Source organism: Odocoileus virginianus, chromosome 25 (assembly GCF_023699985.2).
Source record: "Odocoileus virginianus isolate 20LAN1187 ecotype Illinois chromosome 25, Ovbor_1.2, whole genome shotgun sequence".
NCBI classification, from domain to species: domain Eukaryota; kingdom Metazoa; phylum Chordata; class Mammalia; order Artiodactyla; family Cervidae; genus Odocoileus; species Odocoileus virginianus.
The window spans coordinates 12,422,539-12,494,627 of NC_069698.1; positions in this window are offsets into that span (position 1 = coordinate 12,422,539).

The window sequence follows — 72,089 nt, forward strand, 5'->3', positions numbered from 1 at the left end:
ACCAGGGGGAGCATTGACATATCTGGTGGCTCTCTGAAGGACTAGCTCAAAGGATTTGCTTTTATTTTGCTGCTGCTAAGTCACTTCAGTTGTGTCCGACTCTGTGCGACCCCATCCCTGGGATTCTCCAGGCAAGAACACTGGAGTGGGTTGCCATTTCTTTTATTTTACCTAACTCATAAAAACCCATGAGCTGAGTTGGCTACTCAGGGGACATTGCCAAAACCTTTTAAAGGCAATGAATTAGCAGCTGCCACCTGGGGCAAGAAATAACAGGGCAAATAACAGACAAACTGGAAAGCTTGCAAGAGAATGCTGGGTAATAAGACAATTGGTAGAAAAAAGAAATTTAAAAAATTCTAAATAAGTGAAATGATACCCTGTGTTTATGGACTAAAAGGTTTAATATAGTTAAGGTAGCAAGGCTCCCAAATTGATCTACAGATTCTATGCCATCCCTATTAAAATTCAAATTGCCTTTTTGCTAAAGCAGACGAGCTAATTCTAAAATTCATACTGAGTTACATGAGGCTCAAAATAGCCAAAACTATCTTGAATAAGAAGCACAGCATTAGAAGACTCTCACTGCATTTCAAAACTTTCTTCAGAGCTATAGTAATCAAAATAATGTGGTATTGGCAAGGATAGACATACAGACTAGTGGGATAGTGTTGAGAGCCCAGAAATAAACTCATATGTCTATGGTCAATTAATTTTCAACAAACGTGCCAAGACCATTCAATTGGAAAAGAGTAGTCTTTAACATATGGTGCTGGAACAACTGAATAACCACATGTAAAAGAATGATACTAGACTCTTACCCCATACCATATATAAAACACAACTTAAAACAGACAAAGAATTAAATGTAAGAGCTAAAACTATAAAACTCTTAGAAGAAAACACTGGGATAAACCTTAATGACCTTAGATTGAGCAACAGATTCTTAGATATGACCACCAAAGTACCAATGGCGAAAGAAAAAATAGATAAAATACACATCATCAAAATTAAAAGCTTGTGTATCCAAGGACACAATAAAGTGAAAAGACAACCCACCGAATGAGAGATTATATTTGCAAATCATGTATCTAATCACATCTAATATCCAAAGGGACTTGAAAAGACGTTTTTCTGAAGAAGTTATATAAATGACCAATCAGGACATGAAAAGAAGCTCAGCGTGGTTAGTAATTGGGAAACTGCAAATCAAAATCACAATGAGAAACAACTTCATACCCACTAGGAAGGCAGTAATATTAATAGTAATAAAATGGAAAATAAGAAGTGTTGTTGAGGATGAAGAGAAATCTAATGGGAATATATATACTGGTCTAGCCAGTGTGGAAAGTAGTTGAACAGTTCCTTAAAACAAACATAGAATTATCATATAACCCAACAGTTCCACTTGAGTGAAATCCAATTGAACTGAAAACAATTGTTCAAACAAAAACTTGTATGTGAATGTTCGTAGAAGAATTTTTCATAATAGCCAAAAATGGAAGCAACAAAAATATTAATCAACTGGTAAGCAGATAAATGGCAACCTGTTCCAGTATTCTTGTCTGGGAAATTTCATGGACAGAGGAGCTTGGTGGGCTGTGGTCCATGGGGTTGCAAAAGAGTTGGACATGGTTTATCGACTAAACAACAAAGTGGATAGACACCATGGAATATTACTCAGTCATAGAAAGGAATGAAATGGTGATATGCTGAGACAACATGGATCAACCTTGAATATAATATGCCAAGTGAAAAAAGCCAGACACAAAAGTCCACTTATTGTATAGTTCAGTTTATATGAAGTGTCTAGGACAGGCAAATTCATAAAGACAGAAAGCAGATTAATGGCTTCTAGGAGTCAGGGATAAGGAGGCGTAGGGAAGTAACAGCTAATGGGCATGAGTCTTTAAATGACAGAGTCTTTACAAAGCCTTGTTCTTCTGGGGATAAACCATATGGTCTTTCAGAAGCATACTTGACTTTATTTTTAATAAATTTTTTGGACTATAATTGCTTTACAATGTTATGTTTCTACCATACAGCATGGTGAATCAGCTCTATGTATACATATATCTTCTCTTTTTTGGATTTCCTTCCCATTCACGTCACACACAGCATTGAGTAGAGTTCCCTGTGCTATATAGTAGGTTCTCATTAGTTATCCGTTTTATACATAGTATCAATAATGTATTTAAATCAAACCCAATTTTCCCAGTTCATCCCATCCATCTCTCCTTCCTCCTTGGTATTCATACATTTGTTCTCTATATCTATATCTCTATTTGTGTTTTGCGAAGTAGGTCATCTATACCATTTTTCCAGATTCCACATATATAAGTTAATATATTTGTTTTTCTCTTTCTTAGTTTTTTCACTCTATATAACATGCTTTAGATCCACCCACATCTCTACAAATGACCCAATTTCATTCCTTTTTATGGCAGAGTAATATTATATATATATATATATATATATGTATATGTATACACCACATCTTCTTTATCCATTCTTCTGTTGAAGGGCATTTAGGTTGCTTCCATGTCCCGGCTATTTTAAATAGTGTTGCAATGAACATTGGGATGCATGTATCTTTTCAAATTATGGTTTTCTCCAGCTATGTGCTCAGGAGTGGGATTGCTGGATCATATGTTATTTCTATTTTTAGTTTTCTAAGGAACCTCAATACTCTTCTCCATAGTGGGTGAACCAGTTTACATTCCTACCAGCAGCATAAGAGGGCATCATCCATCTTTTAAGTAAAACTTTCAGTCAGGTTCTGTCCATAGCCAAGTTCATGCCCCCTACTCCCTTCTGTTATGGTCATATCATCCTTTAAGAACTTAATAAAAATTTATCTTCTGCATGAAGTCTTTCCAAATCTCCTATATTAAATTAATTTTTGTACTTTCATCACATTTTTCATGATGTGTCCTGTTCTATGGTCATTTATTTAAGTGTATGGTTTTAGGTAGTGGGACTTGGTTCTTTTCATCTCTGTATCAATTACTGCCTAGTGTATTGTCTAGAACATAATAGTGTTGGATAAATTGTATTTTCCTTCATTCTCAGAAACAATTAACTACAATATTACAGTAATATCTGACTTAATGAACCATATTTAGATACATATAAAAATAAATTAAAGTGATTTCCAGTCATTCATCCACAAAGGGTTCCCATGAATTCCCCAAAAGTGTAATCCATGAAGATCCATGTGTTTTAGTTTCTGATTGATCAACTGTTTGGTTCTAACACTGCTCTTTGAAGATAGAATCATAGGCATAATCAAGCAAGTCAGAAAGTATTCACATCCTTCAAATCCTTTTTACAGAAGATGAGGAAATGTTGCTTCAAGAGATCTAATTTGAACACTGTGCAAGCCAAGTAGTCTTCAGAAATATTCACAATCTATGCCTTCAAGAAATGTTATTGAGTCGCTACTGCAGAGGGTGGAGAAAACACACAAATAAGATAATTTTGGAAAGTGATTGTCGCTAGGAGGAGCACAAAGTTGGGTAAAGGAATAGAGAAAGATGGAAGAGAAGTTGCATTGTCTTATGTGGTCATGAAAGCTCTATAAATGTGACATTTAAACTGAGACCATAAAACTTAGAAGTCAGCCATGCAAAGATCTGTCAGTAGAATTATCTTAGCAGAGGGAGCAACAGCTGTGAAGTCTTGAGGCAAGAATACTTGGCTAGTCCCGCACCAGAGCAGGAGACGGAACAGCTGGAGCTTGGAGGGGGTGTGGCTCTCAGGGAGAAGGAACAGTGGGCCAGGGACAGGACTGGTCACAGTGTGGTGTTTGCTGGGCTTTTATTCTCTGAACAAGAGGAAGCCACTTGAGGGTTAACATGAATGAGAAACATGATCTGACTCATCTTTTTTAAATATCACCGTGCTACTATGTAAAGGTGGAATTAATAGATGTGAGGAAGCAGTTAGAAGATGTGGCAGAGCGTGAAAGAGATAACGGTGGCTTAGACAGTCACAGGGCTTCCCAGGTGGTGCTAGCGGTAAAGAACCTGCATGCCGATACAGGAGACATAAAAGACGTGAGTTCGATCCCTGGGTTGGGAAGATGCCCTGAAGAAGAAAATGGCAACCCACTCCAGTATCCCACAGAAAGAAGAACCTGGTGGACTATGGTCCATGGGGTCACAAAGACTTAGACATGACTGAGCGTAGCACAGTCATAAATGTAAGTGTGAGGATACGGTTATTAAAATTCTGAGTTTATTTTCTGCTTTCTCTTTTATCCACTTCCTTCTTCATGTCTTTCTTGTTCTTGTCTTTCACTGGACTAAGAATATATAAGCTTTTGCCCTTAACAAATACCCTGAGAGTGCTTCTTTAAATACAAATACCTGTGAAATTTAAACAAAAGAAAAGAAGCAACAAGGAGACATGCATGTATTGAATTTTCTTCAGATCTGCTGGTCTGATTTCTTCAGGCACTGGTCATGTGAACCAGAGATTATTTTTGTGACTGGATTACAACCTCATAAAATAAAGGCACACCTACCCATACAGTCACTTTTTCTGTGATTACATCTTACTTATAGCTTACAATTAAAAGACTGTTCTTTGTGTTAACTACGGATGTTTGTCATCGAAAGCAGAAAAAGAAAACAAAAAACATCTAATTTGTTTCAACAGCTTTGCTATTTGGCACATTTCTGAAATCCACATATGGCAATGTTTCTGTTAATTGGTTAATACTAGGATACTTGTCAGAACCAAATACTTTTGTAATTAATTATTTAAAACACTTCAAGCACTAAGGCATGAGTAGAAGCATGAGTGATTTGAAAACTTTCCTGTGGTGTTATTCTCATTTTTTATCAGTACAGTTTAATAATTAATTTTGAAAGAAACTATTTAATAACACATTTAAATAGTCTACCAATGTATAAAATGATTATTCACTATGATAAAGATAATGTATTAGTAAATTAAACATGTTTTAAGCATTTGCCATGTGTCTAAGACAGTGTAACTAGGGAAAGACATAACAAATACACATAAGTTTGTTAGCCCTAGAGTATATGACACAATTATTTCCAGCAATAATATTTTTTCACTGCAATAGTCCAATTTTTGCTGAAACATATCAATTACAATGATCAACATGAAATCTGAGATTCTCACGCTCTCACATGCCCTCTGCCCACGTTCTCCTCAGCCAATGCAGTAACCACCTCAGACAGATTAGAGAAGAAAATCTCCTCACGCAGCAAATATAGTGACTCTGACCCTCGCACTCATGATTTTCCTGGATATGACCACTCTCCCCGTACCGTACCCCACATCTTAGCTGTTTCTTGAGATTGTGCACAGTATTCCTCTCAGCTGTGGTAACGTAGCCTGAGTCTCTTACGCTGAGGATCTTCACGAGGATGTCTGCAAGCCTCCATAACAATCAGTTGATCAGCATTGGTAGTGAAAAATTGGGATTTCTAAAGGCTTTCTTCTGACCTTCCTTTCTAGGTATAGAATCCTGTGGCATTGATAAGACCAGTTAAAGCTTGGTCATTCAGTATGATGTTGGTGAGGAACCTATAATGTCTGAACAGTGTTGTCTGCACATATTACTATATGTGTGCTGCCGTGGCTGCCTGAGTACAGAAAGAAATTCCAGCCCTGGCGTGCACATAAAGAAAATGAAAATAATTATTCCATCACCGAGCAAATGCAGATTGGCATTGACATGATGATGAACAAGTCTGGCCCATCCATTTTCTACCACAGATAATTCTAAATGAACCTCTAGCAGATGTGTATACTTCATGAATTAATTCACAAATATAAATTTAACTGAACTTCTAGGTGGCTCAGCAGTAAAGAATCTGCCTGGATTGCAGGAGATGCGGTTCGATCCCTGGGTCGGGAAGATCCCCTGGAGAAGGAAATGGCAACCCACTCCAGTATTCTTGCCTGGGAAATCCCATGGACAGAGGAGCCGCCAGGCTATGGTCTATAGGGTTGCAAAAGAGTCGGACACAACTTAGCAACTAAGAAACAAAAAACTGGCCCATCCATTTTCTGCTGCAAATGATTCTAATTGAACAGCTAGCAGATCTGTATACTTCATTAATTGACAAGTATAAATTTAACCTGGGAAATAGGTACAGCTATTTGATATCCCTGATAAACTGGCTACCTTCTGCCTTAAAGTCTATGTGACTGATGATAATATAGCTACCTCACCTTTCCTATAATTAAGCATGTTTGCCTGGTATGTGTTTTTTTTTACATGTTTACTTTTGGTCACCTCATGGCTTTATGTTTTTGTAAATACTATATAGACGGGTGTTTCTTTATCCAATCTGACAACCTCTTAAGTGGTGAGTTTAGTTCATTTACATTTGCTGTGCTTGCAGATATTTTTGGTCTTTTCTCTCTTCCTTTTTTAATTTCAATTCTCTTTACCTTTTCTACATTTCTTGCTCTTATGCCCTTATTTATTGCTTTTTTAACTGTGACTTGAACCAGCATTCATTGTTCTCCATAACAGGAACTTTCTCATGCTCACATCATCTTTCACACCCCACCTGCCCATTATCTTGCTGATGTTATCTAGACTATTAATTGAATTATTATGGGAATACTTCTTTAGTTTCTTTCTTTGCTTTCAACATTTAAAAAAATAATATAAATTCTTTTAAGACGTCTGACTACCTTATGTCTCCTTAATATTTCTGTCTCTTCCTGTGTGAGAACTTCTTTCTAAAGGGTTTTCACTGTGAGTCATTCTATAGCAGATTTTTGAGGCATTGTATGCTAAAATATCTTTAGACATTTACAGTTGAATAACAATTTATATGTATTTAAATATTGCTCTATTGTCTTCTTGATTTCAGTGATATGCAGAAGTTAGGCATCAGTTTTGATTTTTATTTCTTTGTAGGTGATTTCCTCTTTGCTCTAAAGGCTTTCAGAATATTTTCTTTTTCTTTTTTTTGTTTTCCCTGTCCTCCTCTTCCTTTAAATCCTCCTCTTCTCCACATTCTGAGATTTCACTAATATTTGCCTAAGTGTGTTAATTTTTCCTTCTTTCTCCTCCTTGGCAACTATGAAAACTTTTCATCTTAATTTGTTCACCTTCCTTATTTTAGAAAATATTTGTACAGCTCCGTTTTTACTTCTCTCTGGTCTCCTGTTACCTGGATGTTGGTATTTCTCCTCACCACATTTTTACCTTGCCTTTTTAATGTATAGGTTTTTCATTGTTCCTTTGTTGTTCATCAGTATACATATTTGAAATATATATGATATCATTTTGTAATATCTTTATAAATATGTGCTTATAGGCACTGGAAAAGTCTGAATGGATATACTCAGTAAAAATTATCAGAGTGGGGTTAAAAATCAGAAGAGACACTCACTTTTTGCTTTATATATATTTAAATTGTTTGAATGGTTTCTAAGTATCTATTTTGTGGCAATTGGTGAGTCCAGACAAAAATGGAGAGGGTAGATTCTTATAACCAGATTGAGTAGAAAATTTAGATTTCTTATGTATTCTTTCTATATGTTTTGTATATTGTGCATGTCTCTTTTCTGTCTCTTTTCTATAAAAGCAAAAACTCCCTGTCCTCTATCCTGAGAAATTCAGTTTTTGATCATTTTTATTGGGCAAGTAATAATATCAATAATCAATAAATAACACCTCAGTAAATTAATGAGTACATGAAATAAAAGTTAGGAAGCTTTATTAAATAAAATGATGATTTTCTTCTTTGATTGGATATATATTTATTCCAAACTGAAGGTCAATGTACCTCCTAAATGAAGCAAAAACCCCATGCACATCATTATTGATGCACTAGTATGGAGAAGTCCTTCTAGATACTACCAATTTCTCCTCCGTTCCTATAACTTCCTTAGAGGAAAGTTGGAAATCCATAAAATTACACAGTCACATTTCTCTAGATATCTCACATCTGTAAAGGTGTAGGTCTCTGAATTCCAGAAAGCTTGTATTCACAGCTATTCATAGAAAATGAATTGCTTGCAGAAATAAAAGCAGAATTATTTTTTCAATAACATAAATTTGGAAAAGTAACAACCAGTTGTCCAAGTATCTGTTGAAAGGAGGTCTGTTATTTCTCCAGCAATTTGAATGCAGGTGGTATCATGTGAAGTTAATAAAATTGTTGGAACTGGTACACTTATTATTGGTTGGTAATTTGTTCGTGATCATAAACCAATGGCAACCAATCAAACTTGTGAGATCTGAAAGCTCTTTTACACTAAAATGCTGTTTTTAATGATCCATAAAAAATGGCATTGCTTATTTGCCTAAAGGGAATGTTTATTAAAATCCACAGCCTATTGAATTTAGGAGAGTTGGCAAGACACTGTCTTACTATAGCACCTTCAAGAGCAGGGCATCTTGTCAACATAGTTCTGGATGCAGTATTATTCAAAGCACAAATAACTGATTGTTCTAGTTCATTTATCATTATACCTGACTCTTAAAACATGTTTTTACTTTTAGGTATGTAACACTGGCAATGTATTCAAGTAACAGTATTAATAGGTGTAAATGAAAATGCATTGTGTGGAATACCAAGGCAAACAGCAGTGCAGAGTTTAGACTTGGCGATAACTGGGTTCATATCCTAGTTCAACCACTGACTGAAGTGAAATTTACTTAACTTCTCTGAGCATCAGCTTCTCATATATAATCCAGAGATAACAATACTTGCTCCCTAGAGTGGTAGAGGATAAATGAAATTATGTTTATAAATGCTTGGCACATGCTAGGTACTCCAAGCATGGTAGTAATTATTATTCTATCTCTTGCCAGCTTTGCCTTTCTTTATGACTTGCCAACATGTACAAAGACTCTGCCAGCTTTTCCCTTACACCTTCTTCTTTAAACCAACCTTCACTCTCCTAAGACAGACACAGGATGCAGAGTGAGTGAAATCCACCACTTGTTTGACTCTTATTGGAATATGACACCTGCATTCACTTGTGACAGCAGTCTAATGCTCAGAGAACACGGCCTGCAGTACTGAGAATGAGCCATGTCCAGCATGGCATCCCGAGAAAGACAGTGAGTTTCAGGGGAGGCTGTCCTACTTTTCCAACTGGCTGGTCATCAGCAAAATTCTTACCTGCTGGAGTGTGAAATAGGGGAAAAGGTAAAATCTTTAAGGTCAATGTGGCTCAATTCCAAGGAAAGACAGAAAAGCCTGTTTCTTTTTTATATTTATTTATTTTAGAAGGCAACATGAAATAAGGCTTTATTTTTGCATTACTGAATGCAGCCTAATGTACTGCCTGGCTGTGGCTCTGGGATGTTATGTTTTGTTCACAGGAGCCCTGAGGGAAAACAGAACTCATTCCTTTCCATGGGTACACCTTCCTATTTAAGGCAAAAACAACTAATACTTGTGAAATACCTCAACTGTAAGATTAATTTAGGAAGCCAAACTATTTCAGTACTTAAGTTTAGTCACTGCCTGTTTGAATGTGTGTGTGTGTATGTGTCCATATTGTTTCAAACAAGTTAAAAAAGAAAATGCAATTTTTCCATTTTAATTACTTTTTTGGTATTTTGTAAAGACCCAACTAACTATTGCATTTCATGGAAAGCGTACCATGAAAGGCTTATTATTAAGAGCTATTTCTGCCAAAACTGAGAAAATATTTTTACTAAATGCATAGTATAAAAAATGTAACTCTAGAAAATAATGCTTATAATAAATGCATATCCTGATTTATCAAGACTTGCTCTCTACAAATGGATTTGCTAGAGACACAATGAGGTACAATTAACATGGATAATCAACAAGAACCTCCTGTATATCACAGGAAACTCTACACAATGTTCTGTGATGACCTATATGTGAAAAGAATGTGGAAGAAAAAATTAGATATATGTATAACTGAATCACTTAGCTAAACACCTGAAACCAAAGTAACACTGTGAATCAGCTATACTCCAATATAAAATAAAAAAACATTTTTAAATGACCAAAGGTCTACTTTGAGGGTTGCCTTGGCCCTGAATCCTGATCTACTTCACTAAGAAATCTCAGGATATGACCCTACTTAGCTCTGGGATGATTCAATGAAGAAAGGTAAAAGTGAAGACATAATTTGCCACATTACATTCCAAGAGAGGAAAATCAGCAGTCTTAGAAAAAAGAAAAATTCAGTATCCATTCATGATTAAAAAAATAAATTCTTAAAAAATAAATGAATAAATAAATTCTCAACAAGGTAGGTCCAGAAGAAAATGTTCTTAACTAACAAAGAATATCTACAAAAACCCTCTGCCAACATCATAGGTTGAAAGTGTGTCCATAACTATCAGTGACAAACCAAGAGAACCTGTTGTCCCACTCCCTTCAGCATGGTACTGGAGGTACTAACAAGCATATCAAAGCTAGAGAAATAAACAGAATATGTAAGGATATGAAGGCAAGAAACAAAATATTGTTTACTTGCAGGTGTTATGGTTGAATTCATAGAAAGTTTTAAAAAATTCCCCTGAAAAAACTGAATTAATGACAGTTTTTCAAATACTAGATAAAATATACATATACAGAAATCAAACATACTTCTATATACTAACAAACAGGCTAATAATTTTATAATGGTGTTATCTATTATTTTAGTATGGTGTTAACAATATCAGACACACATATATTACTTATTTTATGCCAAGGATTGTTCTACAAGGTTATGTCATAGTTTTAAAATAATGTGTAAAATCATTGGTCCTCCTCTCTTTGTATCCCCTTCCCTTAAATGTGGACTGGACAAAGCAGTTCATTATACTGAGTAGAATGAGGCAGAAGTGATGCTATATGATTCTGAGACTAAGTCATAAATGGGCCAATTTCTGCCAAGTTCTTCCCCGCTATCATTTTCTCTGGGGGGAACCTAGCCACTCTATCATAGGATATACCAGCATCACTGGGAGAGGCCCACAGAAAAAGGAACAGAGGCCTCCTGTGCATCAATTTACTAGCCAGTGTAGCCCTAAAATCCTTTTTATATTTTATTGAGTTTTAGTTGATTTACAATGCTGTTGTACAGTAAACCGATTTAATTTCTGCTGAAAAGAGAAATGATTTAATTTCTGCTGTACAGAAAAATGATTCAGTTATACCTATTTTTTTCATATTCTTTTCCATTATGGCCCATCATAGAATAGTGAATATAGTTCCCTGTGCTACACAGTAGGGGCTTTGTTATTATACAGTAGGGATCTTGTTGTTTATCAATTCTATATATATTAGTTTTCATCTGCTAATCCCAAACTTCTAATCCTCCACTCCCCCAACCCCCTCCCTCTTGGCAAGCTCAAGTCTGAGTCTGTTTCTGTTTTATAGAAAAGTTCCTTTGTGTCATGTGTTAGATTCCACAAGTAAGGGATATCATAGGATATTTGTCTTTCTGACTTACTTTGCTTAGTGTGATCATCTCTAGGCCCATCCACGCTGGTGCAAATGGTATTATTTCATCCTTTTTTATGGCTAAGTAATATTCCATTGGTATATATATGGACCATATGCCCTCTATCCATTCATCTGTCAGTGGACTTTTAGACATATTTCCATGTCTTGACTGTTGTGAATAGTGTTTCTATGAACATAGGGGTGCATGTATCTTTTTTATTACAGTTTTGTCTGAGTATATGCCCTAGAGCAGATGGCTGGATCATAAGGTAGCTCTAATATGTTTTTGAGGGACTTCCATATTGTTTTCCATAGTTAGCCCCCAAATCTTGATTGCCAGACTATCAGAAACCTTGAGTCAGGTCTCCCAGCCAAGTCTCTCCCATTTTCTTGACCCACAGAAACTATGAGTGATAATAAAAACTTACCACTTTTTAAGCCACAGAATTTTGCAATAATTTGTAGCAAAGCAATAGATAACAATACACATTGTGTGATCCTTACAACATCTCTCTAAGATAGAGACAGTTACTATAGTCAGTGTACAGACAAGCCAGCCAAGGCAGAGAGAGCTTAAGTAGCATGTTCAAGGTTACACAGTGGAGATGTGTAACAAGCAGAGATGAGACTCAGCACAGTCCATCAGCTCCCAGGTGTGTGCTTAGAAGTGCGATACTATACTATATCATGCTTCTCCCCAAATTCTCAAACATACCTCATATGCTATTCAGTTCTCCTTTGCATTTATATAGCTGACTTCTGCAGATTACCAGCCACCTCATCCAACTGAGCTAAGTGGTTCTCTAGATCTATGAAGCCACTGTCAGCTAGAACTTCTCATTTCTCTTGCTTGGGTCTACCTTGCCTGGACCCCACATCATCCTCTTTGTTCTGAGAATAAAATATCCTCTTCTCCATGGTGAATAAAAGACAATACTGATTGTTCTTTAGCCTAAAAACTCAAGTCATAAACAGGATACCTCAGAACAGATTTGAACCTATGCCATTCAATCAGTGGTAGCTTCATTTAAGTACCCAGGCCTCTCAGTGTTGGCCAGTGAGCAGGTGCTCCACTTCAGCACGCCTATGGAAGTGAGCCAGGCCCTAAGCTCCACCTTCCTCAGGGTCTACATTAAGTCTGCTCTTTGCTGTGTTTAGAGGCTTCATTCCACATCCACAGTTCTTACTTGCTAAGAAGTAATAAAGCCAGCTTCTTTGCTTCAGATATATGTAAAGAGTAGTCTTTTCCTTTGATGCTTTTCATCCTCTTGAATTGCCAGAGTAAATTTTAGAATAACTCTCAACAAGAGTATGTGCAAAAAAACTTTCAGAGTCATCACATGTCTGAATATTCCTTCTTACTGACTTTGTATTTGATTAATAGTATGCCTGGGGATAGAATTTGAAGTCAAGTATCTCATTTTTCCTCAAATTTTGAGGAGATTAAATCCAGGGGTTGCTAGTGACAACTCCAATGCCAGTATAATTCATATTCCTTGGGAAGTGATTCTTCCCCTCTGAAAATTTTTAGAATCTTCTCTCAATTTTGATGTTCTGAAATTTCAGAAGTAGTTTTTAGATACCAGGCTTCTTTCATTTTTTATCAACCATACTACCTATTTTGTGATCCCCTGGAATCTGATGACTTATGTCCTTCTTTTGTCTTTATATATCCCATATTTTTCCTCTTCTGTTTACATTCCAGCAAATTTTCTCAAATTTATTCACCAGTCCTTCTGCTGAAAGTTTTAATGTTTATGATGATTAATTGTATGTGTCAACTTGACTAGGCCTGAGTAACCAGTTATTTGGTCAAACCATAGTCTAGGTGTTGCTGTTAGGTATTGTTTTTAAATGAGATTAACATTTAAACCATAGACTTGAGTAAAGCAGATCACCCTCCATACTGTCAGTGGATCTCCTTCCATCAGTTGGAAGCCTTAAGAAAAATAAAGCCTGAGGTCCTCTAAGGAAGAGGGAATTTTGTCTTCAGACTGTCTTTGAATTCAGCCTGTAACATCAACTGTTCCCTGGATCTTTAGCCTGCTGTCCTAGGCTGAAGATCTTGGATGAGCAAGTCTCCACAATTGTGAGTCAATTCCTAAAAATAAATCTCCCTCTGTCTCCCTCCCGACTCCATCTCTTCTCGACCCTTTTTGCTGTTTTTGTTATTTTCTCTCTTTTATGCTGCATTCTTCTCTTATAACTGTGGTTCTTAGTTGCCCATTTGTATTTATGAAGGGAAAACTGAAAGAAATTGGTGAGTTTCTAATGAGTATATTTATTATTTTTTACTCTCCAAAAGGGCTTGAGCACAGGATGTAGGCAGCGGCTCCTTCTTGGAGGCATATGGATATTTGATACTGTGCACCTCCTCCATCTCTGCCTCTTCTCCACTGGGACAACTCAGGACAGTTCCCTAGAGTGAGGAGGAGAAGGGGTCCTCTGACTGACCAGGAGGATGCATCCTCAGGGGATTTTGCTGTCTTTGTTACAGATATTGACTTTTGTAGTTGAAAAGCAGAGAGGATGAATTTTAAATTATCAAACTGTGCTATAGCAACATTTCCTTGAGGCAATGAGTATTTCTTTCTCTTTTTTTTTTTTTTTTTTTTTGGCAATGAGTATTTCATGGCCTATTTTTTAATTTAATTTTTGTTTTTCATTGGAATATATTTGATTTACAATGTTGTGTTAGTTTCAGGTACACAACAAAGTAATTCAGTTATACATATATGTATATCCATTCTTTTTCAGATTCTTTTCCCGTATAGGTTATCACGGAATATTGAGTGAAGCTCCTTGTGCTATACAGTAAGGCCCTGTTGATAATCTATTTTATATATAGTAGTGTGTGTCCCCGGCACCTCCACCAGTTTTGGGCTTCCCTGGTGGCTGAGAGGTTAAAGCGTCTGCCTGCAACGCAGGAGACATGGGTTTGATCCCTGGGTCGGGAAGATCCCCTGGAGAAGGAAACAGCAACCCACTCCAGTATTCTTGCCTGGAGAATCCCATGGGCTGAGGAACCTGGTGGGCTACAGTCCACAGGATCGCCAAGAGTCAAACAAGACTGAGCAACTTCACTTTCACTTTCTTTCAGTGTGAATATGTAAACCCCAAACTCCTGACTTATCCCTACTCCCCACAGTTTCCTTTTGGTAACCATAAGTGGTTTTTGAAGTCTGTGAATCTGTTTCCTAAATAAGTTCATTTGTTCATTCCACAGACATTTGTCTTTGTGTGGTTTACTTAGTATGATAATCCCTAGGTCCATCTATGTTGCTAAAAATTGTATTTTTTCATTCTGTTTTATGACTGAGTAAAATACCATTGTATACATGTACCACATCTTTATCCATTCATCTGTTGATGGATGTTTAGGTTATTTCCATGTCTTGACTATTTACAATAATGCTGCAGTGAGCATTGGGGTGCATGTATCTTTTCAAATGATGCTTTTCTCTGGCTGTATGCCCAGGAGTGGGCGTTATGGCCTATTTTTCATGTTAAGAGCCAAGAACCATAAAGTATTTTGGGGAGCAGTGGCAACAAAACCCACTAATATTTTATTAGATCAAAACATCCTAACCACAGCACATATCAGTATAAAATAGAGATGGTCCAGTGTTTTCCAAACTACCACACAATTGCACTCATCTCATACACTAGCAAAGTAATGCTCAAAATTCTCCAAGCCAAACTTCAACAGTACATGAACCATGAATTCCAGATGTTCAAGTTGCATTTAGAAAAGGCAGAGGAACCAGAGATCAAATTGCCAACATCTGTTGGATCATTGAAAAAGCAAGAGAGTTCCAGAAAAACATCTGCTTTATTGACTACGCCAAAGCCTTTGACTGCGAGGATCACAACAAACTGTGGAAAATTCTGAAAGAGATGGGAATACCAGACCACATGACCTGCCTCTTGAGAAATCTGTATGCAGGTCAGGAAGCAACAGTTAGAACTGGACATGGAACAACAGACTGGTTCCAAATAGGGAAAGGAGTATGTCAGGCTGTATATTGTCACCCTGATTATTTAATTTATATGCAGAGTACATCATGAGAAACACTGGGCTGGATGCAGCACAAGCTGGAAGCAAGATTGCCAGGAAAACTATCAATAACCTCAGCTATGCAGATGATACCACCCTTATGGCAGAAAGCAAAGAAGAACTAAAGAGTCTCTTTATGAAAGTGAAAGAGGAGAGTGAAAAGTTGGCTTAAAACTCAACATTCAGAAAACTAAGATCATAGCATCTGGTCGCATCACTTCATGGCAAATAGATGGGAAGCAATGGAAATAATGAGAGACTTTATTCTGGGGGGCTCCAAAAGCCCTGCAGATGGTGACTGCAGCCATGAAACTAAAAGACACTTGCTCCTTGGAAGGAGAGACATTATTTTGCCAACAAACGTCCTTCTAGTCAAATATGGTTTTTCCAGTAGTTATGTATGAATGTGAAAGTTGTACTATAAAGAAAACTGAGCACTGAAGAATTGATGCTTTTGAGCTGTGGTGTTGGAGAAGACTCTTGAGAGTCCCTTGGACTGCAAGGAGATCCAACCAGTCCATCCTAAAGGAAATCAACCCTGAACATTCATTGGAAGGACTGATGCTGAAGCTGAAACTCCAGTACTTTGGCCACCTGAAGCGAAGAACTGACTCATTTGTAAAGACCCTGATGCTGGAAAGATTGAAGGCAGGAGGAGGAGGGGACGACAGAGGATGTGATGGTTGGATGGCATCACCGACTCAATGAACATGAGTTTGAGTAAACTCTGGAAGCTGGTGATGGACAGGCAGGCCTGGCGTGGTACAGTTGTGAAGAGTTGGACATGACTGAGCGACTGAACTGAACTGAACTGTGTGTTTTTCACTTCACCTTTCTGGCATCTAGTTCTTCCAATGCTGCTTAAAAAAAAAAATCCCTGTTTGCAAAACTTGCAATTGTAATGCTAGTGCTGGTCACTTTCTGGCCAGACTTATGGTGACAATAAACTGTTATTCAAGCTTGATTTTGCCTTACTGAAAATGCAAGAGCATCATCCAGTGGCAAAACTGTAACTGCAAAATTTTCAATTTATATGGACTGGATAACTATTTCAGCATAGAAGAAAATATATATTTTCCCATTCTATTTCCCTAATGAAACTCCCAGACAAAAATAGGAAATTTGATTACTGCTTATGTCTCAGCTTATGTTAAAACTTACAGACCCAGTACTTCCTTGGTGTCTTAGATCTGTCTCCTGAAGACTCATGCTTTCAAGACTTAAAAGAATTAAGAATGAGCCAGTGTTTCTTAGTTATGTTGGTCATAACTAAATTCTGAAAGCCAGGACTGTAAGAGAAGGCTGCAAGGAGCCTGGCATAGTCCATGGGGTCACAAAGAGTCAGATACGGCTGAGCAACTAACAAAGACACTAACCCTGCTAAAGAACTGTTATTCCTTCTCCTAAAAACAACTTCTTGGCATGTCCCTCAGGACACTCAAAGTGAAGCGCAAAGCCACTTTAAGCAGTATGATTTGTTTTAAGCAAAGTTAATGGTCCTTAGCACCTAGAGGTTATTTCTCTAAGTCTCCTATTAAAGAATATAGTTTTGAGGGTGCGTGTATGTGTATGTGTACATACATACATTTAAAAATTCTCTATCACTATTGTTGGGATAACTACTGGCATTTTAAAGTTTTATTTTGGTATGTTTAACATAATTATAAGCAATGTTTTATAAAATCTTTTACAGTGGGATTCTGCTGGAAAATACCATTGAGCTAAAAAGTCTCCAGGCATTGAAAAGAAAATATACATAGTTTCTCCCCAAATTTTCACTAGCCTCACTGTAATCTAACAGTGGTTTCTTTCTCCTAAACTCTCTAACTTAAAAGGAAAGAACATGCACAGAACCATTTGAAACTCATACAGTTTTCTAAGTTTCACCATCAAATTCCAGCATTCTGGGAATGTTTATAGTCACTATGTACTGGGTCACCATTTTGGTAGAAGTTTAAGGACTGGGAGCAAGATATTTTTGGCAAAGCCTGTCTGTTTCTCCGAGACTTGTCCTCTGGTTTTCCTTAGTAACTTGAGTGTAGCAGGAAAGAAATCTTAGAACTGCTGGGATTGCAGAATAAGGACTAAAACATAGGAAATACTACAAATGTCTATTCTAGCCAGCTAATTATCATAAGTATTTTTTAAAAAATGTTCTACTGTTGTAATTTCATGTTTCAAAGCATAATGTAATTATCTAGAAGATTCTAGAACAATCAGTTCTTGAGAAGATTCAGCATAGGTTTGAGCCCTCATATTGTCTTTCAGTTATCCCTGATGCTAATGTTTTGGGCCAAGAATAAATAATGCCCACATTTCAGTAAAAATTTGTTCAAAAACAGGCCTGTGAACTTTTCACTCTCCTTTTGAGACAGGCCCATTATATTGGGAAAATTCTGGGTAGATGAATTCATGAATGATATCATTGTTGTTCAGTCACTCAGTTGCGTCTGATTCTTTTCAACCCCGTGGACTGCAGCACACCAGGCGTCCCTGTCCTTCACTATCTCCTAGAGTTTGCTCAAACTCGTGTCCATTGAGTCGGTGATGCCATCCCATCATCTCGTCTTCTGTTGCCCCCTTCTCCTGCTGCCCTCAATCTTTCCCAGCATCAGGGTCTTTTCCAGTGAGTCAGCTCTTCGCATCAGGTGGCCAAAGTATTGGAGTTTCAGCTTCAGCATCAGTCCTTCCAATGAATAGTTAGGATTTATTTCCTTTAGGATTGACTGGCTTGGTCTTCCTGTCATTCCATGAACAGAATGAAAAGGGAAAAATATATGAATGACATAGGAACCCCATCATCTTCATCTGGATCTTATGTTATTCTAGTCTTTACTTGCCTTTTCATCTTCATTCTTTTGGAAAATACTTGAGATATTTATTTGCACACAAAAATGATACATCAGCTATGAAGCTAGTGTTCACATTTGTGACAGCCAGTCTTCCACATGATTCCTATTATGAATGAAACCCTCATATCTCCTAAAGTTGCTGGTGTGTCAGTTTTTCTATTGGAGACTCTCAGTAGTTCAGGCCAGAATGCATAACAGCGTGAATTGCGAGGAAAGAAATACATTCTCTTCTTGTTAGTTTCCAAGTTGGAAAGAAAAAGAACATTAAATATTTGTGACCTTCAATTAATTACAAAATCACTGGAAATAGAATAGGATTAAAATAACTGCTATGTTCTCTTCCATTGCTATAACGTGAAACAGACACACATGCTCCACGTTGTGAAGAAGAGGTGGGGGGGCTCATGGAATTTCACATGACTCTGCTCCACATCATTACCTCCAGCTTCCCTTCCCCTAGTCAGATTACTTTTGTGGTTAGCTTGACGTTTCCCCATTTTCACAGACAATCGCCTGACTCAATCCTTTTGTTACTTCCTCCTTTGTAAATCCTCCTGAAAGAATATATACTTATTTACCACACTGTGAATCTTTCACTATGTTCTTTTTTAGAAAGTTTTGTCCCTTACATTCCTACCAAAAATGGGACTATTGGCTGAACTAGTGGGCTGTTTGGTGCAATAAAGAGCAGTTAGCATATAATGGTCTGTTGTAATCCCATTGCAAGGACTCAGGGGGATTTCATTTCATAAGAGCAATTGCAACATATAGCATTAATATTTTGATTTTTTGGTTCACCATGATATAAACTAATTTATTAGCATTTATATACTTAGAGGAACCTGTAGAGATTAATTTTGGAAATTACTCTTTGAAGTAATAAAGCATACATTAGTATGGCACTATTTTATATCCTTACATCTTTTCCTTAGGTATTTGAGAATTTTTTCCTGTGGGTCACTTAATTAATGTCCATAAACTTCTTATTTGTCAGTTATTTACCGAGTAGCTACTATGTGCTATGCATTATCTTACTTATGCTGTAAAATATAAAGCAAGTATTCTTCCTCTAAATCATGAAGTAATTAGCTAAGAAATTGAAAACTGTAGCATCAATCCTATGTAAAATAAGAGATGCATAGAGTCAGTCATATACAAGACAAAAAAGATACATAAAGAAGTTCTGGGTATAAAGCTGTATGGTGAGTGCCAGAATAGCTGACGGATGAGCTTATTGGGATGAATTTTTATACTGAAAACATTTTAATAAGGGTATTGGTCTAAAAGAAAAAAAAAATTGTTCCAAAACTCTTCGAAGCCTGAAATTACTGAGACCACCTAAGAAAAATCACAATTCTCCATGGCCTTTCTTGGAAATCTGGTGAAGTGCAGACTTTGATGAAATATCTTTGGCAATGTTGATGACAGAAGCAATTTTTCAAGTTGAACTAGAGATGAATCAGATTAAAAATAAATATAGCATGTGTGCCAAGATACCCAGGCCAAACTACCCATTTCCATGTGCAAACAATAGGATAGGCACAGTAGATTTTGTTTTTCAAATTGTTAATTGAATTGACATTATAGAAGACCTCATTAGCTATGTCTTGTTATTCAAAAAATATTTAAGGGCACCAAAAAATATGAAAATTGAACACGGGAAAAATGCCTAAATAAATACCTACATGCTTCTTTTACATTTTCAAACTCAGGGATGTAAATATAACTCTTTGTAATGGGATGATACCTAATTTTAATGAATCTTAGTTAAGGTCTCACAGTTTTTGGTCAAATGTTCCAACCATCTGCAAGATAACTTGTACTAAAAATTTTGGCCAGTAAGCATCCTCACACTATAGCTTCCCAAATTATGGGTTTTATTAATACTTCGCATTATATGTTGCACATTCTTTTCTAATTACTTCCCTGATTATATACATTAGAGTCTCTTACACATTCACTAGAGGAAGTGTAATTTGAACTGAAACCTGGCAAATGAAAGATTGGAAAATAGCCAAACAAAAGAGAAAATGTACTTGACAAAGAAAATGGCATGCATAAAGGAAACAGGACATAGAGTATAACAACAAAGTGAGATTAGTTAAATACCATGGACTAAGGTGGTGGTGGTAGGTCAGTCGCTCAGTTGTGCCCGACTCTGCGACCCCATTGACTGTAACCTACCAGGCTCCTCTGTCCATGGGATTTCCCAGGCAAGAATAGTGGAATGGGTTGTCATTTCCTCCTCCAGGTGATCTTCCCAACACAGGAATCAAACCCAGGTCTCCTGCATTGCAGGCGGATTCGTTACCATCTGAACTAGAAGGGACATCACCTACTACTGGACTATAGAGTTAAAAAAAAAAAACAAAAAACACGATGATTCTGGATCCAGCTGAGCATCAAGGAGAGAATGTAGAGATATTTATAAGACAAGTCAGGGAGTTGGAATTTTATCTTTTTAAACATTGGTTTTCTTTTAAGTGACATGAGTAGGTGTGTATTTTTAAAAGACCATCCTGGATGATGTGTGGAAAATGCACCTAATGGGAAAATGGTAGATGCACAAATGGTAGTTAAGAATATAGTGATGGGCAGCTAGAATGTCATCTCTATATTTTTTCTTCCTTCCAATGGGTGAACAACTGGAGCTTGGAACAACCCAACTCTGACCATGGAAACCACAGCAGTACCCTATGAAATGATGAGGCAGTGACTGGGAAGAAACCTCGGTCCCTGTAGCAAAGCTTCCCACCACCAAAGTATTTATCTTAGACTATTACTTGACACTGAAAAAGATTTATTTTTTCTTTAAGTGACTGGACTTCGCAGATCTCTTTATTACATTAGCTTAATTTTCACCCTTACAAATACAAATACAGTGGAAGTGATTGCTCAAGGAAAGTATGTGGAAAGAAGTAAGAGAATCCACAAATCTCAATATTCAAGGAACAAGTAGATGAAAAAAAATCGAAGGACAGTGAGTTGTTAGTAAGGTAAGAAGAAAACTTATTAGTAGATGCTAAAGGTAGAGTATGTTTCAAGAAGAGTGTCAAATAGTAAATCATAAGGCAAAATAGGAACTGAACAGAGTTCATTGGCTTTGGAAATTAAAAAGGTAATTGATGACTCTAATAATAGAATGGAAGTGATGTGACAGAGTTCTGTATATTATCAAAAGAGGTATAGTGTGAGACACAGAAACTAAGGAGCATAATGAAAAGGACGTTTGCCATGGGGATAGCCTGTGGATAGAGAAATAATGCCGTCTCAAAAGGCACAGAGAAGCTCTGGGAGTAATTGATTGATTTAACCAAAAGAAAGGAAGCTTGGGATGAGAGAGTGATGTATATGAATTTTATTTTCATCAGTTAAATTTTAAATTAAAAGAAGTTCTAAAAATGTGATATATTATTACATAACAGAATCCCTTATCTCAGTTTTACCACTGTGATAAAGATACTTTGTAAGCATCTTTTTGGAAACTTCTCCTATAATTATGCAAATCATGATTTGGTTTCAGACTTACCCTCTTATTGTAAGTAAGTATCACACTGGATGAAAAAAAAATTTCAGTTGTTTCTGGTATGACCAAAAGGCATGATCCTTGAGGAAAAAAGGAATACGAGTTTTGAGATTTACATCAGCCCTCCTTTCTTGGTAGGAAAAGCATCCATGATTGCAGCAGAATTGGTGATGCCTAAGTGGAGACAGACTCAGTGAGCTGAAGAGGAAGATACATACAGGAGTTTGGCTCTGCTTACGTGGTGGAAATCCATGAGACTAAGGTGCCAAAGTGGCAAAGACTCTATAGGGAGGAGGCAGTGGTCTATATGGGCTTTCCTTTCAATTCACTGGCTTGGAGAATGTACTGTACATGGGCAGAACAGGTTCTTTAATGTTCAGTAGTGAGAGGCTGCTACTAAAATGAAATATGAATAAAATCGTGTTACATACTATGTATGGACAAATTTATAGCAAGTATAAAAATATGATTGGGAAACATACATCAGTGTTTGCCTCTCATACAGGAGAAAGATGAGTAGACTTGAGATGAATGAAAGCTGTAAGTACATTCATAGCATTTTTTCCTTTCAAATTAAATGATCTGAATCATTATAGTAAAATTGTTTTTAATCTGGTTAAAATGGACATATCTTCCTATAATATTTTATATAGTTGAAATATTCCCTAATTTTAAAATGTAAAATCAGTTATGAATTTCCTTTATGAGTTATGACAGTGACACATATTGGATATAGCTTCATGCTATAAACAATTAGAAACTGATGAAATATATGAAGCAACTGCTTTCAAACTTTGAGCAGTAAGCTGCACAGAATGTGATGACTGAAAGAGGGAAAACAACCAAAGTATGCCCTACAGTTGCTCCAAATTTCTACCTAGAGGCAGTTTCCCAACTGCAGATACAGGGAGTGTGAGCACAAGAAGAAACAATAGGCCTTACTGAATTGAGGAGATGTAAATTACAGTTCAGAAAGCCTGAGATGTTGGAAATTAAAGAACAGAATTTCATAAAGGAGAAAGATATGCATAATAAGAGATTCAGAAATATGCATATAATTCCCTCGAGTCTTTTTTGAGTTTTAAGCTGGATGTGATTATAGTGAAACTCCACAAACTCAGGCAAAGAACAGTTGGGAATTATAAATTAATTCCCAGAGCTTCTACAAGAGGATTTGACCTCTAAGATCAAAATGAGGAGCCCTTGGAAATAAGCCAGGTCTTCAGTGAAGACCCCAGAGATATGATACTTTGAAATTAGAGCTGCACTAGCCACAGGGACCGGAGTACAACTGTAGACTTGCCTTAGAAAACCTTAAAAATAGATCTACATAGTCCAACTTATCAACAAGTAATTCAACTGCCTGTCAGAACAAAGTGCAACACTCTTCAAGAAAGACATCAAAATATGCATGTTTGGACACAAAATATCCATGCAGTCCAACATTCCGTGAAAAATTACTAGACTTGCCAACAACCAGGTAATTGTGACCCATTGCCAGGGATAAGAATCAGAAAATTTTAAAAAAGTATCAGGGCTAGGGAGACTAAAGAAGAGGTTGAAAAACTACTATGTGGTATCTAGATATTTAAAAAAGCAACATGAGCATAATGAGAAAAATAGATTGTAGAAAAGAAAACCATGAAACATCTAGAGACGAAAAATATATGAAAAAATACAATGTTAGAAATGCAACTTTCACTGACTGGTACCAGAAGGTTCAACACTGAAGAAAAAAATGATCAATAAACTTAAAGTCAATAAAATATAATCTCTTCAAAATGAAGCAAGAAATGTGCCTGTGGAAAAAAGGAACAGAGTATCAGTTACACGTGGGACAATATCAAGCAGTGTTTTGCATAAGCACACACACATATACTGAAGAAACACAGAGGAAGTCATAATCAAATTGCTGAAAACCAGTGAGAAGGCAGACTTGGCATTTCTCCAAGAAGGATATACAAATAGCTTGTAAGGATGTGAAAAGATGTCCAACATCACGAATCATTAAAGAAATACAAATCAAAACCACCATGAGCTACTACGTTACACCCATTAGGATAGTGTGTGTGTGTGTGTGTGTGTGTGTATGAAAATAACAAGTGTCAACAGGGATGTGGAGAAGTTGGAACCTTTCTGCACTGTGGAGATAATTGTAAACTGGTGCAAATGCTATGGAGAATAGTATGGAGGTTCCTCAACAAATTAAAAATAGAACCTTCATATGATTTAGCAGCCTTACTTCTGGATATGTATCAAAAAGAACTAAAAGTGTTTTCAAAAAATGCTTGTATACCCATTTCATAACAGTATTATTCACAAGAGTCTGAAGGTAGAAACAGTCCAAATGTCCACTGATAGACGAATAGACAAAACATGATGCTTACATAGAAAGAAATACCAGGAAGCTATTTAACACTGTGTAGCCTGTAACATGCTAAATTTGGTCATGATGGTTTAGTTGTTAAGTCATGTCTGACTCTTGAGATCCCATGGACTATAACCTGCCAGCCTCCTCTGTCCATGGGATTCTCCAAGCAAGAATATTGAAATGGGTTGGCATTTCCTTCTCCAAATATGCTAAATTTGGATGTACCTTAAGGACAGTATGCTAAGTGAAATAAGCCAGTTACAAAAGGACAATATTGTATGATTCCACTTATATGAAGATCCCTTAAATGTATTTCTATTTCTATTTTCATAAAATTTTAATATTCATAAAATAGAAAGTAATTTGGAGGTTACTAGGCATGGAAGGAGAAGGAAACGGGCAGTTACTGTTTAATGGGTGTAGAGTTTCACTTCCACAAGATGAAAAGTTTTTGGACATCTCTTTTGGTGGTGGTGGTAGTGGTTTAGTCACTAAGTCATGTCCAACTCTTGTGACCCCATGATCTGTAGACTGCCAGGCTTCTCTGTCTATGGGCTTTCCCAGGCAAGGATACTAGAATCAACTGCCATTTCCTTCTCCAGGGGAGCTTCCCACGGGGTTGAAGCCATGTCTTCTGCACTGCAGATAGCCTCCTGCATTGCAGGTGGATTATTTACCTCTGAGCCACTAGGACATCTCTTTTAAAACAATGTAAATATACTTAACACTGCTGCTGCTGCTAAGTCACTTCAGTCATGTCCAACTCTGTGCGACCCCATAGATGGCAGCCCACCAGGCTCCCCCATCCCTGGGATTCTCCAGGCAAGAACACTGGAGCGGGTTGCCATTTCCTCCAATGTGTGAAAGTGAAGTCGCTCAGTCGTGTCCAACTCTTAGCGACCCCATGGACTGCAGCCTACCAGGCTCCTCCATCCATGGGATTTCCCAGGCAAGAGGACTGGAGTGGGGTGCCATTGCCTTCTCATACTTAACACTACAGAGCTGTAAATAGCAGGGAGGGAACACAGCTCAACCCATCAACAGAAAATTGGATTCAAGATTTACTGAGCAGGGCCCCACCCATCAGAACAAAACCCAGTATACCCCTCAGTCAGTCTATCCCATCGGGAAGCATTCATAAGCCTCTTATCCTTCTCCATCAGAGGGCAGAGAGACTGAAAACCACAATCACAGAAAACTAACTGATCTAATAACATGGACCACAGCCTTGTCTAACTCAATGGAACTATGAGCCAATGTGTAGGGCCATCCAAGATGGATGGGCAGTGGTGGTGAGTTCTCACCAAATGTGGTCCACTGAATAAAGGGAATAGCAACCACGTCAGTATGCCTTGAGAACCCCATGACCAGTATGAAAAGGCAAAAAGATAGGACACTGAAAGATGAACTCCCCAGGTTGGTAGGTGCCCAATATGCTACTGGAGATCAGTGGAGAAATAACTCCAGAAAGAATGACGAGACAGAATCAAAGCAAAAACAACACCCAGCTATGGATGTGACTGGTGATGGAAGCAAGGTCTGATGTTACAAAGAACAATACTGCACAGGAACCTGAAATGTTAGGTCCATGAATCAAGGCAAATTGGAAGTGATCAAACAGGAGATGGCTAGGGTGAACGTTGACATTTTAGGAATCAGTGAACTAAAATGGAATGGAATGGGTGAATTTAACTCAGATGACCATTATATCTACTACTGTGGGCAAGAACCCCTTAGAAGAAATGGAGTAGCCATCATAGTCAACAAAAGAGTCCAAAATGCAGTACTTGGATGCAATCTTGAAAATGACAGAATGATTTCTGTCCATCTCCAAGGCAAACCACTCAATATGATGGTAATCCAAGTCTATGCCCCGACCAGTAATGCTGAAGAAGCTGAAGTTGAATGGTTCTATGAAGATCTACAAGATTTTCTAGAATTAACACCCAAAAAAGATGTCCTTTTCATTATAGGAGACTGGAAATCAAAAGTAGGAAGTCAAGAAACACCTGGAGGAACAGTCAAGTTTGGCCTTGGAGTACAGAATGAAGCAGGGCAATGGCTAATAGAGTTTTGCCAAGAGAACACACTGGTCATAGCAAACACCCTCTTCCAACAAGACAAGAGAAGACTCTACACATGGATATCACCAGATGGTCAACAACAAAATCAGATTGATTATATTCTTTGCAGCCAAAGATGGAGAAGCTCTATACAGTCAGCAAAAACAAGACCAGGAACTGACTGTGCCTCAGATCATGAACTCCTTATGCCAAATTCAGATTTAAATTGAAGAAAGTAGGGAAAACCACTGAACCATTCAAAGGGAAGTCACTCAGCCATGTCCAACTCTTTGCGACCCCATGAACTATAGCCTACCACATTCCTCCATCCATGGAGGAACCTAAACCATTCAGATATGACCTAAATCAAATCCCTAATGATTATACAGGGGAAGTGAGAAATAGATTTAGGGGACTAGATCTGATAGACAGAGTGCCTGATGAACTATGGATGGAGGTTCATAACTTTGTATAGGAGACAGGGATCAAGACCATCCCCAAGAAAAAGAAATGCAAAAAAGCGAAATAGCCATCTGAGGAGGCCTTACAAATAGCTGTTAAAAGAAGAGAAGCCAAAAGCAAAGGACAAAAAGAAAGATATACCCATTTGAATGAAGAGTTCTGAAAAATAGCTAGGAGAGATAAAAAAAAAAAGCCTTCCTCAGTGATCAATGCAAAGAAATAGAGGAAAACAATAGAATGGGAAAGACTAGAAATCTCTTCAAGAAAATTAGAGATATCAAGGGAATATTTCATGCAAAGATGGGCTCAATAAAGGACAGAAATGATAGGGACCTAATAGAAGCAGAAGATATTAAGAAGAGGTGGCAAGAATACACATAAGAACTGCACAAAAAAAAAAAGAAGAGGAACTGTACAAAAAAGATCTTCACGACCCAGATAATCATGATGGTGTGATCACTCACCTATAGCCAGACATCCTGGAATGCAAAGTCAAGTGGGCCTTAGGAAGCATCACTACTAACAAAGTTAGTGGAGGTGATGGAATTCCAGTTGAGCTATTCCAAATCCTGAAAGATGATGCTGTGAAAGTGCTGCACTCCATAAGCCAGCACATTTGGAAAGCTCAGCAGTGGCCACAGGACTGGAAAAGGTCAATTTTAATTCCAGCCCCAAAGAAAGGAAACCAATGAATGCTCAAACTACCACACAATTGCACTCATCTCATACACTAGTAAAGTAATGCTCAAACTTCTCCAAGCCAGGCTTCAAAAATACATGAACTGTGAACCTCCAGATGTTCAATCTGGTTTTAGAAAAGGCAGAGGAACCAGAGATCAAATTGAAAACATCCACTGGATCATCAAAAAAGAAAGAGAGTTCCAAAAAAAATCTACTTCTGCTTTATTGACTTCATCAAAGCTTTTGACTGTGTGGATCACAATAAACTGTTGAAAATTCTGAAAGAGATGGGAATACCAGACCACCTGACCTGCCTCTTGAGAAATCTATATGCAGGTTAGGAATCAACTGTTAGAACTGGACATGGAACAACAGACTGGTTCCAAATAGGAAAAGGAGTATGTCAAGGCTGTATATTGTCACTGTGTTTATTTAACTTATATGCAGTGTCCATCATGAGGATCGCTGGGCTGGATGAAGCACAGGCTGGAATCAAGATTGCTGGGAGAAATATCAATAACCTCAGATATGCAGATGACACCACCCTTCTGGCAGAAAGTGAAGGTGAACTAAAAAGTCTCTTGATGAAAGTGAAAGAGGAGAGTGAAAAAGTTGGCTAAAAGCTCAACATTCAGAAAACAAAGATCATAGCATCTGGTCCCATCACTTCATGGCAAATGGGGGTTGGGGGGTGCTCCAAAATCACTGCAGATGGTGACTGCAGCTATGAAATAAAAAGATACTTGCTCCTTGGAAGGAAAGTTATGACCAACCTAGATCACATATTAAAAAGTAGAGACATTGCTTTGCCAGCAAAGGTCCATCCAGTCAAGGCTATGGTTTTTCCAGTAGTCATGTATGGATGTGAGAGTTGGACTATAAAGAAAGCTAAGTGCAGAAGAATTGATGCTTTTGAACTGTGGTGTTAAAGAAGACTCTTGAGAGTCCCTTGGACTGCAAGGAGATCCAACCAGTCCATCCTAAAGGAAATCAGTCCTGACTGATTCATTGGAAGGACTGATGTTGAAGCTGAAACTCCAATCCTTTGGCCATCTGATGCAAAGAGCTGACTCATTTGAAAAGACCCTGATCCTGGGAAAGATTGACAGTGAGAGGAGAAGGGGACGACAGAGAAGGAGATGGTTGGATGGCATCACCGACTCAGTGGACATGAATTTGAAAAAACTCTGGGAGTTAATGATGGACAGGGAGGCCTGGCATGCTGCAGTCCAAGGGGTTGCAACAAGTTGGACATGCCTGAGCAACTGAACTGAACTGAACAGAGCTGTACACTTAAAGAGGTTAAGATGATAAGTTTCATGTGTTTCTTACCACAAAAAATCTGAAAAACTTAATTAACATTTATGAAAACTTAGCAAGTTAAGAATAAAAATAATTTTTTAACTGATAAAGAACATTTATTAAAAGAAAAACTAAAAATAACATCACACTTACATACTTAATGGTGAAAGACTGAGTACTTTCTCCCTAAAATTAGGTTAGGAAATAGGCAAAAATATCCCTTTATACCATCACCCTTCAAATTTCTACTGGAGGTTCTACCAGTGCAGTAAAGCAAGAAAAATGAAGACAGGCTGTGGAGTTTGGAAAGAAGTAAAACTCTTTATTCACAAATAACATAACTGTTTACATATGAATGAAATCCCCTTTAAAAACTGTTAAAACTAAGTGTTGAGATTAGCAAGGTTACAGAACTTGGTTACTGTAGCAAAATCAATATTATTCCTATGTACTAGCAACAAAAGGAGAAGGAAATGACAACCCAGCCTGTTTTCTTGCCTGGAGAATTCTACGGACAGAGAAGTTTGGCGGGCCTATAGTCCATGGGGTTGCATAGAGTCGGACATGACTGAGTGACTAACACAAACAGCGACAAAAAGATAAGGAAATTGCAATTAAAATAGCATTTATAGTAACTTGAAAAATATGAAATAAATAGGGAAATTTTTCAGAACGTATGCATAAACCCTGTACATTGAAAACTACAAAACCTTGTTGAAATTTAAAGAAGACATAAATTTAAAAGGGGAATATTCCATGTTTGTGGATTGGAAGTTTCAATATTATTGTGAGAATTTACCACAGATATACAGATTCAGTGCAATCCCAGTCAAATCCCAAGAGATTTTTTTTAGAAATTAAAAAGCTATTTCTAAATTTATAACATAATGAAAGAAACTTTCATAGAATTATTTCAAAACTGTGAAGCTACAGTGTTCATGACAAAGTGGTATTGGTATAAAATAGGAATATAAATCAATGGAATAGAAAACAGATTCATACACATGTACTCAATTATTTTCAACCAAAGTGCTAAAGAAATTAATGGGGAAAGAAGAGCTATTTCAGAAAATTCTGTTGGACCAATTGGATACCAAAATGGAAAGCAATGAACTTTAATCTTTATTTCACACAATTATAGCTTGAAATATAGATATAATTGCAGAAGCTATATAAACTTCTTAAAGAAACCAGAAGATAATCTTCATGACATTAAGACAGGCAAAGATATTTTAGTTAGTGGCAGAGACACTCTGTCCTTATGCCCGTTTTATGCCTATTGTGAGTTTTAGAATGGGGACACAACTTATTTGTTTAACCAGCTTTATTTCTGTCCCTATGCTAAAATGTTGATGTGCTAGGTTCACTGTCTTCTAGTTTGTCTTGTCTATGACTCAACTTAGCCCAGGCTCATTCTGCTAATGGAGCAGAGCACAGTCACTCACATAGACTTCATTAACTCATAGCTATTTCAGCTCGTAGCTGTCACTAAGAAAAATGTAAAAATGTGGAAACTTCAGGAAATGCAATCTTCCTTCACTCTGCAGAGTGCCTTTCTATTATGACCATGGAATCAAAGAATCAGAGTGCCTATCACAAAGATTCCATCTTTCGCTTAATTTGGAGAAGACATCAGTGATTTAAAAGAAAGAGAGCTACTTCAACAACAATGTTTTTTTGGTTTTTTTTTGGCTGTAAAAACTCATTACTTTGTAATTTAAGTAGTCATGTCAATAGTTACTTTCCTTTAATCCAAATGAATCCATGAATATATTACCAAGAATGTTAGTGCAATCTGTATATTATGGGATTCATATGGCTGAAGCCATATGAAAGAGCTCCCATAAATATTAAATATTTATAATAGCCACATATACAGTCTCTTCTAACCCTTAATATCTTTATTCTAGAGTTTATGATCTAGCCTATATTTCTTGTGTTACTATTTTAAATATTTTCTTACATCTAAGACATACTGGGGCTGGAAAACAGCTGGTCAATGTCCTCTAAATAATAATGTCATGTTTAAAGACTCATAGTCAGACACTTCCCTATCGTGCTTTCTTCCAAACCAAATAATCCTAATTCCTTTAATCTTTAATCATGCATCCAATTGCTTAAGCCTTTTCTTAAGCCCCAACATTAGATATGAGATAGTTCCAACCATGTGTCTAGATCAGAGATTTCAGTTCCTCTTTAACTTTGATTAGAACCAGTTCCTCCAGAGCATACAAATATACTACCCATGCCTCTTGACATATGATAAATTCTTCTGAAGTGTACAGAGGGATGCTCTGTCACACACACAGTCTTTCCTCTTTTTATTAGTTAGAGTCTAGCCAATTGACGAATCAAAAAGGCAATTCCTATTATGTGTTGTCTATGGGAACATTCTCGAGAATGGATTAAGCAACTCCAATTCAAGCTTTCCCCTGGATAGCATTCCTTATACTGAAATCACCAGGTGGAAGAATAATCTTTGAAGTATATTAAGGAATATAATTTGACTTTAGAAATATAGTTTTCTTCCTGATTTAATTCATTCATATCCTTTAAAGAGATACAAGATCAAGTCAGTATTAACTCTTTACCTAAAATAAATCATTGTGCTATTAAAGTGAGAGTGGAAATACTAACTTCCAAATTCCATGTTCTATGTTCCTCTATAAGAAAATTCTCCAGGTTCTCTTGAATCAAATAGAAATCATACTGAGCAGAATATCAAGAGCTTGAGAACCAGGCTCTCTCCAGCCCAGATAAACTTTATGCCAAGGTTGGATATCGGATTCTACAGAAATCCTCCCCACTCTATCCAAAGAGATTCTCCTTCACAAATCTTTGGGTTTTTTTTTTTTAAACATTCTCAGTACTAATTAGCATTAATTGGCTTTAATGCTTAATGCAAATTAAAAAGGTTAAAAATTTATTCCATTGGCTTCATGAAGCTCACTTGTATACAGCTCTTGTTCTGGGGGAAAAAAAAAGTGCTAATATTTTGATAACAATCAGAACAAAATGATTCCTAGTAATAGAAACATACTGTAAAGTTTTGGAATGTGATTAGAACCAGTAACCATACAAGTCAGTATAGACAGTGTGATGTTCAACAAACACCAATAAGCAGAAGTTGAAACAGCTCTACATCTAGAAAACAATGTTCAGAAAGATTTAAGCTGAAATAATCACTTAGGATACTAATCTAGTGATTGATACGAGGCCAAGATATCAGAGAATGCTTTATAGCTGGTACAAGCTTGAAAACTTAATAATTACTTTAGGTCAAAAGCAGTGCTTTTATTATCTGTAACTTCTAGTAGTCTAAATCAGTCTCTAAGATAATTTCTAGGATTTTAGACGTTGCTCGCCTTGTGGAAACCAATTATATTACTGAGTGAATGGTGCCCTTTTCCTGTTTTCCAGTGGCACCAGTTTTTATAGTAAAAGTTGGTGTTAGTAATCAATTGCCATAAACTGGCTTTTCAGAGGATTCATTTCCTTTTATTTTTATAACCGAATAGTATTTAACCTGTTTGTAACTCAGCTATGTGGAAATCTTCAGTATTTTAGATGACACGAATTGAAATGAAAAATCATCTTGTTGTTGTTGTCTGCTCACTTTCAGGGTGGTTATTTAGTCTTGAAGTTGTGTCCGACACTGCAACCCCACAGACTGTAGCCCACCAGGCTCCTCTGTCCATGGGATTTCCCAGGCAAGAATTCTGGTGTGCGTCACCATTTCTTTCTCTAGGGGTTCTTCCTGACCTAGGGATCAAACCTGCATCTCCTGCAATGCAGGCAGATTGTTTATTGCTAAGCAACCAGGGAAGCCGAACTTCAGAAGAGACCCCATCCAAAACTTTAAAAAGAAAGCCAATATTATCTCTTTTTATTTGAAAAGTTTAAACAATAGAGAAAAGTCAAGATGTCGCTGAAACAAATAATCATGATTTCTGAAGCCAGAATTGTCACAGTGCTCACACTGTGTCCTTCAGATACTACTATTATGAAAAATAAAACTTGCCTGAGATTTAATCTCTTTTGTTTCCTTTGCAACTTCCTTTCTGTCTACTCAGAAGAACCACTGCCATTACTATGTTGGCTATTCTCCCAGCTTTTATACTTGTGCTACTTTTCATTCATAGGACACTTAAAATTTTTTTTCAATTCAGTCGCTCAGTCATGTCCACCTCTTTGCAACCCAATGGAGTACAGTATGCCAGGCTTCCCTGTCCATCACCAACTCCCAGAGCTTGCTTAAACTCAAGTCAGTTGAGTCAGTGATGCCATCCAAACATCACATCCTCTGTTGTCCCTTCTCCTCCTGCCTTCAATCATTCCCAGAACAAGGGTCTTTACCAATGAGACAGTTATATGCATCAGGTGGTCAAAGTATCAGAGTTGCAGCTCCAGCATCAGTCCTTCCAACGAATATTCAGGACTGATTTCCTTTAGGGTGGACTGGTGGGATCACCTTGCAGTCCAAAGGATCCTCAAGAGACTTCTCCAACACCACAGTTCAAGACATCAATTCTTCAGCACTCAGCTTTCTTTATAGTCCAACTCTCACATCCGTACATGACTACTGGAAAAACCATACCTTTGACTAGAAGGATCTTTGTTGGTAAAGTAATGTCTTTACTTTTTAACATGCTGCCTAGGTTGGTCATAGCTTTTCTTCCAAGGAGCAAGTGTCTTTTAATTTCATGGCTGTAGTACCCATCTGCAGTGATTTTGGAGCCCAAGAAAATAAAGTCTCTCACTGTTTCCATTGTTTATTCTTCTATTTGCCATGAGGTGATGGAACCAGATGCCATGATCTTAGTTTTCTGAATGTTGAGTTTTAAGCCAACTTTTTCACTCTCCTCTTTCACTTTCATCAAGAGGCTCTTTAGTTTTTTGCTTTCTGCCATAAGTGTGGTGTCATCTGCATATCTGAGGTTATTGATGTGTCTCCTGGCAAACTTGATTCCAGCTTGTGCTTCATTCAGCCTGGTATTCTGCACGATGTACTCTGCATATAAGTTAAATAAGCAGAGTGACAATATACAGGCTTGATGTACTCCTTTCCCGATTTGGAACCAGTCTATTGTTCCATGTCCAGTTCTAAATGTTGCTTCTTGACCTTCATACAGATTTCTCAGGAGGCAGGTCAGGAGGTCTGGTATTCCCATCTCTTTAAGAATTTTCCAGTTTGTTGTGATCCACACAGTGAAAGGCTTTGGCATAGTCAATAAAGCAGAAATGATGTTTTTCTGGAACTCTCTTGCTTTTTGGATGATCCAGTGGATGTTGGCAATTTGATGTCTGGTTCCTCTGCCTTTTCTAAATCCAGCTTGAATATCTGGAAGTTCACGGTTCACGTATTGTTGAAGCTTCTCTTAGAGAATTTTGAGCATTACTTTGCTAGCCTGTGAGATAAGTGCAATTGTGTGGTCGTTTGAATATTCTTTGGCATTGACCTTCTTTGGGATTGGAATGAAAACTGATCTTTTCCAGTCTTGTGGCCACTGCTGAGTTTTCCAAATGTGCTGGCATATGGAGTGTAGCACTTTCACAGAATCATCTTTTAGGATTTGAAAGCGCTCAACCGGAATTCCATCACCTCCACTAGCTTTGTTCATAGTGATGCTTCCTAAGGCCCAGTTGACTTTGCATTCCAGGATGTCTGGCTCTAGGTGAGTAATCACACCATTGTGGTTATCTGGGTCATGAAGATCTTTTTCTGTATAGTGTTTCTGTGTATTCTTGTCACCTGTTCTTAGCAGCTTCTGCTTCTGTTAGGTCTAATCCATTTCTGTCCTTTATTGAGCCCATCTTTGCATGTAATGTTCCCTTGGTATCTCTAATTTTCCTGATGAGATCTCTAGTCTTTCCTATTTTGTTGTTTTCCTCTATTTCTTTGCACTGATCACTGAGAAAGTCTTTCTTATCTCTCCTTGCTATTGTTTGGAACTCTGCATTCAAATGTGTATATTTTTCCTTTCCTCCTTTGCCTTTAGCTTCTTTTCTTTTCTCAGCTTTTGGTAAGGCCTCATCAGACAACCATTTTGACTTTTTGCATTTCTTTTTCTTGAGGATGGTCTTGATCACTGCCTCCTGTAGAGTGTCACAAACATCTGTCTGTAGTTCTTCAGGTTCTGTCTATCAGATTTAATCCCTTGAATCTGTTTTTTCACTTCCACTGTATAATCATAAGGGATTTGATTTAGGTCATACCTGAATGATCTAGTGGTTTTCCCTACTTTCTTCAATTTAAGTCTGAATTTGGCAATAAGGAGTTCATGATCTGAGTCACAGTCAACTCCTGGTCTTGTTTTTGCTGACTGTATAGAGCTTCTTCATCTTCAGCTGCAAAGAATATAGTCAGTCTGATTTTGTTGTTGACCATCTGGTGATGTCCATGTGCAGAGTCTTCTCTTGTGTTGTTTGAAGAGGGTGTTTGCTATGACCAGTGTGTTCTCTTGGCAAAACTCTGTTAGCCTTTGCCCTTCTTCATTTTGTACTCCAAGGCCAAATTTGCCTGTTATGCCAGGTATCTCTTGACTTCTTACTTTTGCATTCCAGTCCCTTATAATGACAAGGATGTCTTTTTGGGTCTTAGTTCTAGAAGCTCTTGTAGGAAACTAATAAAAATTTTATTAGTTCATTAATTAGTTCATTAATTTTAAGAGTTCATTAATTAGTTTATTAGTTCATTAATAAAAATTCATTAGTTCTAACATTATTAGAAATTGTGTTGAAAACTGTTGTAATTTATACATTAATGGGATAAAATTACATCTTTACTGTATCAAAAACATTCCACTTCATAAACAAAATTTTCTTCTCTATTTATTCTGGTTTCCTTTTTGTTCTTTAATAAATACTTTTCTCCATGACATTATATAAATCTTTAGCTTGATATATGAATAGTAGCTATAGATTTTATTGTTAACAAATATAGGATTATGTTACTGCTACATTTTTAATATATTTTAAGACTATATGAACAGTAGTGATTTTTGTCTGTTCATCTTGTATCAACAATCCTACAAAAATCTTTTCCTGATTTTTAGAGTCTCTGAAATTATCATCTGAAAATAATGACAATTTTGCTTTATTCTTTGCAGGTCTTAAAACTCTTAACATTATTTTTTTTGTCTTGTTCATTGTTAATGGTATCTAGTACTGTGGTGAATAGTAGTGAGTTTAGTAGGGTCTTATTGACTTATTTGAAGGTATTTCTGAAAAGATTATCCTTAACTGTGATGTTTGATATAGGGTTTTGGTAGAAATACTTCATGAATTTAAGGAATTTTCCTTTAGTTCTAGTTTACTGAGGTATTTTTCAGTCACAAACTATTAAGTTTTCCTAATTTTGCTGCATCTGCTAAAATGATCATATGCCTTTTCTTCAGTCTGTTGTGTAATGAAGAGTGTAGAAAATTTTGACTTTGTTCTGTTCTTGAATTTCTGGCATAAACTCAAATTAGTCACAATGTATGGTGTTTAATCATAAAATTTTTCTGATGTGGAATGATCTCTTTTTCCCCACTATGTGGAAATGAAGAAAGTAGGGAAAACCACTATTTCTCCAAGGAAGACATACAGATGGCAAAAAAAACACATGAAAAGATGCTCAACATCACTCATTATCAGAGAAATGCAAATCAAAACCACAATGAGGTACCATTACACGCCAGTCAGGATGGCTGCTATCCAAAAGTCTACAAGCAATAAATGCTGGAGAGGGTGTGGAGAAAAGGGAACCCTCTTACACTGTTGGTGGGAATGCAAATTAGTACAGCCACTATGGAAAACAATGTGGAGATTTCTTAAAAAGCTGGAAATAGAACTGCCATATGACCCAGCAATCCCACTTCTGGGCATACACACTGAGGAAACCAGATCTGAAAGAGACACGTGCACCCCAGTGTTCATCGAAGCACTGTTTATAATAGCCAGGACATGGAAGCAACCCAGATGCCCATCAGCAGACGAATGGATGAGGAAGCTGTGGTACATATACACCATGGAATATTACTCAGCCATTAAAAAGAATTCATTTGAATCAGTTCTAATGAGATGGATGAAACTGGAGCCCATTATACAGAGCGAAGTAAGCCAGAAAGATAAAGACCATTACAGTATACTAACATATATATATGGAATTTAGGAAGATGGTAACGATAACCCTATATGCAAAACAGAAAGAGACTCAGACTTGTATAGAACAGACTTGTGGACTCTGGAAGAAGGCGAGGGTGGGATGTTTCAAGAGAACAGCTCAAAACATGTATATTATCTAGGGTGAAACAGATCACCAGCCCAGGTTGGGTGCATGAGACAAGTGCTCGGGCCTGGTGCACTGGGAAGACCCAGAGGGATCGGGTGGAGAGGGAGGTGGGAGGGGGGACCGGGATGGGGAATACATGTAAATCCATGGCTAATTCATTTCAATGTATGACAAAAACCACTGCAATGATGTAAAGTAATTAGCCTCCAACTAATAAAAATAAATGGAAAAAAAATTTTTAAAAATCAAATAAAATATTATTTATTTTTTTAAAAAAAGTATCATCTCTGCTTTTTAATGTGCTGTCTAGGTTAGTCATAGTTTTCCTTCCAAGGAGCAAACATTTTTTAATTTAGTGGTTGCAGTCACCATCTAAGGTGATTTTGGAGCCCAAGAAAACAAATTCTGTCACTGTTTCCTTTGTTTCCCCATCTATTTGCCATGACACATTGTAACTGGAAGCTATGACCTTCACTTTTTGACTGTTGAGTTTTAACTAAGACCTGGTGCCCCCAAATAAATAAATACTTTAAAAAAAAAAACTAAGTGATGTGTGGTTTTTAGATGAAACAATCTTTGATTTCTTTTTAAAAGTTTATTCCTGAATATCACTTTTAATGTCATTACAAATAACATCAATTTTTCATTTTTATTTTCTAATTCTTTGTTGCTTGCATGTAGAAACAATTTGTATATATTGACCTTGAGACACTGTTTGATTCACATACTGGATCTAGCAGAATTTTTTATAGAATCCTTTACATAATCCTATATAAATCCTTTATATAATTAAAGAATCCTTTAGATTTTCTGAAAGTAAAATTTTATCTCTATTTCCCTTGATCTTTTTCCTTCTCTGCCTAATTACATTGCCTCTGACTTCAGTAGAATGTTGATCAGGAGGGGTAAACACAGACCTCATTCAATATTTTAACATTAAGTTAAATTCAGTACAGAATTTGCAGAATGTCTTTTACTTCTCCTAGAGTTTTTATTTTTATTGTAGTTGGATATCAAACATGATTTTTTTGGTACCTATTTTGTACATATTTTCTGTACTTCTTCTGTACCTAACCATGTGACTGGTTTTTATTCTGTTAGTAAACCAAACATGCATTCCTAGGATAGTCTTTGGTTAGTCATATCATATTATCCTATTTATATACTGCTGGATTAAATTTGCTAATGTTTGCTTAAGAAATTTTCTGCCTATGTTCAGGGGTGTTACTCCATGGTTGATTTTACTTTTGTGAAGGGCTTATGGTTGCTTTATCATCATTTGATATCAGAGTTACGCTGGGATAGTGGCCCCATAAAATGAGTCGGGAACTGTTTTTCCTCTTTTATTCCTGAAAGAGTTTTGGAGGGATTAAAAAATCAATTTCTTTACCAGTTTTCATCAATTTATTAAGTTGTGTTTTTTGAGGAATTTGTCTATTTCATCTACCTACATCGTCAGGTTTGTGGCCTTGTGTCTTTAATAGCCCCTTACTATCTTTCTTACTACTGTAGATTTATAGTCATATTTCCTGTCTTATTTTGTATATTTATACTTTGTGCTTTTTTCCCCTAAATTGGTGTTGTTAGCATATGTCAGTTTTAATAATCCTTTCAAGAACCAACTTAGCTTGAAGAATGTTCTCTTTACCTCCACAAAATTTTTTTCTGTTCTCTATTATTTTCTTCTGTTCATTGATATTGTGTTTGCTTCTTAGATTACTAATTTTAGAATGTTTTATTTTCATATATTTTACTATATTATATATCTTACAATACATTGCTGTTGATTTTGCTTTAGTCAGACATCTTTCAGAGAAAATGGGAAACACAAAAGAAAAGATATACCTTTCTTAATCATTTCTGGAACTTTCAGTCCTTCCTGCAGATTAAAATTTCCAACTGGTGTTGTTTCTCTCCAGCCTAAAGAACTTCCCTTAATATACCTCACAGTATAGTTATACTGAAAGCAAGTTTTCTCTGAAAATGCCTTTATTTCACCTAGAGTTTTTTTTTTTTTTCACTTATTTTTATTAGTTGGAGGCTAATTACTTTACAATATTATAGTGGTTTTTGTCATACATTGACATGAATCACCTAGAGTTTTTAATTGCTAAATATAGAATTCCAGACTAGCTGTTTGGGCTTACTGGCAAAACCGTCATAATATTATATTACTAAAGAAAAGGAGAACAAACAAAAAGTAAATCTGTACGTCTTAAAGTTCCATCTTTGGCTTATCCTTGTGCTTGGAGTTTTCAAAGAAATCCAGATCAAGAGGCATAAAATGCTATGACAACTAAACATAAATCCTGACATGTTTCTTAGCAGCTGGAGAACTTATGGAAATAAAATTGACTCATGAAAGACCATGTGACAGCTTTAGATATGATGCAGAAGTTGATTAAAGGACTGGAAGCAAAGACTGACATTGAAAGAATGTCAGTATGACTATAGATAGAATATCTACAGAACTATACGACTTGATGAAGAAAAAGACTGAGCAGTCATTTCATGACAGGCTTTAAATTTTTTTTTTTATCTAAGTATAGTTGATTTACAATACAGTATTAGTTTCAGGTATACAACATAATGATTTGATATTTTTATAGATTATACTCTAAAGTTGTTATGAAGTAATGACCATATTTCCTTGTGCTGTACAGTATACCATTGCTGTTTACTTATGTGATACATAGTCATTTGTATCTCAGTTTCCTACCCATATCTTGCTGCTTCCCCCTGTCTTGTACCCACTGGTAATCACTGGTTTGTTCTATGTGTGAGTCTGTTTTGTTGTATTCATTTGTTTTATCATTTAGATTCCACGTATACATAATAACATATCATGTTTCTCTTTCTCAGTCAGTTCAGTTCAGTTGCTCAGTCATGTCCGACTCTTTGCGACCCCATGAAACACAGCACGCCAGGCCTCCCTGTCCATCACAAACTCCCGGAGTTTACTCAAACTCATGCCCATCGAGTCGATGATGCCATCCAGCCATCTCAACCTGTGTCGTCCCCTTCTCCTCCTGCCCCCAACCCCTCCAGCATCAGGGTCTTTTCCAATGAGTCAACTCTTTGCATGAGGTGGCCAAAGTATTGGTTTCAACTTCAGCATCAGTCCTTCCAATGAACACCCAGGACTGATCTCCTTTAGGATGGACTGGTTGGATCTCCTTGCTGTCCAGGGGACTCTCAAGAGTCTTCTCCAACACCACAGTTCAAATGCATCAATTTTTCAGTGCTCAGCTTTCTTCACAGTCCAACTCTCACATCCATACATGACCACTGGAAAAACCATAGCCTTGACCAGACGGACCTTTGTTGGCAAAGTAATGTCTCTGCTTTTTAATATGCTATCTAGGTTGGTCATAACTTTCCTTCCAAGGAGTAAGCATCTTTTAATTTCATGGCTGCAGTCACAATCTGCAGTGATTTTTGAGCCCCCAAAAATAAAGTCTGACACTGTTTCTACTGTCTCCCCATCTATTTCCCATGAGGTGATGGGACCAGATGCCATGACCTTAGTTTTCTGAATGTTGAGCTTTAAGCCAACTTATTCACTCTCCTCATTCACTTTCATCAAGAGGCTTTTTAGTTCCTCTTCACTTTCTGCCAGAAGGGTGGTGTCATCTGCATATCTGAGGTTATCGATATTTCTCCCGGCAATCTTGATTCCAGCTTGTGCTTCTTCTAGCCCAGCGTTTCTCATGATGTACTCTGCATAGAAGTTAATTAAGCAGGGTGATAATATACAGCCTTGATGTACTCCTTTTCCTATTTGGAACCAGTCTGTTGTCCCATGTCCAGTTCTAACTGTTGCTTCCTGAACTGCATACAGGTTTCTCAAGAGGCAGGTCTGGTATTCTGGTTTCTCAAGATGATCTGGTATTCCCATCTCCTTCAGAATTTTCCACAGTTTATTGTGATCCACACAGTCGAAGGCTTTGGTGTAGTCAATAAAGCAGAAATTGATATTTTTCTGGAACTCTCTTGCTTTTTCGATGATCCAGCAGATATTGGCAATTTGATCTCTGGTTCCTCTGCCTTTTCTAAAACCAGCTTGAACATCTGGAAGTTCATGGTTCATGTATTGCTGAAGCCTGGCTTGGAGAATTTTGAGCATTACTTTACTAGCGTGTGAGATGACTGCAATTGTGTGGTAGTTTGAGCATTCTTTGCGATGGCCTTTCTTAGGGATTGGAATGAAAACTGACCTTTTCCAGTCCTGTGGCCACTGCTGAGTTTCCCAAATTTGCTGGCATATTGAGTGCAGCACTTTCACAGCGTCATCTTTCAGGATTTGAAATAGCTCAACTGGAATTCCATCACCTCCACTAGCTTTGTTTGTAGTGATGCTTTCTAAAGACCACTTGACTTCACATTCCAGGATGTCTGGCTCTAGGTGAGTGATCACACCATTGTGATTATCTGGGTCATGAAGATCTTTTTTGTACAGTTCTTCTGTGTATTCTTGCCACCTCTTCTTAATATCTTCTGCTTCTGTTAGGTCCATACCATTTCTGTCCTTTATTGAGCCCATCTTTGCATGAAATGTTCCATTGGTATCTCTAATTTTCTTGAAAAGATCTCTAGTCTTTCCCATTCTGTTGTTTTCCTCTATTTCTTTGCATTGATAGCTGAGGAAGCCTTTCTTATCTCTCCTGGCTATTTGGAACTCTGCATTCAGATGGGAATATCTTTCCTTTTCTCCTTTGCTTTTCACTTCTCTTCTTTTCACAGCTATTTGTAAGGCCTCCTCAGACAGCCATTTTGCCTTTTTGCATTTCTTTTTCTTGGGGATGGTCTTGATCCCTGTCTCCTGTACAATGTCACAAACTTCCATCCATAGTTCATCAGGCTGTCTGTCTGTCAGATCTAGTCCCTTAAATCTATTTCTCACTTCCACTGTATATTCATAAGGGATTTGATTTAGGTCATACCTGAATGGTCTAGTGGTTTTCCCTACCTTCTTCAGTTTAAGTCTGAATTTGGCAATAAGGAGTTCATGATCTGAATCACAGTCAGCTCCTGGTCTTGTTTTTGCTGACTGTACAGAGCTTCTCCATCTTTGGCTGCAAAGATTATAATCAATCTGATTTCGGTGTTGACCATCTGGTGATGTCCATGTGTAGAGTCTTCTCTTGTGTTGTTGGAAGAGGGTGTTTGCTATGACCAGTGTGTTCTCTCGGCAAAACTCTATTAGCCTTTGCCCTGCTTCATTCTGTACTCCAAGGCCAAATTTGCCTGTTACTCCAGGTATTTCTTGACTTCCTACTTTTGCATTCCAGTCTCCTATAATGAAAAGGACATCTTTTTTGGGTGTTAGTTCTAAAAGGTCTTGCAGGTCTTCATAGAACCATTCAACTTTGGCTCCTTCAGCATTACTGGTTGGGGCATAGACTTGGATTACTGTGATATTGAATGGTTTGCCTTGGAAACGAACAGAAATCATTCTGTCATTTTGGAGATTGCATCCAGGGACTGTATTTCAGACTCTTTTGTTGACTATGATGGCTACTCCATTTCTTCTAAGGGATTCCTGCCCACAGTAGTAGATATAATGGTCATCTGAGTTAAATTCACCCATTCCAGTCCATTTTAGTTTGCTGATTCCTAGAATGTAGACATTCACTCTTGCCATCTCCTGTTTGACCACTTCCAATTTGCCTCGAATCATGGACCTAACAGTCCAGGTTCCTATGCGATGTTGCTCTTTACAGCATCAGACCTTGTTTCTATCACCAGTGCCATCCACACTGGGTATTGTTTTTGCTTTGGCTCCATCCCTTCATTCTTTCTGGAGTTATTTCTCCACTGATCTCCAGTAGCATATTGGGCACCTAATGACCTGGGGAGTTCCTCTTTCAGTATCCTATCATTTTTCCTTCTCATACTGTTCATGGGGTTCTCAAGGCAAGAATACTGAAGTGGTTTGCCATTCCCTTCTCCAGTGGACCACACTCTGTCAGACCTCTCCACCATGACCCGTCCATCTTGGGTGGCCCCACACGGCATGGCTTAGTTTCAGTGAGTTAGACAAGGCTGTGGTCCTGCTATCAGAATGGCCTGTTTCTGTGATTATGGTTTTAGCATGTCTGCCCTCTGATGCCCTCTCACAACACCTACTGTCTTTCTTCGGTTTCTCTTTCCTTGGACTTGGGGTATCTCTTCATGGCTGCTCCAGCAAAGCGCAGCCGCTGCTCCTTACCTTGTACAAGGGGTGGCATAATATCCTCCATGTCCATCCATGTTCTTGTGAATAGCAGAATTTAATTTTTTTATGGCTAATATTCCATTGTGAGTTATAACATCACCTTTATACCTTGATTGCTTTCATATCTTGGTTATTGAAACTAAGGCTGCCCTAAACATTGGGGGTGCATGTATCTTTTTGAATTAGAGGGGTTTTTTTTGTTTGTTTTTTGATATATACCCAGGAGTAGAATTGCTGAATCATATGGCCGTTCTATTTTCAGGTTTTGAGAAACTTCCATAGTGTTTTATAGTGGCAGTGCCTATTTATATATCCAGAAACAGTGCAATAGTGTTCCTTTTTGTCCACATCCTGGCCAGTATTTGCTATTTGTAAACTTTTTGATGATAGGCATTTTGAGGTATGAGGTGATATCTTATTGTGGTATTTTTAATTTTTATTTTATATTGGACTCTAGTTGATTTACAATGTTGTGTTAATTTCAGGTGTACACGTGTATGGCAAAAAGTGATCCAGATATTGAGCAGAGGTTCCTATGCTAAGCAGTAGGCTCTTTTTGGTTATCTATAATACATATGGTAGTGTGTATTTGTTAATCCCAAACTCCCAGTTTATCCCTCCTCAATACCTTTCCCCTTTAGTAACCATAAGCTTGTTTTGAAATCTGTAACTCTGTTTCTGGTTTTGTAAATAAGTTCATTTGTATCATTTTTTATATTCCACATATAAATGATACCATAATAATATTTGTCATCCTTTGTCTAATTTACATCACTTAGTATGATAATCTCCAGTTTTATCCATATTGCTGCAGATGGCATTATTTCATTCTTTCTAATTTTAAAGAAATCTGAGTGCCAGCGAATTGATGCTTTTGAACTGTGGTTTTGGAGAAGACTCTTGAGAGTCCCTTGGACTGCAAGGAGATCCAACCAGTCCATTCTAAAGGAAAGCATCCCTGAATATTCATTGGAAGGACTGACGCTGAAGCTGGAACTCCGGTACTTTGGCCACCTGATGCGAAGAACTGACACATTCCCACCCTGATGCTGGGAAGGATTGAAGGCAGGAGGAGAAGGGGACAACAGATGATGAGATGGTTGGATGGCATCACTGACTCAATGGGCATGAGTTTGAGTAAGCTCCAGGAGTTGGTGATGGACAGGGAAGCCCGCGTGCTGCAGTCCATGGGATCGCACAGAGGCAGACATGGCTGAGCGACTGAACTGACCTGAATGACTGAATAATACTCCACTGTATACTATGTACCACGTCTTCTTTCTCCATTCATCTCGATGGACACTTAGGTAGTCTCCATGTCTGGCTATTGCAAATAGTGCCTCTGTGAACATTGGAGTACCTGTATCTTTTTGAATTAGTGTTTCTACTTTGTTTTTTGATGTATTCATGCTAAGTTGCTTTAATAGTATCTGACTCTTTGTGGACCACCAGACTCCTTTGTTCATGGAGTTCTCCAGGCAAAAATATTGGAATGGACTGCCATGCCCTTCTTCAGGGGATCTTCCTGACCCAGGAATCTTTGATGTATACCCAGGGGTAAAATTGCTGGGTCATATGGTAATTCTGTCTTTAGCTTTCTGAGAAACCTCCCTACTGTTTTCCGTAATAGCTCTACCAACTTACTTTCCCACAAATAGTGTACTATGCTTCCCTTTTCTTGCATCCTTGCTAAAGTTTACTATTTGCAGATTTTTTTAATGATAGTCATTTGACTATCATTTGACAGGTGTGACGTGGTATTTTATTGTGGTTTTGATTTGCATTTCTCTAATGATTAGTGGTATTAAGCATCTTTTCATGTGCCTATTATCCACTTGTATATCTTTTTTTGGAAAAATGTCTACTTGGGTCTTCTGTCCATATTTTAATTGGGTTCTTTTTTTATATTAAGTTGTATGAGCTATTTATATATTTTTATATAAACTTCTTACCAGTCATATTGTTTACAAATATTTTCTCCCATTCAGTAGATGTCTTTCTATTTTGTCTGTGGTTTCCTTTGCTGTTCAAAAGTTTTAAAGTTTAATTAGGCCCCATTTTTAAATTTTTGCTTTTGTTTTGTTTGCTTTAGGAAGCAGATCCAAAAAAATATTACTACAATTTATTTCAAAGAGTGTTATGCCCATGTTTCCTTCTAGGGGTTGTATGGTTTCCAGTCTTAGATTTAAGTCTTTAATCCACTTTCAGTTTATTTTTGCATATGGTGTTAGAAAATGTCCTAATTTCATTCTTTCACATGTAGCTGTCCACATGCCAGTCTTTAAATATACAAAGGGATTGTATGCAGTGAGTGGCAGCTAGCTGTCTACAGACTCAGATGTGCATGGGTGTGTGCATGTTAAGTTGCTTCGGTCGTGTCTGACTCTTTGCGACCCTATGGACTGTAGCCCACCAGGCTCCTCTGTCCGTGGGATTCTCCAGGCAAGAATAATGGAGTGGGTAACCATGCCCTCTTCCAGGGGATCTTTCACAAGATAAAATGGGTTTAAACTAAGTTAGGAGGGACTTAATTTTGGAATATTTTTTATAAGCAATGAAGCTGTTATTGAATAAATCTTCTTTGAAAGAGATAAGTTTCTCCTCTATATTTAGAGGGCTTTGCATGTTGCTACTAGAAAAGATAACACTGATTATGTCTTTTCAGGGCTCTTTGCCCAACTTTATATTATCAAAACTTCAGTAGATGGGACTATCCCAAAGCAAATTTTTCCTTCCTTTATAACTTCTCATTTGCCCCACCTAACAAAGCCATCTGCAACTTTTACATCTGTGAGAAAATTTTAATATAGCAATGAAGCCTTCTGTGAACTAAGTTTGTTACTGACACAGATGGGATTCTAATTTCTGAATAACCATTCAAAGAAAAAAATTAGCTGCACAAAAAAAATAGATATAAACTATCATTACTGATATTTTTAGTACAAACTCTTTCCTCAAAATAATTTAGCTTCAATTACTTGTTTCGAAAGAGTTACATTTTTAGACTTTGGCATTTAGTCCAATTCTGTACAGTTCTGAATCACAGAAAAAGTAGGTGTATCAAGTGACTAGTATGTTGTAAAAATCATTTTCTAAGATTCAAGGAACAGGTTGATTGAATAGCTTTTTCAAATAGATGTAAAAATCTTTGAATCCCTATTCTGTTAGAGCTTTCCTCACAAAAATGACAATAATCTGAACATACTTCTAACTAAATTATGCAGAATCATCCACATCAAGTAACATTTATTTTATTTATGGTATATAAAATCAGAGTCTGGCAGGGTTAGGCTCACAATATAAACAAAGACATCTAGGTTAATTCCTTTGCCTGATTGTTACCCTCTAGGTCCCTAATTAGATGCCAGGCCCCTTGGTTCCCAGGTTAACACAGTTTTTAGTAAATCAGGCTTCTTCTAACCTGTAAGTATATGTCTCCTATAACTAATTCACCAACGTTGAGCGAAGTCTCTTAAATCAGGGGTCCCTAGCCTCCAGGATCTAATGCCTAATGATCTAAGGTGAAGTGAATGTAAATTGGACTAAATGCCAAAGTCTAATAACAGAAATAAAGTCCACAATCAATGTAATGTGCTTGAATCATCCCCAAATCATCCCCACCCCCAGTCCACAGAAAAAAATTGTCTTCTATGAAACAGGTCCCTGGTACAAAAAAGGTTGCGGACCGCTGTCTCACATGAATATGTAGCCAAAATAACCATGAAGAAAGGTTCCCTGAGAAGGTTTCAACACTTGCCTTTTAACCCATGTGTAAGGCAGGAATAGACACACAGATGTGTTTATCATAGAACAGACTTGTGGTCACAGAGAGAGAAGGAGAGCGTGAGATGAACTGAGAGAGTAGCATTGACATATATACACTTGTCATGTGTGAAATTGGTAACTAGTAGAAGCTGCTGTCAGAGAAGGCAGTGGCAGCCCACTGCAGTCCTCTTGCCTGGAAAATCCCATGGACGGAGGAGCCTGGTGGGCTGCAGTCCATGGGGTCGCGAAGAGTCGGACGCGACTGAGCGACTTCACTTTCACTTTTCACTTTCATGCAGGGAACTCAGCTCAGTGCTCTGTGCTGACCTAGAGGGGTGAGATAGAGGGTGTGGGAGAGAGGCCCAGGGTGGAGGGGGTACACACACACACACACACACACACACACACACACACTTAGGACTGATTCACGTGGTCGTAAGGCAGAAACCAACGCAACTTTGTAAAGCAATTATCCTCCAATTAATTTTTTTTTAATTCTTGCCTTTTAATGCTCATTGTTCCTTTTGAATCCAAACAGGCTCTCTCTGAAAGTATTCTTCCCATAATTATTGGTCTTCAAAGTGTACCTATTTTGAAATCAATACATATTTAATAGCTGAAAAATATTCCTAATAAATTGTCTTATGAGGAGAAACATTATACAACAAAATGTAAACATGCAAACACACACAGAACACTTCTCTGAAGAAAGAAAGCAAACAAAAATATTAACCATGCCCATCTCTGAGTGATCATGTTTTGAGTAGTGTCTTCCCCATTTCCTTGCTTAGCTATAATTTTTAAAACCCAACAGTAAACATATTGCTTTATTGAGGCAAAAGAAATCAAAAGGCTCTTAAGTCAATTTTCTTGTAATTTTGATTGGGAACATAATTTAAAGTGAGAATACTTGAGAACTCCTTAGCATTTTTGTTGTTCAGATCTAGAGCAGCAGTGAATAGCCAGCACTTGACGTTATCAGACAGCCTGCCTAATTGTGAACATTATCCTAAATAAATTTTACAGTGAAATGATTTGGTTTTTAATACTACTTAAAACACCCCCAAATAGTAACACCTTAGTCTAAAACACTACTCAAATTTGACATTCAGTATATTAGGTAATCTTAATTAAAAGCACCACATTCTGAAAGAAAGTTTGATTTTTATTAGGACAAAAGTAGCCTACTTAAAAAAAAAAATCCATTCTTAGTTTTCAATGTATAATTACAATCCCTACTGTATAAATGTCTTTAATTTACCTCTAAGATTGTAATTACTATTTTGTGATCTATTCAAATGGTTCAATCAACACTTGCACTAAGGAGGTAAAATCATGGAAATAAATCCAATGCATAAAAAGAATATAAAATATTATATTTACTTATGGTGCTGGTTGAACATATTTTAGGAATAGATATCCTTTTAAGCTCTCTTGGTATATCAGTATATAATCAATCACCCTTAAGACCTATGGCATCTTCTTTAAATCTAACCTCACTTTTTTAATCAGTAATATAAGTCCTCTTACTGGTATTTGGTTTTCAGTATCAGCCAATGTACCAGAATCTTGTTTAAAGTGGCTTTTTATATTCTTGAAGCATATCATAGGTATAACTCCATTTGAATGGCCCCTATTTCGCCTAAAATCATTGAGGCTGGAAAGATTTTTATGATAATTTATTAAAGAACTCCGAATTAAACTCTGCCAATTATTAATAATTAGTTATTAATAGTAAAAAAAATATATAGGTACTTATTTTCTCTGGAACCCAAACCTTTATCCCTATACCCTATTTATCTGATTTAATCTTCTTCCCACTTATCATTCTTATTATTTTCTGAATTGTTCTCTCTTTTGTATCTTTTCCAATTGAGGTTTTCTGAAATTATTTCTCTGTTATTATCACCATAGCTCAGCTGTGGAGAGGACTTCCATGTGATTAGACTTCTTAGGCCTCTGGGGTGTCTTGCTAAGGAATACCTAAAATCCCACTCCTCCATTTCCGTTCCACTTGACTGTTTTAAAACTGTTCACTTTATAATCTAGAGAATGTTGAAGGTAGGGAAGGAGGGAGAAGTAAATTTCCCCAATAGAGTAGAAATAGTTTAGGAATGAATTTGAGAAATTCAGTCTCCCAGCATAATGTTGGTTTGGGCCCTGATATCAAGATGATATCTAGGAATATGAATATCTGGGCCTAATGAGATAATCAGCATGCATTTGGATCATGAATAAACAATCTTTCTCCAACCTGGTCACTGTTGGCTACATCAATGAAAGGCTTGTCAAAGATTACAAAATTTGTCTCTGACACCTATTGGCCAGCTATCTTCTTACACACACCCTTGTGTCCACACACACACACACCCCATCCTTGTGTAGAGAGCTCTCCTATTTCTTGAGCCTCACAAGAGGGGCCCTGAGGAAAGATTTCACACACAGCTGACAACCTGTCAATACTTGTGCCTACTGTTCAGACAGCTTTGAAAATGCAAATGTTTTTCAAGGTGAGAAATACATCCTCCTCTTAACAGGCCTTTTCTTCATTAACTCCGCTTACCTTGGGCAGAGCCCAGAGGACACAAATGTTTTAAAGATGAGGATTAGGGCGGAAAAGTCAAACTTCCAGGTGTGTTGCTGCCACAGAGCACAGATGGACGGGAGCCTGGAGCTGAAGGAGGGGGCCGGCGTGCAGAGAGACCCTGGCGTACTCCACCCCTTTATCTTCTGCCCAGCCTATCTGATGTAATCCTGTCTGGTAGCCCGCTCAAGCAATTTTTATGCTGTCAATAACAGTATTTATGGAGTATGAGAGTGAATCTTTTTCCTCTTCCCTCTGTGTTTAGTGGTTAACTCAAGAAAAAGAAATCTAGTCTTTTTTCAGATGTTATTTTAGGAGTATCAGGAAATTCATTTGAACAAGGTGTGCTGAAACTATGGCAACCAACTCCAGGATTCTTGCCTGGGAAATTCCATGGACAGAGGAGGCTGGCAGGCAAAGGTCCATAGGGTCACAAAGAGTTGGACACCACTGAAGCGGCTTAGCTAAAATATTCTTTCTATTTAAGTGAAACAAGTATGGAAGTCAGAGGAGTTACGCAAAAGTTATGAAAGATTAAAAGCATTAGAAATTATTGTAAATTAAGTAAAGTCTGGATCTGAGATGCTGCAAAGTCCCTTCTGACTCTGAGTTTCTGAAGCTTTGTCACCTATATTTGTATGGCAGATCAAATTTACAATGTAATTTCATAATTCTTTAATTTGATTTTTACAATAACCTTAAGTCAAAAAACATGAGTCCCACAGATAAAGAAACTGAGGTGGAGAGATTTTGGATATTCTCCAAAGTCACCAACTCCTTGTCATGGTTAAATTGTGATTACAATCAAGATTTCCTGATTCCCAATCCAAAATTTTATGACCTGCAGTTCACACAATACTCCGTGCAAAGATATGAGATAAGTTATATCAACATATTGGAAAGCCTCTTGGCTAAGATAGAGTCCTAAATGAGAAATGTGTACAGATAAGCTCACTAAAGCTGTTTTTATTCTGTTGCTTATTAGCATACCAAAATGTGGTAGACATATGGTCACTGCCTTCAAGAATATTAGCTATTAAAGACAATAGAATTGTAAATTAGTTTCCTTTGCACTTGTATTAGTTAGACTCTTTCAACAAGCAAGCAGCACATATGTACTCAGATTCCAGGTAGGGTTTGGGGGGATAAAAGGAGAAGCATGAAAGGGCAGAACCTGGTCTCTGAAGGCTTTAAAGAGAAACAGGAAATCATTACAATGGTTGGACCTGCATCTTTACAGTTTGGAATCCACAAAAGCTGGAGAAGTGAGAGGGTATCTCTGGGAAGCCAGTGTGAACACACATTTCCTGTGGCCAGGACTCACTCTTATCATCCTGCCTCTTTCTCTGGTTGCTTTCCTTCATCTTTCATGTAAATTAACCTGTCTCTGTAGTCTTTTTCTGTCTCCTTTTATTGATTAGAGCTGATTATTATTGCCTTCTGGGGTAATATTATTACCTTCTTTTATTTTTCTGAGCTATCCTACTTTTGACTTCACTCTGCTTAGAGGATCAGTTTGAATGTGCTAGTTACCAGGACAAACTTATTGGGGTTCTGACCTCCTTTATGTATAGGTCTATTGCCTATATCTTTGGATCATATCCCCCATCCTCAGCTTTCTCAAGGGTTGTGTAGGCACATTGGCACAAACCATAATTGCCATAAGCAAGGACTTTATCTCAAGGGTGGGAACAGGCTAGAGAGATCTCTCATGAACTATAGTACCTGGCATCCCTTATTTTTTAATCATAACTTGCTAATTTTTTTTAATTTCATTTTATTTTAAGCAGTCCAATTTATTGTTTCCCATCTATTCTCTTGGACCCATTTTCAAATAAACATAGGTTACTATAAACATTTCAGATAGAAAGTAATTTGGATAGAAGTAATAACAAAATCAAACAAGTAGGAGTCCTCTTACCTCATGCAATTACCAGTAATTGGCTATTAAATCAAAGAGCCTTTTGGTGTGAGGAATATTTTTTAAATGATATGTTGTTTAAAGATCATGTTTTAACTTAATATACATAAATATCTTTTTATTAGAGTGTTTCATAGTAGTCCATATTGTACAAAGACCATCATTTCTAATGAAGTGAAGTGAAGTGAAAGTCACTCAGTCGTGTCCGACTCTTTGTGACCCCATGGACTGTATAGTCCATGGAATTCTCCAGGCCAGAATACTGGAGTGGGTAGCCTTTCCCTTCTCCAAGGGATCTTCCCAACCCAGGGATCAAACCCAGGTCTCCCACATTGCAGGCAGTTTCTTTACCAGCTGAGCCACAATACAACATCTCTAATATCCAACTTCGGCTTCTTAAAAGTGAAAATTTAGATACATTTGTAAATTAAAATCGGTATGTAAGTCTTGAGATTTTGAGACTATTTACCCAATCATTTATGAAATTCTTATCTATGCCTCATTTAAAAGAAAATTTTATTTAGAAACACAAGATTATGATGGCTTAATCACAGAACTGAAGTTAGTTTTTATAGAAATAATTTTATTTTCCACTCATATTTCATTCAATTATATATTTGAGTACATTAAAATCTTTTGAGTAAAATCATTTAAAATAACATTGAAATATTAAATAACATAAGGTAGCAACAAAACTAACTCTGGATAAGTCTGTAAACCAACTGATGGAAACAGAGGTACCAATATGGCTTGGAGAAGAAAATAGTCTTCTGGTCTTGAATGTTTGCTGTATCATGAGCCTCAATCAACCTCAGTCACTGTGATGACTATGATACAGAGAGGAAAGAGAGAATTCATTCAACTGGCAAGTAAGCTAAGGGGTTTTCCTGAGCAGAAACTCAATGTGATTCTCTTAGGTTATATTATAGTACATGTAAGCTGAAAAAAGTTTTAAATGAAGAGAGAATTCCATTGGTAAATTTTAAATAGAGGTGACTTCCGTAAGAAAAACACAAAACAACACAGAATGAAGACTGGCCAGTACAGGTAAATCAGTCCAGTTTAGTTCAGTTCAGCCATTCGTGTCTGACTCTGCGACCCCATGAATCGCAGCACGCCAGGCCTCCCTGTCCGTCGTCAACTCCCAGAGTTTACTCAAACTCATGTCCATTGAGTTGGTGATGCCATCCAACCAAGGATGTCATCCCCTTCTCCTCCCACCTTCATTCTTTCCCAGCATGAGTGTCTTTTCAAATGAGTCAGTTCTTCGCATCAGGTGGCCTAACTGTTGGAGTTTTAGCTTCAGCATCTGTTCTTCCAATGAATATTCAGGACTGATTTCCTTTAGGATGAACTGGTTGGATCCTCTTGCTGTCCAGGGGACTCTCAAGAGTCTTCTCTAACACCACAGTTCAGAAGCATCAATTCTTCGGCACTTAGCTTTCCTTATAGTCCAACTCTCACATCCATACATGACTACTGGAAAAACCATAGCTGCAATTTGAGAGACCTTTGCTGGCAAAGGTTCTGCTCTTTAATATGCTGTTTGGGGAATCAGACACAGAAATAGGCACTTCCTCAAGATACATATAGAAATAAAATCCAGGTGAATGAAGTAGAAGTAGACTTCTGTTTGTCACAAACACAAGAAGTGGAGAACATGAAGAAATACTTTATAGCAGGCATTCTTTAAATGCATTGGGAAACCAGAGATGACAGGGAACCAAAAAAGGGAAATGAGTAGCAAGTACATGAGCTAAGGCATATCTGCTCTTCAAGATGTACTAATCTTGAGTTTTCACCCAGATTGAAACAGTAGCAGAGAAGCCAGAACTCAGAAAAACAAGGAGTTGGACCTGACACCACCAACATAAGTTAGAACCTGAAATCCCTGCAACTAAAATGTTAAAAAGAAAAAGAAAAAGAAAAAGGAAAGCCTCCGGACTCAGGGAGAATATAAGGAAGTTTACTTTAGTCTGGATTTTGAGTGGCTAAAAGAGTTTCTCTGTGTTGTGGCTGAACCAAACATTGACTGGTTTGGAAAAGAAATTACCATAAAAATTGCTTACACCAGTAATACTTCTAAGAGTCATGGGATTAATAAAGCATAAAAATTCCCTGATAGGACATGGTTTCAACCTAGGCTGCACAGGATTCCTATGAGAATGAAAATAAGTTTACAATGCAATTACAAAATAAAAGGGAACAATTCACCAGGAATGAGACAGCACATACCACAGATATCAAGTCCCAATAATAGCAGAAAATAGAACAATCTGACAGAGATTCTGAAGTAAAATTATTAAGATGAATAAAGAGAGAGAAAATAAAAGCAAGACTTGAAGATGTAGGGAAAAAAAGACACAAAAGCATAAAACGTAAGATAGTGATAGATGGATATAGAGGGACCAGATGGACAAATATGTAGTAGAATGTTTATAGTAAAATACGGGTGGTGGTTATACAGGTGTTCAATGTAAAATGACTTCCTATCTGTTTGAATTTTTTCATATTAAATTATTTGGAGAAATATACTATGAACAGAAATGGCAAGCTATAAAAGGAATTAGCAACTATAAAAGCTGGACAAATACTTCTAAAACTGTTTGCAGGCATTAGCCATCAACAAAGAATCGCAATAAAATACAGAGGATCACAATAAAGCTGGAATAAGCAAGTTTAGAAGCAAATAAGAATCATCTGACCAGAAGAATACACTCAAATAATAAAGACCAAAGTTTAACAGAGAGCACTGGCAGCGGTACTCAATGTGGTCCTCTGACTAGCAACATCATCATCACCTGGAAACTTGCATAAAAAGCAAATATTCAGGCTCCTCCACAGACCTGCTGAATCAGAGACTCCAGGGCTAGAGCCCAGAACTCTGATTTAATACACTCTCCAGGTGTTTCTGATGTTCTCTGATTCATCAGAGAGTCACTGGTTATAGGGGAATAGGCCTTTGGCATAAGGAAAGTAGCTTACAAAAAAATTAATCATAATACCTAATCTTGGGCTCCAAAATCATTGTGGATGGTGACTATAGCACAAAATTAAAAGATGCTTGCTCCTTGAAAGAAAAGTTATGGCAAACCTAGACAGCATATTAAAAAACAGAGACATCACTTTGCTGACAAAGGTCCATGCATTCAGAGCTATGGTTCTTCCAGTAGTCATGTTTGAATGTAAGAGTTGGACCATAAGGAACGCTGAGCACCAAAGAACTGATGCTTTCAAATGGTGGTGCTAGAGAAGACTTCTTTGAGAGCTCCTTGGATAGCAAGGAGATCAAACCAGTCAATCCTAAAGGCAATCAACCCTGAATATTCTTTGGAAGGGCTGAGACTGAAGCTCCACTACTTTGGCCACCTGATGTTAAGAGCTGACTCATTGGAAAAGACCTTGATGCTGGGAAAGATTGAGGGCAGGAGGAGAAGGGGGCAACAGAGGATGATACGGTTGGATGGCATCACTGACACCAGGGACTTGAGTTTAAGCCAACTCTGGGAGATAGTGAAAGACAGAGAAGGCTGTCGTGCTGTATTCCATGGGGTCGCGAAGTCGGACTCAACAGCGACTGAACAACAAATCTTATGAGAATTCCTTTTCAATTCCAAAATGAATAGTATTGCCACTTCTTTCAATGGAGTGCTTGCAAACAATTTATTTTCTACATTAAAAATACTGGTGAATGTTATTGTCAGATTATTAAAACTGGTAAGGAAGTTCAGCAAAGTCATGCTTGATGTAAGATTAATATGCAAAGTTAGATAAAATGTAAACATATTTCTATGAGACAGAATCATTTATAAAATGTAATTTTAAGAGATACATTTACCCTTAGGAATCTCAAACGGGGGTTCTGTATCAACCTAGATGGGTGGGATGGGGAGGGAAATGGGAGGGAGACTCAAAAGGGAGAGGATATGTGTATACCTATGGCTGATTCACGTTGAGGTTTGACAGAAAACAACAAAATTCTGTAAAGCAATTATCCTTCCATAAAAATAAATCAAGAAAAGATACATTTACAATAAACATTCCTATGTGGTTCCTATAGATCCTTTATTGGTTCCTATAAATAAAAATAGTAAAAGATATGCAAAATATTGTGAAGTGAATAGATAAAATCTTATTGAAAAATTCACAGAGATATCTTTGTGAGATATCTTACTGAATGGAAAGATTCAATCTCAAAAGAATGAAGGGCTCCCAGAATAGGTGTGTGTACATATGTACACATGCATATGTTTTGGATATGTATATAGACATATATACACACACATATTATATATATACATATGAATATGTCTTAAAAATTTCAGTTAGTTCCAACCAGACTTCCAAATAAATTTTTAATGTGAAACAAGAATCAAGAACAAAGAAAATCTTAAAAAATAAGAGTTGATCTACCATCAAGGCTTGCCATAATTAAAACAATGTGGCACTGATGTAAGAAGTGACCATAAGAACAATGATGATAATATAGCCTAGAATCTTACTTTTGTATACACAAAGGCTTTGAAAATAGTGAGAGAATTATTAATTGTTAGGGGGAAAGTGGACTGTCTAATATAATATGAGACAGTTGGTCTCCCATATGGTAAAAAGATAAGATTACATTTTTACCTCACATCACACCACATATAAAAATAAGATAGATGATTTAAAAGCTAAATGTGAAAAGCCAAATTTTTTAATTTTTTGAAGAAAATATCAAAGAATATCTTCATGACATGCAGTAGTAAAGAATTACTTAATCAAGACACATTGAGCCAAACAGAACAGAGAGCTCAGAAATAAATCTACTCATTTATGGTCAACTAATCTACAACAAAGAAGGCAAGAATAAACAATAGAGAAAAGAGAGTCTCTTCAATAAGTGGTGCTGGGGAAACTGGACAGCTACATGTAAAAGAATGAATTAAAACATTTTCTAATGCCATATACAAAAATAAACTCAAAATGGATTAAAGACCTACATGTAAGACCAGAAACCATAAAACTCCTAGAATAGAACATAGAGCACTCTTTGATATAAATCATAGAAATGCTTTTTGGGGATCTGTCTTTTAAGGCAAAGAGTGTCCCTTGTGGCTCAGTGGCAAAGAATCTGCCTGCCAATGCAGGAGATGCAGCTTCGATCCCTGAGTCAGGAAGATCTCCCGGAGAAGGAAATGGCAACCCACTCCAGTATTCTTGCCTAGAAAATCCCATGTACAGAGGAGCCTGGTGGGCTTCAATCCATGGGGTTGCAAAAAGTCACAACTGAGCGACTGAACATGCAGCACCCATGCAACCACAATATATAAAAGCTCATACAATTCTATATCAAGAAAAAAAAACTTCATAGAACCTGATTCAAAAATTGGGCAGAAGATTTGAATAGATATTTTTTCCAAAGAAGGCATACAGATGGCCAATAATATAGTCATCAGAAATGCAAACCAAAAATACAATGGGATATCATCTCAAACCTGTCAGAACAGCTGTCATCAAAAAGGCCACAGATAACAAATGTTGGTGAGGGTGTGGGGAAATGGAAGCCCCATGTTAGTTAGAATGTAAGCTTGTGCAGCAAGTGGAAAGCAGTATGGAGTTTCCTCAAAAAACTCCATAGAACTACTATACGATCCAACAATATTCATGTATCCACTGCTGAGAATATATCCAAAGAAAACAAAAACACCAATTCAAAAAGATACATGCACCTCAATGGTCATAGCATCACTATTTACAATACCAAGATACAGAAGCAACTTAAGTATCCATCAGCAGATGAATGGATAAAAACTATATTACACACACAGACACACACGCATATATACACACACACACACACACACACACACACACACACACACACACACACACATACACACACACACACACACACATATACATCCTGTGAAATATCACCCAATCATAAAAGGAGTGAAATTTTGCCATTTGCAAAACCACAGATGGGACTTAGAGGGTATTATGCTTAGTGAAATATGACAGACAGAGAAAGACAAATAATGTATGATATCAATTATATATAGAATCTAAAAAAATAAAACAAGTGAATATGGCCAAAAAAAAAAAAGAGAAAATTCTCAGATATAAAGAACAAACACGTGGTTACTAGTGGGGAGAGAAAAGGGAAGGGGCAAGACAGGGACAGGGGATCAGAAGGTACAAACTACTATGTATAAAATAAATAAGTTGCAAGGATATAACATACAGCACTAGGAATATAGCCAATATTTTATAATAGCTATAAATGAAGTATAACCTTTAAAAATTGTAAATCACTATGTTGTACACCTGAAATTTATATGATATTGTAAATCTACTGTACCTCAAGTGAAAAAAAAAAAGACACATAGAGCCAAAATAGAAAGGAAATGATGGATATATTTAACTACTAATTCTTTTATTTGATACAAGAAATCATAAAGTGAAATCCAAAGCTATCATACAGAATAACATATTTATAGTGCCTAGAACCAGTAAATAGTATCTAAAATACATAAAGAACTCTTATAAGAAGAAAAGCTCAGTAGAAGAATGAATGAAAGCTCTAAATAGTCAATTCGCAGAAGAATTAACCTGAATGAGCCAGAATATATGGAAATGAGACATGTTTTTCCATTGGTTTCCTGTTCTTGCAGCTGAGTATGAGTTGCATACAGGAGGGCAATAAATTGATATTGCCTTCCATTTTAAATGTTAAATCTATTGTTTTGCATCAACAATTTGAATATTTTTGCAAAAGCTATGACTAAGTTGCTGCCTACTCAACCAGTTTTGATTTGAAGGCCTACTTTGGATGAAGATACATACTCTCACTGCTTTGACTTTCCAACTAGATCTAAGAAAATTCATTCATCTATTGATTTAATAGCTTAATTTCTATATAACTCATTGAGATGAGAGTATTTTCGTTCTCACAATACCCCACACGAGCAACAGCTAAGAGTAGGGAAAAGTTAAAAAAAAAAAATTTTTTTTAAATGTTTGTTTGTGTGTCTCACAATTAAGACTCATTCCCTAGGGACATTTAAAACTTTGGGTGCAAGAAAAAAATGTGTAAAAGTTTACACTTGGAAAAGCTATGGAAACATTGAGCTGAGAGCATTTTAAATAATGAAGTTAGGTTATAGTCAAAGGAAGTAATCTCGGGAGGCCAAGGTCAAACCTGAAAATTAAGCGGAAGGTGGGAATACCTAAGGATTAGGAGCATAATTCAAATTTTGTTGTTACAAACTGACTTTTTAAGACTCATTTAGCTCTTATTGTTTGAATGCAGCAATTTTAAAATTAATTTTATTGGCATATAGTTGACATATTAGTTTCTGCTGTAGAGCAAAGTGAATCAGTTATACGTATACATATATCCATTCTTTTTTAGAATCTATTTCCATAAATATGGCAATTTTAATTACCAAATTCTTTTGTACCTAAAAAATATCACTGGTGGGGAAGTAGCTCAGATTTCTATTCATATTTTAAAGAATAGTTAGTGGGTTGGCAGGTTACATTTCCTCTCTGTCTCAGTTTCCTTATCTGAAAGGTGGAAGGGTTAATAGCACCTACCTCATAAAGATTAAAGGAGCTAAGACAGGTAAATGCAAAGTGTCTGCAAAATACTAAACACTGGATAAAACTTAGCTATGTGGCGCAATGGTAAAGACTCAACCTGCCAATGCAAGAGACACAAGCAAGCAGGGTTTGATCCTTGGGTCAGGAAGATCCCCTGGAGTAGGAAATGGCAACCAGCTCTAATATTCTTTCCTGGAAAATTCCATGACCAAAGGAGCCTGGCAGGCTTCAGTCCATTTGATCGCAAATAGTGGAACCTGAGTGAGCAACCCACATACATACGTACCTAAATTTTACCATTTCTAAAGGAAGCCTGCCTATTTGGATCTCTAGTAAATAGCTATAGCTTAATGGCTGCCAATGTTTGTGCCTGAAAAGTATTAAATGATCTCTTTTTAAAAGCTGGAATTAAAAATTAAATGTTAAGAGAAAGGACACGTTAATGAAGATAACATTTATCTCAAAACAGTTTCATAGTTCATATTTCTGAGGGAATATACACAGATTAGTTTAGATCTGACCACGAATACTAAACACACAGAGACACATACACATTCTCTCTCTCACACACAGTTACACACAACCCCAAATATATGGGTCAGGCAAAACCTGGGTACACATAATTTGCATTCCTAAAAGCCATGGAAACAAACCACTGTGCTGAAATTGATATTCCGTATAGTCTTTGCTGTTAAACAGACGTTAAAATACTTTCCAACACAATTAAAACACAATTGAAACTACAAAATGTGGGGTATGCATTTTAAAACCATTTTGAAGCCAAATCGTTAAAACCAAGCTTTTTCAACCTACAGATGAGGGAACTTAGTATCACAGGTGTTACCCAGGGCTAGAACCTAGCCTAACAACAATCTGTCCAGTATTTTTCCCAGCCTCCACTTTGATGATGACTTTTCCATTTGTATTTATTGTAAATTTAAGGGATACATTCATATGGCTGCTTACAAGGAAAAGTAATGCATTAACTTTGTGCCCAGCACTCAGCTAGACATCCTGGGGAGATGTGTGGTGTTTATATATGGCAATTTTAATAAAAGACAGCTGGGGGAATTTGTGTTTATTTGTTTGTTTTGTTTTACAAAAAATGACCAAGTGAAAAGTAATGTGTGATATTTTCACTTTCAATTAAAGTGTTGTGGTTAAAACTAAAGGGTCTTAATCCTTAAACTGGCAGGGTTCCAGTTTAGGTTTTACTAACTCCTAACCACGAAACTTTGGTCAATATATTTAACCTTCCTTCAACCTCAGTTTTCTCATTTTGTAAAAGAAGTTTGGTGGACCTTGAGGGCATTATGCTAAGTGAAATGAGTCAGAGAAGGACAAATACAGTACAATCTCACTTATAAGAGAAATCTTGTATAAGTGATTTCTCATAAATCACTTATGAGAAAAAAAAAACTCATAGATACAGAGAATAGACTCATGGTTAGTAAAGGTGGAAGTTACATGGTGGGCAAAATGCATGAAGGTGTTCATAAGGTACAAACTTACAGTTATAAAATAAATAAGTCCTGGAGATGTAATGTACAGCAGGGTGAATACAGTTAACAACACTATATTGTATATTTGGAAGTTGCTAAGAGAATAGATCTTAAAAGTTCTTATCAAATGGAAAAAATTTTAACTATATGTGGTGATAGATGTCAATTAGACCTGTGTAATCATTTTGCAGTATATACAAGTATCAAATTATGATGTTGTATACCTAAAACTAATATAATATTCTATGTCAATAGTATCACAATGAAACAAAAACAGAGTTTGCATCTTACTTGAAGAGTTATGAGAATAAAATTGCATAAAGTGGGCAAAGCACTTGTGGGCCAGTACCTAAAGTAGAGTAAGTGATCAGTAAATATGAAATTATCATTATTGTTACCATTAAAATGTTATTAAAGTCAGCATTTCTCATTGAAATAGGAAGAACTCCAGAGGTCCCTCCTTCTTGGCTATTAATGATCACAAATTCTATAGGTAGTCTCTTTTTTGTTCATAAATTTAAGCAAGAATCAGTTCAGTTCAGTCGCTCAGTTGTGTCTGACTCTTTGTGACCCCGTGAACTGCAGCACGCCAGGCCTCCCTGTCCATCACCAACTTCCAGAGTCCACCCAAACCCATGCCCATTGAGTCGGTGATGCCATCCAACCATCTCATCCTCTGTCATCCCCTTCTCCTCTCACCCTCAATCTTTCCCAGCATCAGGGTCTTTACAAATGAGTCAGCTCTTCACATCAGGTGGCCAAAGTATTGGAGTTTCAGCTTCAGCATCAGTCCTTCCAATGAACACCCAGGACTGATCTCCTTTAGGATGGACTGGTTGGATCTCCTTGCAGTCCCAGGGACTCTCCAGAGTCTTCTCCAACACCACAGTTTAAAAGCATCAATTCTTCGGCACTCAGCTTTCTTCACTGTCCAGCTCTCACATCCATACATGACCACTGGAAAAACCATAGCCTTGACTAGACAGACCTTTGTTGGCAAAGTAATGTCTTTGCTTTTAAATATGCTATCTAGGTTGGTCATAACTTTCCTTCCAAGGAGTAAGTGTCTTTCAATTTCATGGCTGCAATCACCATCTGCAGTGATTTTGGAGCCCAAAAATATAAAGTCAGCCACTGTTTCCACTGTTTCCCCATCTATTTGCCATGAGGTGATGGGACCAGATGCCATGATCTTGGTTTTCTGAATGTTGAGCTTTAAGCCAACTTTTTTCACTCTCCTCTTTGACTTTCATCAAGAGGCTCTTTAGTTCGTCTTCCCTCTGCCATAAGGGTTGTGTCATCTGCATATCTGAGGTTATTGATATTTCTCCCAGCAATCTTGATTCCAGCTTGTGATTCCTTCCAGCCCAGCATTTCTCATGATGTACTCTGCATAGAAGTTAAATAAGCAGGGTGACAATATACAGCCTTGACGTACTCCTTTCCTGATTTGGAACTAGTCTGTTGTTCCATGTCCAGTTCTAACTGTTGCTTCCTGACCTGCATACGGGTTTCTCAAGAGGCAGGTCAGGTGACGTGGTATCCCTATCTCTTTCTGAATTTTCCACAGGTTACTGTGATCCACACAGTCAAAGGGTTTGGCATAGTCAAGAAAGCAGAAATAGATGTTTTTCTGGAACTCTATTGCTTTTCCTGATGATCCAGCAGATGTTGGCAATTTAATCTCTTGTTCCTCTGCCTTTTCTAAAACCAGCTTGAACATCTGGAAGTTCATGGTTCACGTATTGCTGAAGACTGGCTTGGAGAATTTTGAGCATTACTTTACTAGAGTGTGAGATGAGTGCAATTGTGCGATAGTTTGAACTTTCTTTGGCATTGCCTTTCTTTGGTATTGGAATCAAAACTGATCTTTTCCAATCCTGTGGCCACTGCTGAGTTTTCCAAATTTGCTGGCATATTGAGTGCAGCACTTTCACAGCATCATCTTCCAGGATTTGAAATAGCTCAACTGGAATTCCATCACCTCCACTAGCTTTGTTTGTAAGCAAGAATACTTCAGGGTTATTTTAAGATTGAAATAGATACCCTACATGAAGTGCCTGGGAAAGTGTCTGAACTTGATCAAACCTAGGCCCCCATCTCTTCCTTACTCCATCATAAAGAATAGGTTCTAGATATTTCTGTAAATAGGAACATCTAGGAATATTTTTCCCAAATAGAATGCTTAAAATACATGCCTATAACTTCTAAATGTGGAAATGAGAGAAGTCAAAGGGACAAATTATAGTGACAACTGACAAAATGGATGTTGGTGAGAAGGGAGACAAGACTTAAAGGGCCTCTTCTTCTTTTCCTTGAACCAGCGAAAAAAAGGAAAAAAAGAAGAGAAGTGATCATAGAAATAAGTAGCTTGCCAATATGGTATATATAAGGCTTGTAAAGTTAAAAAAATAGATGATTTTAAAATCTAATATCTTGTTATTCTGAAAGCATGTTAGATAAAGCTGCCAGCCAAGAAGCTAAGCAGATCTAAAACTCTGTAATGATTAACAAAGAGAGTTCAGCAATGTTCCCCAAAGCAACAAAGGCTGGGCAGGCATTTAATGTTATGAATTATACATCCATTCTGAAGGGCAGAATGTGAAAGGACTAAGGGTGGAGGACCCACCAGAGTCAGAGGGACCAAGATAACAGAAAGAAAACTCCTCTTCTTCATAATTTAGCCAAGAGCCTTCCACAGAAGTTTTTTTTATTAATGCAACTGTGCCCTGGTGCAAAGTGTGAAACCAATACCATTCACTGGATTCTGCCCACACTAAGAATCTTGGAAGCCATATGTTATGGGTTGAAATGTCTCTGCCCCAAATTCACACATTAAAATATTAACCCCCAGTACCACAGAATATGACTTTATTTGGAAAGAGTTATTGCAGATGTAGCTAGTTAAGATGAGGTCATACTGGAATATGCTGGCGCCTAATCCAATGTGGGGGCTTCCCTGGTGGCTCAGATGGTAAAGAATCTGCCTGCAATGCAGGAGACCTGCATTCTATCCCTGAGTCTCAAAGAGACATGACTGAGTGAAAACAGGGGGAATCTGGACATAGACATGCACATATAGATGTGAAAATGAAGGTAAAGATTGGGTAGAGATGCTACAAGCCAAGAAATGTGACATTGCCAGCAAACCTCTAGAAGCAGGTGAGAGACAAGGAACAAATCCCCCCACACACCCACAGCCGTCAGAAGAAATCAGTCCTGCTGACACCTTGATCTTGGACTTCTTACCTCCCAGGGCATGTATGCATGCTCAATTGCTCAGTCCTTTCTGACTCTGCGACCCCATGGACTGTAGCCCACCAGGTTTCTCTGTTCGTGGGATTCTCCAGCCAAGAAGACTGGGGATTGTGAGACAATGAATGTCTATTATTTATGCCACCCAGTTTGTGGTATTCTGTTATGACAGCCCTAGCAAGCTAACATGGTTTCCCCGGTGGCTCAGCGGTAAAGAATCTGCCTGCAATGCAGGAGACACAGGTTCAGTCCCTGGGTCAGGAAGATTCCCCTGGAGGAGGGCATGGCAACCAATTCCAGTATTTGCCTGGAGAATCCCATAGACAGAGGAGCCTGGTGGGCTACAGTCCATGGCGTTGCAAAAAGTCAGACATGACTGAAGTGACTTAACACACACAGCGCAGCAAGCTAATAAAGATTTAGCTTTTCTGGCACTATCCCAATGCTGACTACCACTGTGACTTGCTATAAAGAACTTTGTGTCTTCTTGAAGAGAGCATCTGTTCTTTTAAAAATGGTACGAGTAAACCTATTTATAAAACAGAAATTAAGTCACAGATGTAGAAGACAAGCTTATGGTTAACAAGGGGGAAAAGGCTGAGGGAAAAATGGTGAGACTGGGGTTGACATATATGCACTATGTGTATGCTATTCCCAGTAGCTTCTGTCATGTCTGACTCTTTGCAGCCCCATTGCCTGTAGCCCACCAGGCTCCTCTGTCCATGGGATTCTCCAGGCAAGAATGCTGGAGTGGGTTGCCATGCCCTCCTCCAGGGGATCTTCCTGACTCAGGGATCAAACCCACATCTGCTGTGTCCCCTACATTTCCGGCAGATTCTTTACCTCTGAGTCCCTGGGGAAGTCCCACAGATACACTACTACTACTATATATGAGATAGATAAGTATTAAGAGCCTACTGTATACTCTATACTCTGTAATGACCTATATGGGAATAGAATCTAAAAAAGAGTAGATATATGTATATGTATTAGAGAAGGAACTGACAACCCACCCCAGCATTCTTGCCTGGAGAATTCCATGGACAGAGGAGTCTGGTAGCCTGCAATCCATGGGGCTGCAAGAGTTGGACATGACTTAGCAACTAAACTACCACCACCACCATGTATATGTACAACTCTCTTATTTTGCTCTACTGAAGAAATTAACACAACATTGTAAATCAACTAGACGCCAATAAAAATTAATTTAAAAGAATTCTGTGATTAAAAAAACTTTTCATAGAGTGCTTAAGAACAGATATTTTTCTGGGTTTTTAGGGAGGTAGTCACTGCAGATGGTGCTTGCAGCCATGAAATTGAAAGACGCTTACTCCTTGGAAGGAAAGTTATGACCAACCTAGACAGCATATTAAAAAGCAGAGACATTACTTTGCCAACAAAGGTCCGTCTAGTCAAGGCTATGGTTTTTCCAGTGGTCATGTATGGATGTGAGAGTTGGACTATAAAGGAAGCTGAGCACCGAAGCATTGATGCTTCTGAGCTGTGGTGTTGGAGAAGACTCTTGAGAGTCCCTTGGACTTCAAGGAGATCCAACCAGTCCATCCTAAAGGAGATTAGTTCCTGGGTGTTCACTGGAAGGACTGATGCTGAAGCTGAAGCTTCAATATTTTGACCACCTCATGTGAAGAGTTGACTCATTGGAAAACACCTGATGCTGGGAGGGATTGGGGGCAGGAGGAGAAGGGGACAACAGAGGATGAGATGGCTGGATGGCATCACCGACTCGATGGACATGAGTTTGAGTAAACTCCGGGTTGGTGATGGACAGGGAGGCCTGACGTGCTGCAATTCATGGGGTCGCAAAGAGTCGGACACAACTGAGCGACTGAATTGAACTGAACTGAATAATGCTAGGAAGCAAGTGGTAGAAAAAGGAATGCCTACATACGGTGAGCAGCCTAAAAAGGACAGGAAGGATCCAAAGATATTAGGTTGATTAATTTCATACAAGTAAAAAATGTCAGCTTGTTGTGTGTCATAATAAAAATTAATGCATACAATTAATTTTGAAGAAATATTTAAGGAGGAAGAGTTGACTATTTTCTTCTTTGCTAAGGCCCAAATAATCTGTAACTGATAGACTTTCAGAGCAGTAAATGACTTTAGATAGTACCTCATCCTATAAATGGGGAAGTAAAAACAAGAAGGATGAAGGGGCCTGGGCAGTCATGATGCTGGCCACGACCAGAGACCTTTTGTCAGAGAAACTGAAAGGCAGCTGCTGCTGCTGCTGCTAAGTCACTTCAGTCGTGTCCGACTCTGTGCGACCCCATAGACGGCAGCCCACCAGGCTCCCCCGTCCCTGGGATTCTCCAGGCAAGAACACTGGAGTGGGTTGCCATTTCCTTCTCCAATGCATGAAAGTGAAAAGTGAAAGGGAAGTTGCTCAGTCGTGTCCGACTCTTAGCGACCCCATGGACTGCAGCCCACCAGGCTCCTCCGTCCATGGAATTTTCCAGGCAAGAGTACTGGAGTGGGTTGCCATTGCCTTCTCCAGGAAAGTGGTTGAAGTCCTTGAATTGAGTCAGAATCTCTGTCCGTATTCCTTCCTTGAAGTCAAAAGCAAGCTTACCCAAACATGGTCCCAGAAGTTAACCATGCCAGAATGCTAATGCAACTATTTCCATAGCAACTTCCATCTAACTTTATTAGCCACTGAATCATCATGATTCTAGAATCTAGCTAGTTTGTACCTTTCTTTTTTATTCCCAACCTGGTTTTAAGTATTGGTCACTCAATCGTGTCCTGCTCTTTGAGACCCCATGAACTGTAACCTGCAAGGTTCCTCTGTCTGTGAAATTCTCCAGGCAAGAATACTGGAGTAGGTATCCGTTCACAAGCCTTTCACTTCTCCAGGGGATCTTCCTGACCCATGGATCAAACCTGGGACTCCTGCATTGCAGGCAGATTCTTTACTGTCTGAAGCACCAGGGGAGCCTGGTTATAGGAATGCTGAACTTGAGCAATGAGAGTTTCTAGGGCTGATGAAAAAGACATGGCATTTGAGAGGAACAAAATCTGCAAAGTTGTTTCGTTATTCACTGTGCTTGCACACATTTTGTTTTCTTCTCATCATCCTATGGAGATTAAGAACTACGGGGTAGGAGCTATCTTAGAGAGTCACACCCCTTCAGTTTGCAAATAAGGGGGAGCCCTAGAGTGACTGTGCTTTATCCATGGTTATGCAATCAATTTTAGCAGAACTGAGCTAGACCAAGTTTTCCAGACTCCTAGTTCACCTGTTTTTATTAGCAGTACACCATCACCCCAGGGAAGCCTCTCTTTTATATGTATTTATTTGTTCACTGTGAAGCGAAGGAAGCATCACTGCCTTGCCACTGATCGCTTTAGAAATGGCCAGCTCTTACATGTGACGTAAAAATGGTAAACAGTGCATAGTCATTCTACAGGCTTGGCCAGCTCTTGACCCTTTATGCATTTCATTATCATAGCCCCAGCTTACAGAGGAAATGGATTCTCTTCCAGTCACTTCCATTGAAGGATATTATGTTTCCACATAAAAGCTTAGGCGTCCTGATAGGTACCCTGAAAATATACAAATGAATATAGTAGATAAACTTGTGCCAGACATACATTTGGCCTTGCTCTATGACTCAATGTGTTTTTAAAGTACTCTAAGAGCAAAATAGTTCTTGGGGACTAGCCAGAACATATTTTTAAACCCTCTGTGCCAAGATCTCTGCACTTCAGCTACTAACTGACAATGGTTGGCACTCCTGAATTCATTCAATCCAAGTGTACAAGAGCCCCACTTTCAATATGCTGCCTGGCTCAACCCTGTGGTGCCGAGCTAGCAAAAATTCCACTGAAGTTAATAGGTCACACTCCTCTCAGTGTGAGGGGAACAAGAAAACCAACAGCCAGAGTCTACTGAACTTCAAACTGCTAATTTTTTTTTCTTTCCGGTGACTGTAGTCTCAATTACTCAATATGCAGACCATAAATTTTGAGTCCTGAGGAGCATTCCTAGAGTTTTATTAATCTTTGTCATTCTAACTGCTTTTCTTCCACATGTCTGCATTTCAATTAGATTGTAAGAGATTAATTGATAGCCTCACAAAGTGCTAACATCAAAAGGAGAAAAGGAAACCAAATCCTGCATGGTTATTTAGGCTAGAACATAAATCAAGTTAGCAGTTCTACCCCTGGTGAAATCTAATACCAGTTTATTTATTTATTTATTCATTTATTTTTATTAGTTGGAGGCTAATTACTTTACAATATTGTAGTGGGTTTTGTCATGGCATTGACATGAATCAGCCATGGAGTTACATGTATTCCCCATCCCGATCCCCCCTCCCACCTCCCTCTCCACCCGATTCCTCTGGGTCTTCCCAGTGCACCAGGCCCGAGCACTTGTCTCATGCATCCCACCTGGGCTGGTGATCTGTTTCACTATAGATAATATACATGTTTCGATGCTGTTCTCTCGAAACATCCCACCCTCGCCTTCTCCCGCAGAGTCCGAATGTCTGGTCTGTACATCTGTGTCTCTTTTTCTGTTTTGCATATAGAGTTATCATTACCATTTTTCTAAATTCCATATATATCTAACACCAGTTTAAATGAAACAGATAGCCATTCAGTAACAGTCAACTTTTGCTGAGCATCTTCTTTTCTTGCAAAGTTTTCCAAAGAAAATGCTGATCTTGGTTAGGACAATGGATTTGCTGCTCTTCAAGATTAGGCCTGTTTTTTCTGCTTCATTTTTAGACTTCTCTCTACTTTCAGATGTCTGAAAGTTCTTTGAGAAGCAAAACGTTTTACTCCATAAGTAGAGATTAAAGACTTAATATATCTGAATATCCTAGTGCTTAGTCACCCTGGCATGTCTGACTCATCGTGACCCATGGATCGTAGCCCACGAGGCTCCTCTGTCCATGGGATTTCCCAGGCAAGAATACTGGAATGAGTTGCTATTCCGTCCTCCAGGGCATCTTCCTGACCCAGGGATCAAACCCGGGTCTCCTGCATTGCAGGTAGATTCTTTACCATCCGTCCCACTGCGGAAGCATGAATATACTAGGCTACTCAATAAATACCAAATGAATGAATGATGTCATTACATGAATTACTTTCTGCATAAATGGCTTATAACTTATTTGTTAAAACTACTGGATTTTATTGGATTTGAATTCAAATGTAACCATTTCTTGCTAAGAATCTAAAAATATACATTATCACAATTTTAGGAGAGATGGTGAGTGGACTGTTAGACACATTGGAACAGAAAACAGTGTGAAATCCGCCCTTCACACAGGGAAGCTTCCAATTGTGGAAAAAGAACATATGAGAATATAGTTCTAAAATCCACCTGACGAGCGGGGGAGGAGCAGTAAAACCACAACTTCCAGAAAGAATTTGCATCTCCAACATTGCAAATTTGAGCTGAATTCACCATTTCCACATTTAAATAAGATAGTTCCTCATTTAATACATTTGACTAGAGGAGCAATAGTACACCTAGGAGAAAGAATAATCTTTGAAAAATATTCTGGTTTCTAGGTGTTTCCTCTAAAAATATAATTCCTTCCCTTTAAAATACCTTATATAACAACATTCAAAATGTTCAGGGGCATTTCTGTATGTTTGATTTTTCTACACAGTTTGTTTTTTAACTCACTTAGCATCTTGCCTAAAATTCTAGAAGCCAGATCCTGCCTAGAATGGAGTTTAAGTCTCAGCAGGATTCTCTTTCTTGAGGGAAAAAAAATATTTCTTATCATTCCTGTTTCAGATCGGGGGAGAGTGGCCAGAAGTTTTCATAGGTAGACTCATTTGGTCTACATGCTTAATTTCTGGAATCAAAATATGCCTTCACTGGTCTGGGTTGTGAAGTTGATATTTGTTCAGCTCTCACATTTGGGGGTGAGTGGATGCCCCCATGTAGGAAATGTGGATGTCTGTCCAAGAGGTGTGGGAGAGTCTGCCCTGGTTTCCTTTACAAAGTATTTGTCTCACTGGGTTGATGCATCTGGAATTCCTCAGCTTCCTTATGAAAATGTTGATGTTTATTCAGACTTGCTGAATCTTGACAACGATGGGCAGATGCCTGTGGCCACCTACATCTCTGGATGGGAAGCTGGCAGCCCTCAGGACCACGTATTCTGCTGTCTGTGACACATCACCAGAGATTTAAAAACAGGCTGGTCAGAGTCAAGTCCAGATAGATGATGTGTAAATGTTTAGTCTGAGGTATTTTTCTCTTTTTAATCTGAGTCTCTTTCTCTTGACAACTTAAACTCTCCTTCCTCGGCTTGTTGGTCCAGCTTGGTCCGACAAGATGAGATACAGTCTATTTTTCTATATTGGCCTTACAAGAAGTTAGACTCCTTTTTGGTGTGAATACAGAAGGAAGTTGTGAGAAATGGAGGAGAATGGAGATTGTTAGAGTAACTGTACCTTTTAGAAAGATAAGCAGTGCATTCAAAATACACTTCCTAAGACATGCCTATGATTAAATACACTTTGCCCTTAATGCATTTCATCCTGACATCCCAGGGCACTCCAGTCCTAGGCTTCTCACCATGATCCCTGAGCCCCAGGGGAAGCTTTGTGTGGTAAAGGATGAATGGAAAAAGAAATAATTGCAATTGGTCTGAGGATGTCCATGGCTAATCCCACTGTACCTGAATGAATTTCTTCTTAAACTGTAGTTTATTCCATAATTAGATAAGATTCATATCTAAAATCGTCAGTTTTTTTTTCCAGCTGTGCTTCTACAACAGATTTGGAAAATACACAGTTATAGGCATTTCAATATCACATTTCAATATGACCCTCTGTGAGCAAAAGGTCAACTGGCCAGACTAGTTCAGCTTTTTAAGGCAAGGGTGGAAAACAGTCCCCAAACAGGAAACTCTACTGTGGAGATGATTTTGTAATGCAGGGGCTACGTGGGGAACCAAAGACTTAAGTGAAGCACTCGAACTTACCAACCTTTTGGTATTCTATAATTCTAGTCTAACCATACAGATATCTTAGAGTTAAAAGATGAGGCATAAAATGTGTTTGCCGAAAGACAGACATTTCCAACTTATTAAATATCAGCCCATGAAGGAAGAAATTACTGGAACCTCTTAGAGTTGCTTACTTTGGGCAGCAGCCAAAAACAGAACATTCATTATTTCTGGGTAAACCTTTGAGTATCTAAGTAGACTGATTTTCAGATAGAATGCATGTATAGACTCAGCATCTGGAAAGCTTTCTCATAATCTTCAAAATCTTGGTTCAGTTTTGAACGATGGACTAACCACAGCTATTGAACTGCTTGGACTGCATTTCCACAAAGGGTGTTTTAGGTGAATTAAGGCTGGCTTCGTCCGGGCTTCACTTCAGACCTGGCAGAGCTTCTCCCAACAAGCAGGTGTTGGAACCAATAGAATTAAGGGGGTAACAATTGACAGGACGCCTAAAAATGAAATCCACATAGAGCCACCATCCTCACTGGTGTGCTGGGCAAAATGCCCATTCCGTGAACACATAGATTTCTACCCATGTTTCATTTCTATTTACTTGGTTTTAAAAAAAGCCTTGATATGTGAGTACATCTATTTATAAGTTTTTATTCCTTTTCAAAATAATGTCAATATAATTTTTCAATTACATTAAGAAGGAAAAAACTTTTGTAGAGAGTTGGAATTTTTCTTTCTATTTATATTCATGTATAAATATGAATGAGAAGGAGAGAGATTTTAAGGAACTGGCTCACCTCATTGTGGACACTGGCAAGTATGAAATCCGCAGAGCAGGCTGGCAGCTAGGAAATTCCAGAGAGAGTTGGTGTTGCCGTCTTGATTCCAGAGGCAGTCTAAAAACAGAAAACCTTCCTTTTCAAAGGACCTCGGCCTTTTCTCTAAGGTCTTCAACTGAATAGATGAGGCCCACTCACATTTCAGGGGGTAATCTACCTTACTCAAAGTCTACTTTACTAATTTAAGTGTTAATCACACCTAAAATACAATTTCACAGCAACATCCAAACTGATGTTTGACCAAGCAACTGGTGAACCATGGCCTAACCAAGTTGACACATAAAATTAACCAGTACACTTATCTTGTCTATAATTCAAATTTTTGTAACTTAAATATGTTCAGAGGAGTGTGTGGAAAGTCATAAGCCTACAATATATGAAATCTGAATTAAAAGCTTGTCATAAATTATTTCAATTTAATAATTCTAGTGGTCATTGGCTCCTTATA